At 43.8% G+C, this 72,089-nt stretch overlaps 1 protein-coding gene across 5 annotated transcripts; it reads right to left on the bottom strand.

Moving 5' to 3' along the window:
- Nucleotides 1-34,333: 34,333 nt before the first annotated feature.
- Nucleotides 34,334-71,378, bottom strand: LOC147606724 (NEP1-interacting protein-like 2). 5 transcript variants are annotated; one of them, XM_086791636.1, is made up of 7 exons: nucleotides 70,569-71,314; nucleotides 70,215-70,441; nucleotides 69,904-70,076; nucleotides 69,722-69,805; nucleotides 67,039-67,179; nucleotides 34,836-35,009; nucleotides 34,334-34,746 (listed from the first exon to the last, which is right to left on the bottom strand). In XM_086791636.1, exons 2-7 carry the CDS (start codon nucleotides 70,423-70,425, stop codon nucleotides 34,624-34,626), a joined length of 906 nt encoding a protein of 301 aa, XP_086647762.1. In that variant the 5' UTR covers nucleotides 70,426-70,441; nucleotides 70,569-71,314; the 3' UTR covers nucleotides 34,334-34,623. The 5 variants fall into 5 exon arrangements, with proteins under 5 accessions (XP_086647762.1, XP_086647763.1, XP_086647761.1 ...); XM_086791637.1 differs by having other exon boundaries at nucleotides 70,242-71,315; XM_086791635.1 differs by having other exon boundaries at nucleotides 70,215-71,314.
- Nucleotides 71,379-72,089: the final 711 nt, after the last annotated feature.

Here is a 72,089-nt window from a genome sequence, read left to right as displayed (position 1 = left end):
GCGCACATTATATGCGGTATCCTGGCTGCTTGAGGCAGGAGCTTCAGAGATGCCTAGTTGGGGGCAGTATTGATATTTTGATGTTGCAGGAGCACCATTTGGGTGAGAGCAGGATCCGGAGATATGGTTCGGTGATGCCTGGTAGATGGGACATCTTTTGGTCTGCAGGGTTTGGCCCCTTGGGTGGGCAGGGAGGAGTATGCATGGTCATTGCAGATGTATGGCGGCAGGCCATTGTGGATCGAGGGATCATTGTGCCTGGTAGAGCACAGTGTGTCATTCTGAGGACGCATGATGAGCTCTTTGACGTGCTCAATGTCTATGCACCCAACCATGCTAGTGCCGGAGCAGAGTTCTGGACCCAGGTTACGGATGCATTGCCAGAGGCCGCATATTGGTGTGTCGAGGGAGACTTCAACATGCTTGAGGACCCGGCCGATAGAGTGGGAGGCAGTCATGTTATAGTGCACGGCACGGAGCTTGCAGCTTGGGAGTGATTTTGCATGTCATTGAGGATCACTGATGCATGGCAGCATGAGGCCTTCTCCCACTCTCAGGACAGTCTTAGTTTCTCTCAGTCCGATCGCCGGCACGGAGGGACTAATCTATCTCAGATCGATCGCTTCTATGTGGGCGACAGGTTAGGGGAGCGAGGAGGCTCCGTTGGCATTCTTGCTGGCACCACTTTTTTAGACCACGCACCAGTTATTTTGACACTTGAGGAGAGGACACGGGAGACCAGCTTGCAGTTGAGGATCCCAGAGAGGGTACTTATAGATCCTAGTCTCGCGCGGCGCTGAGGACATTAAGAGGATATGGCATGACAGTCAGAGCTCTGACCAGGATGCAGCAGGCCAGTGTGCCCAGGGACTCATCGAGCTCAGCTCTTTTTTGCACGCTGCAGCCTTGACACGGCTGGGAGAGACTCGCGAGCGGGAGCGGCGAGCCTTGCTTCGCTTCAGCGCCTTCAGGAGCAGCAGCCTACATGTGATTGGGTGGCGTCCCAGCTGAGCAAGGCATGCCAGGAGGTTAGAGAGGCAGAGGAGCAGAGACATGAGTTTTACTATCGTCGCCAGGCCTCTCAGTGGACGTAGCTTGGTGATAGAGTGACTGGGGAGTTTTTTGAGATTACTGGACCCCGCCATGCTCGAGCAGGAGTCCGTCAGCTTGGGAGGCCAGACGGATCGGTAGCCACTGAGCCCGGGGAGATCAGAGCCATTGCCACTGAGTTCTACAGGGACTTTCTTTCAGAGGAGCCACCACTGAGGCTCGGGATGCTTGCAGACAGACTGTGTGGGCCCATGTGCAGAGGAGGGTCACAGATTGTATGCGTACAGTTATGGGTGAGCCTCTTTCAGAGGTAGAGCTTGCTGAGGCCTTGAGGGTCCTTCCACGCCATAGTTGCCCCAGGGGAGGATGGACTGACGCCTACCTTTTTTATGCGCTATTGGGACCTTTTGGGGCCAGGCCTCCACAGGGGCTTTCAGTATGTTTTGGACACTGGGGTGATGCCACAGAGCTTTTCAGAGGGCTTGATCTTTCTTATCCCCAAGGGGGAGGGAGTATCAGATGATATTCGGCATTGGAGACCTATTACGATCCTCAACACTGTCTACAAGGTCTTAGCAAAGGCCTTGAGTTTGAGGATCCAGCCCTTCCTGGGGGAGTTGATTCATGCTACCCAGATCCTTGACAACATTTTCACATTCTGGGAGAGGCGACGGCCCGAGCTAGATTTCTTGGTGAGGACTTGGTCGTGATGCTTCTCGATTTTGAGAAGGCATATGATAGAGTCGATTGGGGTTTCTTAGAGGGCACTATGCTTCGCCTGGGCTTTGAGCCAGTTTGGATTCAAGGGGTGGCGGCTCTATACTCCACAGCTCGTAGCCAGGTGTGCTGATTGCAGGAGGACAGGGGCCGAGTTTTGAGTTGACCAGATTAGTCCGTCACACCAGGGGTGTCCTCTCGTCCCTTTTCTTTTTCTCTTCTTTGTTGAGGCTATGAGCATGTATCTGACGGCAGAGGAGGTTGGTTTGAGAGGCCAACAGCTCCCAGTTCGGGGGAGAACCTGCTCGATGCTGAGTTTGCTGTGATGACATGGGTTTATTTTTGCATGGCCATGAGGCCAATCTTCAGCGGCAGCGGCAGCGGCGGCGGCGGGCAGAGCAATCGCTCCAGGTTTTTAGTGCAGCTTCGGGAGCATTGATCAATTGGCACAAGACCGTGGCCTTTTGGATCAGTAGCGCTCCCACTCCGGCATGGAGCCCAGACCTCGGTTTTAGATGGATTCCTCCTGGCACAGCAGTGAGGTATTTGGGATGCCAGATTGGACTAGATTTGTCACCTGAGCAGCAGATTGCCCCGCTTCTTCTTCTGGGCATTCGGAAGAAGCTTTTGTATTGGAGTACAGCTCAGCTCTCCTTGGCTGGGAGGGTGGTGGTGGCAAATGCTTTTAGCGACCATGTGGTACATCACGTCTTGCTGGATCTTCTCGAGCCCTTGCATCAGCCAGGTACAGAGGCTGATCAGGAACTTTCTTTGGTCTCGGCGGGATGGTCAGCCAACCCGGGCTAAGGTTGCGGGATGTGGGTATGGATGTGGATGTATGGACGTAGATGTGGAATGTGGATATGGATGTATGGATGTGGATGTGGATGTGGATGTGGATGTATGAATGTAGATGTGAATGTGGATGTATGAATGTGAATGTGGATATGGATGTATGAATGTGAATGTGGATATGGATGTATGAATGTGGAATGTGGATATGGATGTTTGGATGTGGAATGTGGATATGGATGTATGGATGTGAATGTGGATGTGGATGTGGATGTGGATGTATGGATGTAGATGCAGATGTGGATGTGGATGTATGAATGTGGATGTGAAAATGGATGTATGGACGTAGATGTGGATGTATGGATGTGGATGTGGATGTGGATGTATGGATGTGGATGTGAATGTATGGATGTATGTATGTGGATGTGGATGTATGAATGAGGATGTGAAAATGGATGTATGAATGTGGATGTGAAAATGGATGTATGGATGTAGATGTGGATGTATGGATGTGGATGTGGATGTGGATGTGGATGTGGATGTATGGATGTGGATGTAGATGTATGGAAGTATGTATGTGGATGTGGATGTATGAATGAGGATATGAAAATGGATGTATGAATGTGAATGTGGATGTGGATGTGGATGTATGAATGTGGAATGAGGATATGGATGTATGGATGTGAATGTGAATGTGGATGTATGGATATGGGTATGGATATGGATGTATAGATGTAGATATGGAATGTGGATGTGGATGTATGAATGTGGATGTGGAAATGGATGTATGCATGTGGATGTGGGTGTGGAAATGGATGTATGGATGTGGATGTGGATATGGATATGGATGTATGAATGTGGATGTGGATGTGGATGTATGGATGTGGATATGGATGTGTATGTATGAATACAGATGTGGAATTGGATGTACGAATGTGGATGTGTATGTGGAATAATGAATGCGAATGTGTATGTGAAATGATGTGTCATTCGATATGAGTGAATGGATGAGATGTGATGACATGTGAATTGGGATATATGATATGTGAATGAATCTGAGGTAATGAGATGGAAAATGATATGTGAATGAATCTGAGGTAATGAGATGGAAAATGATGTGATTGGATGAGAATGAGTACACATATGAATGGAATGTGGAATAAGTAATGTGGGCTGATGAGGGATAATGTGGAAAGACGAGAGTTCAATATAGAAACTGTATTTGTGACCTGTTTGTAAATGAATGTTTTATGTCAAGAATGCTAGGGAAGCATTTTGACCGTCTTGTGATTAAGGTCATGGAGACCTAACTGATAAAGTTGCAACTGCTGAGACGGAGAGTCAATGGAGGACGTCTCGCGTAGCAAGGTCGGCCGAGGTTTTGACCAGCCTCACTTCGATTTAAATGGTGAGCTTCCGGTACGGTGGATGAGGGACCAAGGAAGCGGCCTATGAGTGAAGTGCTAGGTGACCTGATCCTAGACGGTGCTGACCATACGGTGCTCAGGCTCTGGGTCGCCAAAGATACCCACACGTGCCTCATGGACTAAGAGTTGTTTTCTGAAACCGAGTATGGATCTGGTTGATTGACCTTGCTGGTCCTCAACTGAGGATACCATAGCTCTCTTATATGGATCTGTTGGTTGATCTTGCTGATCTTCAACGAGGATTCCATCTTGATTTTTATAAGTGATTATCTACCGACGAGTACTATGAGCTAGGAACTATAGAAAAGGCCCCTGAGTGAACAGGTGGTGAGCGTTCTGGTTGCCAATGATGCCATAGATACTCCGATGAAGGAATGATTGGAAATTAAGATTCAACCGGATACTTGGAAGTTTATGATCAGTAACACTATGATTTCATCAAATGACTGAATTAAATACATTTGAATCTAGGAAAAAGGCAATTTCATATTGGGTGTGTAAGTGGTGTGACTGGAGTTAAATTTGCTTGAAAATCCGACTAGGGGGCCTGGGAACTCTTTTCCCTGGTACTCGGGACAAAACCTAACCAATTTCCTAATTGGATCCCATCACTACAATGGGATCCAATTTCCTAATTGGATCCCATCACTACAATGGTTGGATGGTTGGCTAACCCATGGTGGATGGGGTTAGGCTGGACTGATGGATCCGTAAATCGAGACTCAATTTCTGTTTAGTTCAATAGATGAAGACAAAAATTGTTCTATGGAAAAGAATCAACGGCTGTGCCTCTCAATGAGGAAAAGAGCGTTGGTCTCTATGATCCAAGTACAGTCGTTTTCCCTGATCTGACTATGGGACTTACGGGTTGTTCGGTCAGATGAGCTCAATTAGTTAAGGCTTTTGACTACGTTAGTTCGAAAGTATTATTTTCATTGAAATTAAATTTATGCATAGTTAGATGCATAAAAGATTTATTTTTATTTTGAAAGTGTTATTCTCATTAAAATGGAATTTATGCATAGTAAAATGCATAAAAGGTTTATTTTTAATTTGAAAGTGTTATTTTCCTTAAAATTGAACTTATGTCTAAATAGATGCATAAAAGGATTTTTATAAAAGTGTTATTCCTACTAAAGTTGTCTTTATGCCTAATTAGATGCGTAAAGAATCTTTATATATCAAAAAAAAAAGAATTCTCCTATATTCTATAAATAGATGTGATAAGATGTGATAGGAATCAAATAGATGGAAATGTATGTAGGTATGGATGTGGATGTATGGATGTAGATGTGGAATGTGGATATGGATGTATGGATGTGGATGTGGATGTGGATGTATGGATGTATGGATGTGGATGTGGATGTGGATGTGGATGTGGATGTGGATGTATGAATGTAGATGTGGATGTGGATGTGGATGTATGAATGTGAATGTGGATATGGATGTATGAATGTGGAATGTGGATATGGATGTATGGATGTGAATGTGGATGTGGATGTATGGATGTAGATGCGGATGTGGATGTATGTATGTGGATGTGGATGTGGATGTGGATGTATGAATGTGGATGTATGTATGTGGATGTGGATGTATGAATGTGGATGTGAAAATGGATGTATGGACGTAGATGTGAATGTATGGATGTGGATGTGGATGTATGGATGTATGTATGTGGATGTGGATGTATGAATGAGGATGTGAAAATGGATGTATGAATGTGGATGTGAAAATGGATGTATGGATGTAGATGTGGATGTATGGATGTGGATGTGGATGTGGATGTATGGAAGTATGTATGTGGATGTGGATGTATGAATGAGGATGTGAAAATGGATGTATGAATGTGAATGTGGATGTGGATGTATGAATGTTGAATGTGGATATGGATGTATGAATGTGGAATGTGGATATGGATGTATGGATGTGAATGTGAATGTGGATGTATGGATGTGGGTATGGATGTGGATGTATAGATGTAGATATGGAATGTGGATGTGGATGTATGAATGTGGATGTGAAAATGGATGTATCCATGTGGATGTGGGTATGGATGTGGATGTATAGATGTAGATATGGAATGTGGATGTGGATGTATGAATGTGGATGTGAAAATGGATGTATCATATCCACATCCACATCCACATCCACATCCAAACATCCATTTCCACACCCACATCCACATGGATATGGATGTATGAATGTGGATGTGGATGTATGGATGTGGATATGGATGTGTATGTATGAATGCGGATGTGGAATTGGATGTATGATGTCGATGTACGAATGTGGATGTGTATGTAGAATAATGAATGCGAATGTGTATGTGAAATGATGTGTCGTCGATATGAGTGAATGGATGAGATGTGATGACATGTGAATTGGGATGTGAATATATGATATGTGATGTGAATGAATCTGAGGTGATGAGATGGAAAATGATGTGATTGGATGAGAATGAGTACACATGTGAATGGAATGTGGAATAAGTAATGTGGACTGATGAGGGATAATGTGGAAAGACGAGAGTTCAATATAGAAACTGCATTTGTGACATGTTTGTAAATGACTGTTTTATGTCAAGAATGCTAGGGAAGCATTTTGACCGTCTTGTGATTAAGGTTATGGAGACCTAACTGATAAAGTTGCAACTGCTGTGTGACGGAGAGTCAATGGAAGACGTCTCGCGTAGCAAGGTCGAGGTCTTGACCAGCCTCGGTTCGATTTAAATGGTGAGCTTCCAGTACAGTGGATGAGGGACTAAGGAAGCGGCCTATGAGTGAAGCGCTAGGTGACCTACGAAGGATCCTAGAGGGTGCTGACCATACGGTGCTCAGGCTCTGGGTCGCCGAAGATACCCACACGTGCGTCGTGGAAGATATTGGAACAAGGACTAAGAGTTGTTTTCTGAAACCGAGTATGGATCTGGTTGATTGACCTTGCTGGTCCTCAACTAAGGATACCATAGCTCTCTTATATGGATCTGTTGGTTGATCTTGCTGATCTTCAACGAGGATTCCATCTTGATTTTTATAAGTGATTATCTGTCGAGTACTATGAGCTAGGAACTATAGAAAAGGCCCCTGAGTGAACAGGTGGTGAGCGTTCTGGTTGCCAATGATGCCATAGATACTCCGATGAAGGAATGATTGGAAATTAAGATTCAACCGGGTACTTGGAAGTTTATGATCAGTAACACTATGATTTCATTAAATGACTGAATTAAATACATTTGAATCTAGGAAAAAGGCAATTTCATATTGGGTGTGTAAGTGGTGTGACTGGAGTTAAATTTGCTTGAAAATCCGGCTAGGGAGCCTGGGAACTCTTTTCCCTGGTACCCGAGACAAAACCTAACCAATTTCCTGATTGGATCCCATCACTACAGTGGTTGGACGGTTGGCTAACCCATGGGACTGGATGGGGTTAGGCTGGATTGATGGATCCATAAATCGAGACTCAATTTCTGTTTAGTTCGATAGATGAAGTAAATCCCGGACAAAAATTGTTCTATGGAAAAGAATCAATGGCTACGCCTCTCAATGAGGAAAAAAGCGTTGGTCTCTATGATCCAAGTATAGTTTTTTTCCCTGATCTGACTATGGGACTTATGGGTTCGGTCATATGAGCTCAGTTAGTTAAGGCTTTTGACTACGTTAGGGAAAAGTTATCCTGCTGGAATCGCCCATGCTTTTCGAGCAAAGGAAGTTTTTCCGGGTTTGGTTTTGGAAAAACCGATGGATTAGTCTCTTGTCCGGATATCCGTGGCGAGGCCCCGAGTGTGGGACCCTGCCCCGCGCAAGAAGTGCTACTTCTGCTGCTAGCACCCCTGAAATTGTTGCACAGTGGGGATAGGGATCTTACAATGCACCATGGGCTTGATCGATCTATGCTCCCTTACATGCACCATCGTCAATATGTTCTTCAATTACAAATGGAGGAAGGAATGAAAGAACTAATTGTACTTTTGTGGAGTGTGACTTTGGTCATGAGCCAGTGCACATGAGTAGAGATGTACCTAGATACATTGTAGTCAATGCTATCAGATCGTTGCGTGCTGGGGTAACCGCTAGCTCCACATAGAGAATAGATCTATTTATAGCATTTTTAGTGCACATGTCTTTTTTGTAATGGGTTTCAATCCATGACATTCTACTAGTATATTTATATTTTTCACTTATTATATCTTGTGGCACCAAAGGTCCTATTAATTTGAGTATATTTGAAACAGCATGTGTAAATGATGTGAGAATTTAATTTGATGAGGCTTTGCAAATGTGTTTACTCGTGCTTTGTTGTCACTTGTCTTATTATGAATTATTGTGTCTTTAAGATTGTCTAATTCACAAGTTCTAGACTATGATATTGGATCACATGTTCTAGACTATGATATTGCATAGGATGTGCCCTTATATCTTTAAGGTCACTCTCTATTGTTAATAGAGTGTATGCGGATTCTTAGAGAACAAGATCCTAGTACTTTTGAAAGGTTGAGAGAGTAATATGCATGTCAAGTAGAGCAACTTGACGATGAGGAGTATGATGCTGACAACATGAGTGGATTTCTTGATGATTGGTTTTAGAGTAATACAGATGACAGTGATACTCATGAAAAATATCTCTGAGAAGAAGCACTCACAAAGATATATGAGGGTTCTTCTATGATGAGATTATCTATGATCTTCCTCATCCTGAATCTCCAAGCTCACTACTCCTAGTGCAATGTATCAGTTTCAGCATTACTAACGTAAGTGGATCATATACAATAATACATGGATGCTAAGTGATACTTTATGTCTATTTTCCTAATAAATTTTTGTTTTCAAGCTTTCTAGTAAGATTCTACCACTCGATAACACCATCCCAAAAACAAGGAACGATACTAGAACATAAGTGGATCGTATATAATAATGCATGGAGGCTAAGTGATAGGGTATGTTTATTTTCTTAATAAATTGTTGTTGTCAGATTGCTTAATAGTAAGATTCTACCACCCAATAACACCATCCCAAAAACAAGGAACGAGGCACGAAAGATACAAGTCTTAGACTTGACTACGAAATGATCTATGCATGCATCAATGATTGCATTTCAAGAGCATCAAAGGTCCATTCTCTGTCTCGAATGTGGTGCTTCGGGAGAGGGAGCAACACTTATTCCTCATAAGATTCTAAGACATTTTCCATTATCCCCATGAATAGAGTACCTATTTCAAAGCTCGAAGTTGTCAAAGCTTATGGATTGGATGACAAAGAATGTGAGCACAGACGTGATCCTACACATTCTGTCTACTAATTGTGAAGCTTTCTAGCACATTGATAGAACATGGCCAAATTTTAATCAAGAACCCCGTCACTTAAAACTTGGTGTTGGTCTCGATAGAATCAATCCATTTTCACATAGATCAAGTAAGTGGTCTACTCAACCGGTGGTGCTGATCAATTACAACCTACCACCATTAATGTCCATAAAGAAGGAGCATCTAATATTGAGTTTAATAATTCTAGGTACATGCACTTGAGCAACATGATCTGAAATTGTATCCACCTGATATGTTTATACTTCTACTTCTTAAAAACTCTAACTTGATACAATACTTCAATGTAGGAAAACGACAAGTCAAAGACATCAATGTGTGTACCTACTAGCACCACTTATCAAAGATCTACAACAATGTTGGAAAGGGATAAAAGTTCTTGATATGTCCAAGCCTAAGGCAAACAAATCTTTGAGGTTCACGGCATTCTAACATGGACTATTCATGAGACTATCCTACTTATGGATATTCTTCACATATATGATTACCGTTACTTTGTTTGGATTTGAAGTAATGTGAAATAAAAATTGCACTAAGACTTCAATTGTTTGTAGGTCTATTAACAAAGGGTTACAAGGCATGTCCCCCATGCGGAGATGGCTATGATCAAAATATAACAAGAATCTCAGCAAGAATACATATCTCCAACAACATAGAAGATTTCTGCCAGAAGGACACATATTGCGATCTAAAGAACTCGCAAACATTTCAATAGAAGGATTGATCCCTATATGAATGACTCCTATGGACTGGTATAAGAAATGGACAATTGAACCTATTATAGATCCAGATGCAGAGCTTGCAAGAGATGAGGAAGACAAGGATTGTCACAAAGATAGAAAAAACGATGACACATAAAATCTCAATATGGTATAGTTTGGAATATTAGAAAGAATTGAAAATCACACATATTCTTGACCCCATGCATATTTTCAAAAATGTTGGACACTCGCTTTGGAAACATCTTGTGGGTATCAAAGATATAGAGGATACAAGGGAGGATTTGAAGGAACAAAACTATAAACCATCTTTATGGCTACAGTAAGTCCTAAAACAAGAAAGACGACTTATCTTCGCGCACCATGGGTACTGACAAAGGACAAGATGAGTACTATCAATGATAGGATGAGATCAATCCGTACACCTACATGCTATAGTGCATCATTTGCGAAACATGTCTTCTATGGATGATAACATTCTTTCAGACATGTGACTGGCATAACTTTATAAAGGTAGGCCATGGCTCTATCTTATTCTTGACATCTGTTAATTTGTATGGATACTAATGTCAAAGGTGGACTATTTGCAGTATATCTTGCCACTTGTAATGGGTGGATGCTTAACCAAGGGCATTCAAGATATCATATACTGTTTGGGATTGCTAGCAAGGTACTTCTCCTTCAAAAATGTGTCTAGGATTCTTCTTTGCAATTGAAGTTAGTTATCGATTGGTATTTTATAAATTTCCAAGTGGATCACATCAAAGGAAATAGATACTCGAGAGATTCCACAAAAAAACGTGAAAGTGCATAGAGCTCCTATGCTTGATGAAAAAAGAGTTGTTTGCTCCTTTTTTGACATCCAAGTCATTTGCCTTTATGTGATGTACTAATCACATTTGCAAGACAGGTATTATGATGCAGCCTACCACTCCATGGTCTATCAACTGAACCACTAGATGAGGTGGAGTCCTATTCATGATGTAAACTACTGTAGAAACAGCCTACCACTCCATGGTCTATCAACTGAACCACTAGATGAGGTGGAGTCCTGTTCATGATGTAAACTACTGTAGAAACAGCCTCAGCCCAATAGCTATGCAACATATTCTTCTCTCTCATCAATGCTTGCGCAATCTCAGCAATGTGCCTGTTTTTTTGCTCACCCACTCCATTTTGCTGCGGAGTGTATCTGCATGTAAACTGTCTCCGAATACCATTCTTCTTCAAAAATTCAGAGAACTCATTGGAGAAGTACTCTCCCCCTCCATCTGACCTTAGGCACTTTACATATTTCCCTGTTTGCTTTTCAACCATAACTCTGAAATTCTGAAAATGAGTGAACACCTCACCCTTCTCCTTCATGAAGTATACCTACACTTTCCTTGTGTGGTCATCAATAAATGTCACATAATACCTGTAGCCTCCCATAGACATGGTCTTCGTAGGACCCCATACATCTGAATGCACAACATCTAGTGCCACATTTCTGTCACGTGGAAATACATACTTCGTTTGCTTTCCAAATTGGCATGCTTCACATATTCTCTGCATACCTTCAACTTTAAACTTTGGTAGCCCTATCACAATTCCTTTAGTCTGCATAGACTTCATTCTCTACACATTCACATGTCCAATTCTTTTATGCCAAATGTATGTTTCGGCTGCAACAATTCCTGAACCATTTGCAAACATTGCAGCACTCACTTCAGGCATGTTTACATTCAATGTAAACATTCTACCCACTCTGTTGCCTTTTAACCAACCTGCACTTGTCTTTAAAGTCTTCAACATAACAACCATCAGGGTTTAACCGAACCTGTAAACCCTGCTCAATCATCTGGCCAACTGAAACCAGATTCTTTGTTATGTTTGAAACATGAAGTACATTTTCAAGGTACTTCACTTTGCCATCCTGCATAGACAATGGCACATCTCCAACATGGGCAATTGGATGAGTAGTGTCATCCCCTATTTCCACAAAACCTGGTCTTTCAAGGTTTTTCATCTCCTTGAACCACTTTCCATGACTTGTAATGTGGTTCGAAGCACTTAAATCAACGTACCATACATCATCTTTATGTGCTGCTTCAACATTTTCAGACATGGCATTAACAACATGCTGCATAACAAACAACCTTTCATTATCCTCATTGTTTCTGCTCGAGGATGCATAGTTGTTTTGCTGCAATTTTCCATTTTGCATGTCAGCCTGCTTCTTATAACAATCTACCCTGCACATGTCCAGGCTTACCACAATAAAAACATCCACGTGTATCATTATACTACCTTTGCTAATTTCCATGACCTCTTTGACTCCCCCTGCCTCTGAATTGGCCTCTTCCACCTGCGTGTTGTTGTTGTTGTTGTGAATTCGGGGACTGTTATTGTTGCTGTTTGCTGGCCATGATTCTGATTACCTGTTCGGCCACCTCCTTGGTCGCGTCCACGGCCTCCTCTACCTCGTCCTCTTCCTGAACTTGTGTAGAAGACGTGTTGCTCTGAACTGTTTTTGTTTTGTGAAGACTGTTGGTCTTCACCCAAGCTCTTCTCTTCTATAATCAACATAGACACCAAATCTGTGAAATTGGGAATGTTTTCCCGAGTCTAAATAAATGTCTTGAACGCCTTGTATTGTGGCCCGAGACCACGTAGACAGACTTCCACCTTATCATCATCATCTACTGAATAGACGTCTTGAACGCCTTGTATTGTAGCCCGAGACCACGTAGATAGACTTCCACCTTATCATCATCTACTAAAACGCCAATAGAGTCTGAATAGATGTCTTGAACGCCTTGTATTGTGGCCCGAGACCACGTAGACAGACTTCCACCTTATCATCATCTACTGAAACGCCAATAGATACAAGGGATTCCACAATACCCTTGATCTTCAATCAATGCATAGTCATTCACAGTAAACATACTCTTTTTCTCCATAGTATGAAGTTCATTCTTCAAATGTATCTTTCGTGCCTTGGTATTCATTTCATAGAGTTTTACCAAGGTGTCCCACGCCTCCTTGGGAGACTTGGCATCCTGTATGTGCCCAATCATGGTGTCTTGTATACTGATAGAGAGCCAATACATAACTTTTCTGGCTCCTTGGTTCCAATCCTTGAAGTCTTTCACATCTGCAACAGTCGGATTGATCTCCGGTATCTCCGGTGCCTCTTCATGCTCACCTTCTATGTAGTCCCAGTAACCCTTTTCCATCAGGAAATTTGTCAACTTGAACCTCCAAGCATGGAAGTTGTTCTTATCAAGCTTCTCAGAAACAATCTGGTTTATGCCATCATTTGACATCTTGCCAGACACACAAATTTACCAAAAATAGCACTCTGGTTTGTCTTGCACAAACTATTGTATTTTTTGCAGCGGTACTGTACTACACTCAAATGTCATAGCCAATGACCTCAATGTGCATACATACACCCAATGGCAACTGTTGACCTCCTTGCAGCACACACAATGTCTGCTCTCAACCAATCTGTCTTCCTGCGGTTCTTAAAACAGAGTTCTGCATAGAAATACCCCAGTATGCATCCACAATGCAAAGTAGACCTCACATACCTCAGTATGCATCCACAATGCAAAGTAGACCTCACATACCTCAGTATGCGTCTCAATGCATCCAAATGAGGCTTCCGATGAACCTGCATAAACTGACTCACCAACCCAACAGCATAGCTCAAATCTGGCCTGGTGATCATCATGTAGATCAAGCTTCCTACTATGCACCTATACATAGTAGGATACTCCAAAATCTCTCCTGAATCTGCACTCAACTTGCCATTCTGATCCAATGGCACTGAGATAGGCTTACAGCCTGTCATACCATACTTGGACAACATGTCCAAGTCATACTATCTCTGCAGTAATCCAATACCATGTGGTGACCTAATCACCTCAATGCCCAAGAAATATCTAAGCTCCCCCAGATCCTTCATCTCAAACTTCTGTCTAAGCAAGATCTTTACATCAAAGATCTCTGCATCATGGTCCCCCGTAATGATTAGGTCATCTACATAGATGACAACAAGCACAACCCCTCTATCACTGTGTCTCACTATATGATGTATAGGTGGTAAAGGGTAAGAGAAAGAGGTTATGTAGGTGAGAACACACCCCAAATAAAGTGAGCATGTAGGTGGAAAAGAGATCTAGGGCTCACTCAACCCTAGCCCTTGGTGGACCCTATAGGGCAGGAGGCCTCATTTTTTGTAACGCAATCAAGACATTCACAAGGTGAAGGTGTTATATGCACATTATGTGTGCATATACTAGGAGACTAACCCACATTAGGCTTGAGCATGGGAGCATGGGAACAAGCTCTAGTGGAGCATGGGAACAAGCTCTAGTGGAGCATGGGTTAGGACTAACCTTAAGGGTTAAGGTTAGGGTCAAGCATCCAAGGGTCACACATGGGAAATGGAGAGTCAAGAGTCACTTGAGGGCCCTTCTATATAATAGGGACATGGGGCACACTCAAGGGAGGCTTAGGCTATGGTCTCTTGATGTTATCTTGAGGCTAGGTTATGTTATGCTCTCTTGTGTAGAGGATCATAACTACTCACCTACCATTCCACACTATAGCTACATGCTACTGGATTGGAGTTATACCTCTTGATGGTATGGGACATCAAGGTAAAGGTATGATGTATTTCATTATAATTCATGTGTGCATCCCCCTTAGGCTCGGGGGTGGTTGGGTGGATGAGTTTATGCATAAAAAATATCTAGAGAGATCTTAGGGTTTTAACAGTGGTATCAGAGCACTCTCTAGTTAATTGTTGTTAGTTTTTCTTTCTTATTGTAATTTTTGGTATTTTTTGAAGTAAATTTTAATATTTACTAAATAAAAATATTATTTTATTAATTTGTGTTTATGATTTGCATGTGGATCATCAATATGGTGGTTGGAATGCGTGTTTCTTCTATTCAATGGATGATTCTATGTTGCGGAAAAATTTTGTGAGTTTAATGCTATTTTTTCTCTTTTTTACGGTTTAAAATAAGCATTAATAGAAATTTTTACCAAAATACTGCATATTTTATCACGGATATTTTTGGTAGAATCAATTCCCTGAATTTTTATAATTTTTTTTAAAAAAATCTAATTTTTTAAGAAATTTTTAAAGCATTGTTATGGTTAAAAATGTATTTTTAATGCATTTTTACGAGTTTTTCGTTGATATTCTTTCAAATTTTTGCCAAATTTTTGCTAAAATGCAGAGTGGGGTAGTCAATTGATGCATGGAATGCTCTCCCACTCCAATTAGGCCTTAATTAGTAAGAACTAGCACTAATTTGGTCTATTTTATCTAATTTTTCCTCTTTTGATAGGATTAATTAGATTAGTAAAATTATTTAGAGATAATCACATATTTGGATTAGCTCAAACATTGCTAATCCACGTATCAAATCTCCATGGTTAAACTTCTCACCAATTAGGAGTAATGTGAGGGCAAAGAAGAGGGTTAAGGAGTGATTAATAGTGGGATTAAGAAGATTAATTCAATAGTTAAGTTAGAGTGCCTTTAAATTAGTAAAACTCCACTAATTTAGAGGTAGCCTCTAACTTTAGCCCTTTCCCACCTACCTAGCATTAATGAGGGGGTCTTAGTTGTCTCCCACTCACTTCCCTCCACCCAATTTAAAATTCAAACTCAAATTTCAACTTCATATTCCAATTTTCCACACACGGCCGTTCCACACTTGCCCACGGGCGGAACCAACCTAAAGCCACGGTCATTCCACACTTGGCACCGCCATACCAACCTAAAGCCACAGGCGTACGCTTGTAAGCGTATGCTTGTACCCAAAAAAATGCCATGGCCGTACCAACCTAAAGCCACGGGCATACGCTTGTAAGTGTACGGCTATACCCCAAAAAAAACTTCTTTCCAGTAAATTTTTTTGGTACAGTCGTATGCTTACATGCGTATGCCTGTGGCTTTAAGTTGGTACGGCCGTGGCAACCTAAAGAATTGCTAGAAAAAAAAATTTCCACATGGCCATACTAACCTTGCCACAACCATTCCACACTTGCCACGGCCGTACCAACCCAGAGCCATGGGCATATGCTTGTAAACATACGACCGTATCAAAAAAATAAATAAAACAAAAATTTACCATGGCCATACCAGCCTAACGCCATGGGCGTATGCTTGTAAGTGTAGGACCGTACCAAAAAAAACAACTTTTTTTCTCAATGTTTTTTCCAAAATTTCCAAATCCTTAGAGGTGCTTATGGTCTACTGCCCCCCAACTCACTAGGGTCATTTTTACACGCCTAAAATGCCTCAAAAGACCATTTTACACCTAAAAGGTGTGTTCATGTGCAAGGCAAAACTAGGCTAAAACTCCTATTTCAGGCCTGTGCATGCACCGTTGAAGCTTTTCTAAGCTTCCTCAAACATCATGGACACCTTTTGGTCATGGTTGCATGCCCAATGCCTCCCTTCCATTCGGCAGCACCCCAGTCCCAATTGCACATTCACATGTGGTTGTTACGCCACACAAGAGCCCTCATCTAGTGGGGCCTCTCCATACATGCACCTTGGTATGGATAGCCGCCCTACGCACATTCACGTACCTTCTTCTCTATGCACCATGGATCTATTCCCACCCCCACCCTTGCACCACCTCCCCTTGCGCCACAACTTGACATTGCGAGCTTAGCACAAGCTCTAGGAAGGGGAGTGTCACAACACTTGCACCCACAAATCTCACATACAAAACCTATGTGGGTGAAAATTTTTAAATTTCTTCCATAATTCCGCGAAATTGGAGACCCCGTATACCACATCGAGGTCTTTAACCAAATCTGTCAAGCATTTGAAATTTTCAACAATGCAACCAAAGTCCATCTCCTTGGACTCAGTCTTGAAGGCAAGGCCGTGCAATGGTTCCAATCCTTGGACCCTTGGCACAAACACACTTTCAAAGTAGTGAGAGAGGCCCTCATACTTGGCTTTGCACCATACGGGCCCAAATAGAGTCCCATCATCCAACTATTCCAATTAGAACAAAAACCCGAGAAAATATTATACAACTACATCGCACACATTAAGTATCTTGCTTCACGTTATGAAGAGAGGGAAAATTTGAATGATAAACACTTAATGAATCGTTTCCTCTTGGGGCTACACAATCCAAGACTACACGACCACATGTTGTTCAAGGACCCATCCACCTTTGATCAGGCCTTCAAATGGGCAATCTTTCTCAATGACAACATGCAAGAAAGTTCTTCCACGCAATTTGCCACCACACCAATGACAACCCAAAGCTCATTTATAACATTACCTTCCTCTTCTCCTAGGCCGCCCCAAGTCTTACTGGTCGCACCACCCCAAACTAACCACACACACAGTGCCACCAAGACCTTCTCCGGTACCAATCTTTCCATTCCAACCGTTGCCCTTCCAAGCAAAACCAATTGCTCATGGAAAGCTCCCAACCAGGTCCATTGCTAAACCTGTGGAGCCCATGCGCTCTACCATCCCCATAGCACCCCTAACACATCATCTCCCTTTGTCGGTGCCTCACATGGACCCTAAACCACCTGTGCACACTATAGGTGCACCCGCAAGGAAACCACCTCTCTACCATATGGACCCCATAGAGTGGTTGAATGCCCTCAAAAGAAAGTCCTACTAGTAAAACCACAATTTCATGGTTGTGGAATTGACCATTACTTTAAAGATTTCCATTTGCAAACAATCAGCTTCTCACTCCACAGTCGAAAGGCATGCCATCCCAACGTGTTGAGCGTTTAACTTGGGAAGATTTCGACTATCCCAATGTGTTGAGCGTTTAACTTGGGAAGATTTCGACTATCCCATTAAATGTTGTCACATGGTTGCAAGCCAAGCTAGAGAAGACCACATCACAAAAGAAACAACACTCTAAGCATGTTGGCCACAAAGAAGTTCGGGTTAGCATCCGCATTGACTCAACAAAGATCACATCATCCTTCTCCAGGAGCGATGATCATGCCGAACTACCACTCCCCCATGCAACCCAGCAAAAACTCATCAAACAAGAAAAATAACTAGCCACATATCCCAATGCCATCCTTGAGAAGCAACGTCTTTAGGAGGCCCAAGCATTGGTAGAGCAATATCAGGCCCAAATGGAGTCGCCGTCGGTTTTTGTAACCTTTGACCTAGTGCCTAAGTGCATGCCATCCCCCATTGAACCTAAACTTTCACACAAGGTAAGATAAGAGCCCCCGCCAAGCGCTCAAGGCTGAGGAAGATCCGTTCGTCAACATGATGTTGACAAATGTCAATTTTTTCCCACATGTGCCTCCTCATCCTCAAGTGCCTATTCCACAAACAGCCAAGCCCAAATCCCACATTCACATCGAACAACTCGATAAGAACAGTGACACAAAGTCCGACAAGGACTAACGAGGTCTACACACACTAAATTTGTTGAGGTGTTTTATCCTCCTACGACCACCAAATCTCAACCATCACCCCTGTCAAATAAGGATTGAATTGAACTCCCATATACTATTGCTGGTCCACCTTATGATCAAAGGCCCCGCCCCTCAAGAATCTCCTACTCATCATCATCAATGCAGCCTGGCCGGCCTCCCTGCCTTCCTTTCCTCCCAAATCCAAATGCCCATTGGAACCTTGTTAAAAGGTAGTCCAAATTTATGGAATGACCTTCGGGATTGGATGGAACACAAACTATAGGTTTCTATGGAGGAGGGTGCTACCTCAGATTCCTCGAATGAATCTTAGCCCCCAACCATCCTGACCTTCTCCATCTCACCACAACCCAAAACCCAAAGGTGCACCAATAATTTGTGTAAATACACTGGGCCACTACTTTGAGGGTGATGACGCCAACGCAGCCTTGCCCATTTCCTATAATGGACATGTGTTCAAAGGCAGGATATGGCATGATAGCCAGAGCTCTGACCAGGATGCAGCAGGCCAGTGTGCCCAGGGACTCATCGAGCTCAGCTATGTCCCATGCACACACACCATGCACACACACCGCACAAAGCTTCATCATCAACAGCCATCCAAGTACATCTCTGGATGGGAGCACCATGGTGGGCGCAAGCTTGGTTCATGATACAACCCATTGCCTGGATCTTCTTAATCACCCAAACTTTACCCGACTAAGTGTGCTTCATGTCTAATCAATCATACCCTTAACTTCTTCTTCGGCTCCACATGTATGGATCATTGCTCATCGACTACCACTCCTATCAACACAGGATCCCAAAGCTCCAATGACAAAAGAAGATAGAGCACAAAAGAAACAAAGAGAACACCGTAAACCGATAGCTCCACGGGAGCCAAGATACCCATCACGGTGTCTTGACAAAGATGCTCGAGCTTCATGTACATCTCCATGGACATCCAGCATCTCAGAGCGCAAGCAGTCTCCATGTGTGTTGCCTCCTTGTCCCTTTGGAATTCCCCCCTCACCACTTGCTTACTAACACCATTGTTTTACAAACCCCTCATTAATAATCCCACCTACCACTCGGATATTGGTCATTAAGTATTCCATGCTAGTCTACTCATTCAAGTACTCCAACTCCTCTAATGAGGATGTCCCGCCGCAAAGGCGACAAAAAAGAAAAACACCAATAATAAAATAAAGAGTACTACTAGGCACACAAAAAGCAAAATCCATGCTAGCCTACTCATTCAGTATTCCATGCTAGTCTACTCATTCAAAAACTCTCACTCTAATGAGGATGTCTAGGATACTGGTCATTAAGTATTCCATGCTAGTCTACTCATTCAAGTACTCTGACTCCTCTAATGAGGATCTCCCGCCACAAAGGACAAAATATAAAAACACCAACAACAAAATAAAGAGTACTACTGGGCACATACAAAAAGTAAACTCACAAGCGCCCATTAGACTAGCTGGATACTTAATCGCTAGTACTCCACTAACTCCTTCCTATCTTACAAACTCCTCCACCCCCTCTCATTTTCAGAGAGACAGGAGAACCAACCAAGTGCGACACTTTCCCTTTTGCCTCGACCACCTCTCACCGATCGCGAGGACATGATCGAATTTAGGAAGGGGAGTATGTTAACCACATATTGGTTGACACATTCCTACGACGACAACTATGTCCTCACACTTATGTAATGGGCGTCGGCACTATATATTGTAAACTAGTCATTTGATGATGAAAATGCCCTAAAGACGCTCCCAAGAATTGAGCTTCGAAGGATAGATAAGAGAATCTTGGTCAGTTGGCCAAACCATAGAGAAAAGCCGTGTAACTATGTTTTGGGCACCCCAGGTCACTTACTCCCGAGCAGCCTAGTGGGAAAAGGCTTGGAACTATAAGAGCTAGTTTCTCTTGTTTGTAACTCATTCTCCCATTTGTGCAATAGAAGTGGAGTGTTCTCTCTCTCTCTCTCTCTCTCTCTCTCTCTCTCTCTCTCTCTCTCTCTCTCTCTCTCTCTCTCTCAACTCTAATCTAGCATGTGTGGTGTGCTTAGGGTTTGGAAGTGATTAGTGCTAATCACTTGTTCCCTCTTGCTTCCTCTCTCTCTTTCTTGAGTGATTAGGCTAATCACTTGTTCCCTCTTGCTTCCTCTCTCTCTTTCTTGAGTGATTAGGCTAACCAACACGATCCACTTTCACAGAGATCCCATATGATCTTCGTGAGAGAGCTTGCATCACCTGTAGGATTAGAGTAACCGCCTTGGTGTGACACAACGAGTGAGGAAGGACGGAGGTGACGAGTGAGGAAGGACGGAGATGACGAGCAACGGTGGAGCTCTTGAGCAATGCTCGAGCTCGGCAGATAGGCAACTTCCCATGACACGTTAGGGTAGGGTTTCCTTAATAGATGAGCAAGAGTATGATTCATGATTGCCCGTGGACCGTATGATCGACCTTGACAAATGTTACGCCGCTCGCCATGAGAGACTTCGTCTCATTGTGCTAGCTGTTGTGACGACAATCCTCTGGACAACACTACTCGGATCTCGGAGATGCATGGGAGGAGAACTCCACTGATGAAGAATCTAGAAGTGAGCCTAAACACCCGAATGGTCATGTTCATGCACAGAACTTATTGGTCTCTGGTCTCCCGCCTCGCAGGTCTTAGCACTATCACTCCTACTTCGGTTCCATTTGGGCCTTGGTACTGCCACTTTGCCACCTGTCAGAATGGCTCATCGGGTCTCCTTGAAGTATCCAAAGTTCAATGGCAAGAAAAAGGAAGATTCAGATACCCTTGTCGCCAATTTTAAAAATCTCTAACGTGCTAATGGTATGCCACCCACTGTTCCCAACAGTTACCGGAATGCTTTCAGTAGCACTTTTGATGGCGAAGCCACTAATTGGCATGCTCAATATGGTCCCAATCATTTTCTTACCTTTGAGTCCCTTTGGGATTCTTTCCTTCATCGTTTTTGGAAAGACAAGACCTCTTCTGAGGTGTTAGATAAGCTCATTTGGTTGGAATAGAAGCGCTTGTTCGTGGCCCATTTCCATACTCTTTATAGTTGGGTGAATCCTATAGATTGGCCTACTGAAGCTTTAATGGGGGAATGGTTACACAAGAAGCCGAAGCCAATTGCCACTTTGATAGATCTTATGGTTGGGGGCTTCGATGCATTGATGCAAGCCGCCCGACGTGCTGAGCGCAGTTTGACAAGTCGCACTTCTAAGAGAAAGCATAAGCACAACTCAGATTCCTCGGATGATGACTAGGAAGCGGAGGACACTTCGGATGTGGAATCAGATTCAAATGCAAATTCCAAGCACCAAAATCAAAAGCAGTGGAGCCAGAAGCCGGATGAACAACTGTTGGTGGGGTGGGCGGTATTGTAAAAGTTCACAGGAGGAATTACGGGTGAGACTGGATCCATCTTTCGTCTTGGAGTTTGGTGTATCAAGTGTGTCCAATGAAGGATCACATACCAAGGAGGAGTGAAAGATGACCCCATATTGTGTAATCTACACGACCAACACACATAGCAGAGAAGCCAGCCGGTACAACAGTCGTGTTTATCATCCACCACCATGAGCCACAGGGCTAGGGCAACATAGTTTTTTCATCCAGCAAGTGGCACCCGTCAATCCGGCAAGTGCTAATGCACCACCATATCATCCCTATGCACGCGGTAGATTCAGAGGAGTACCCAGAGGCAATTTTCATTGTAAGTATGAATGTCCAATGTCTAGAAGCACCAAGGGGGGGTACAACAAAACCACACGAAGGGGTCCACTTCTCAAGCTCCGACAATTTATATGGTTCAAATTGAGCCTATTCTAGTGGAAGAAAATCCAGTCTCAGTGGGTGACGAAAGAAAAGAATGCTTTGACAAGGGCAAAGGACAAACCCGCGAATTGGGTGGACCAAAAGCGTGTCCAAGACTAGGTTGCCAAGTTAGTGTAAGATGCACAAGGGCCGGTCCAGAACGATAAGAAGGTCCCATCCCAGATTCCAATGGCAAGTCTGACTTTGCCATTAGTGAAGCACCGCAAGGCAAGTACGATAATTTGGATGGCTTGGGAAGAATCTGACCTTTGAGAGGAACTAAAAAAGAACAAAGAAGGCCGAAAATTGCCACTACGCATTGGATGCATGAAAGAAGTGCAGTTGGACGAAGGAGGCTAGTTAGCACAAGATGAGGGAAAGTTGTCTAGTTCGACGAGACTCCATCGAAGAGGCGTGAATACAAATCAAAGAAAGCAGAAAGCTTCAGCCAGATGGGGGAGCAGGCCCCGATGATAAATTAGTCAAAGCTACATGATACTCTCTTGCAGTCTTGAAAGAAGAAACCATCTGGATGTGGAGAGACGGTAACTTTTGGAGTATGATCTCTGGGAAGATCAGAAGAGTATGAAGCTGGATATGATGCTGGATCAATTGTAGTCTCTAGTACCCAATTACCAGACATAGTTAATCTAGAAGCTTATGGAAGAAGATTGTCTTACTACAGAGGTTCCAACCACAGTGGTCCATACTCTGGAAGACAAAGAGGATCAATCTACTTTTAAAGTCTAGCCAACTTCTGTGAATTGGGACAAGGCAGTTCTGGAAGTGACAATTCAGATACAGGGGAAGACCATCAAAGGTGTGGTTCTTGATAGCAAAACTAAGTAAATATTATTACAGATAAAACCCGCCAAGAATTGGGCATCCTAGAGAAAGAATTAGAACCGACTCCATTTCTTATCCAAATGGTAGATCAGGGGAAGAGCGAAACCGCTTGGGTTAATCCGAAACTCCGAAATCCGAATAGCAGGATGTGACTTCCCACCAGTAGCCTTCATTATGTTGTTGGATCTTACCCATGCTATTGGGTAGGCCATGTGGCTGAGGTAAGCAAAGATTAAACACAATTGGGAAATTGATCGTATTACAATTTGGAACCGAAAGAAGAAATTCCATGTACAAGTGGCATCCCGTGATATGTTGCAATAATCAGTGCGCCAATTTGTGCTAAAGGATTGAACTGGCTAGAAGGAGTTGATGTGGATGAAGAGGTAGAAATCTTAAACTAGAATCTAGATTTAGTATCACTATTTGAAGTGGATGTAAATAAAATTATTTCCCACATTATAGTCCAACTCTGGATATGGTCCAGTCTTCAGTGCCCCAAAGTACTATCTTAGATGATGTGGGTGTACCGGAGGAAGTTCAAGCTCTCATCTAGATAGAAGAAAATCATGAGAGAGCGATGAAGCACAGCCGTAAGGTCACAGCAGCAGATGAACTGGAAGACATGAATCTGGGTGATGTGGAGGATCCAAAGATGGTGAGAGTCAGTAAGCTTGATGTAGAATTTAAACAAAAACTCAAGAAATTATTAACATCATATGTGGATGTATTTACTTGGATTTATAAAGATATGAAGGGAGTTGATCCTCCTCAAGTTTATCAACATCATAGCAACCTTAAGCAAAATGTCGTTCCCATTAAGCAACAGTGGTACCGGATAAACCCAAATTATGCAAAACAGGTTAAGAAGGAAATTAATAAACTCTTGAAAGTAGGGTTCATATGTCCATTGGATAAGGTAACCTGTCTCAAATTTTCGAAAATGCGCAAGGGGGGCTGTGCTGCAGCAGCAGCCCATTGGGCGAAATTTGCCCCCCCCTTATAAATTTTTTTTTTGTAAAGCTTACAAAGCTTTAAAAAAAACTTTATTTTTTAGCTTTAAAATATATTACAAAAAGAGTTTTTTTTATTTTTCAAAAAAGCTTGAAAAAGGGATAAGAGATTTGGAAAAAAAAATTACTTCTCTGAAAAAATTTATTTTCCCTCTGGAAATTTATTTTTTTCTTGGAATCTCTTGGCTTTTCGCATTCCCGGGAAACCTTTTGGCTTTCCGAATTCCAAAAAATCTTTTGACCTTTCAGATTCTGGAAACTTTTGACCTTTCACATTCTCATTTTTTTTGTCTTTTCATTTTCTCGAAACTGTTGGCTTTCTGTATTCCGGAAAAACCATTGGAATTCTGAAATTTTTTGACCGTACGTATTCTAATGCGTTCGGGGTAAATTAAAATTTTTTTAAAAAAAAATTAGTGGAGAATTAGATAAAGGTTATTTTAAATTTCTAAAAAATGTGGGATTGGTGTTTGGCATGTGGTGTGTCCATTCGGGCACCCGTGACCATTCAAATTCCTTTTAAAATATATTTTTTGACCCACAAAATTAGAAAATCCATTAAAATTGTAAACTTTCATTGGATTTTAGAGTTGTCCGGGCAAAATTGGAAATTTTGTGAACGATGGGATTCTCAGAAAAAATTAGAAATTTTCTAGAAATTATTTTTTAGAAATCCTAAAAATTAGTATTTTTAAAATATCAATGGTATTTTGGCAAATCTAATTGCTAAAAATTTTCTGGAAAAATATAGGTTTAGAATGCCATAAAGATAGGTTTGGTGGAATTCAAAATTATCGTATTTTGAGGCCCTATTAAATTAGGAAAAATTAGGAAAAAATCATGCTAAATTTTTTTTCTCGAGAATTTAATATTTTTTAGGGTTATTTAATGTTGAAGCTGAAGTAATAGCAATTGGAGTTTATACCATGAACAAGATGCCCACTTCAATAATTCATAGCATGACACCTGAATAAAAGTTAACTAGAAGAAAACTAGATTGGCACTCTTGAAAGTGTTTGGGTGCATTGATTATGTATATGTACTAGATGAAGTGAGAAGCAAGCTGGGTCCCAAGGTAGAAAAATATATATCCATTGGTTATTTTCTTAAGCATAAAGGCTATAGATATTATAGCCCCATTATGCATGAGATGTGAGTGGAGATGTTGTATTTGATGAGTAGATTTGTATATGCGAGTTGAAGGATTCTATAGAGGCTGAAAGAAAAGAATTAGATGGGTGCCTTAAATGCTAATGAACAGTAATCATAGGCACTTACTGGACAAGGGAGTTGTCTAGAAATAGATCTATTTAAAGACTATGGTCAAGAAGGCACTTCCTGGACAAGAGGAGAGTCCTCTAGAAATAGGACTATTTAAAGACTGGTCAAGAAATAGTCCTCTAGAAATAGGACTAGGTCAAGAAATAGTCCTCTAGAAATAGGACTATTTAAAGACTAGTCAAGAAATAGTCCTCTAGAAATAGGACTATTTAAAGACTGGTCAAGCAAGTCTAGGCATAATGTTAGGTAGAATATTGTGTCATGTAGTGCTACTACATGTGCTGAAAATTCAGCTAGTTTACATGTATCATGCAAGGAAAAAGAAAAGGTATATCAGCCTTTATAATGCCTAGTGTATAAAGAGACAAAGTAGTGTTAAGAGTACCTGTCTATAGTGATCCAAGTGTACGTCTGTCTACTAGAGTCAAATATCCTAGTGGACATGTTGAGAAATTATGGGTATACAACCCATCATTATACATATTTTGTTAAAGCTATACAAGATGTAGAGTCCACATGTTTTGGAGGCACTTGGACATAAGAATTAGAAAGATGCCATGGATGAAGAGATGGTCACATTAGATGCTAATGGGAGATAGGATTTGGTGCCTTTTCCTAAGGAAAATAAAACAATTTGATGTAACTGGGTCTACAAAAAGTGAAACATAATTCAAGAGTGAAAGCAAGGTAAGGTGGACCATTAACATAGCTTTTTTGCATTTTAAAAAGCAACTTCGAAATGGTCCATCTTACCTTGATTTAAGAGTTATTAGAGTGTTTCTAGAGCTTTGAAGGTATAAGTGATCCTAAAAGCACATTACTTTATGTGGACTTGTAGTGTAAGTACCTTAAATCACCAAAAAAGCAGTGTCAAGGATGCAGCTTTTGTGTCCACCTTACCTTGCTTTCACCCTCAGATGGTTTTGTTAGTAGGTAAAGATGTAAGATTGTCTGCCTAAGAGATATGCATAGACATATGGAATTGACTATGATGAGACATTCAATGGACTAGTTACTAGGATGACAACTATAAGAGTAGTCATTCCTATGGGTACAACAATAGCTAAGGGATGGTCTTTAGATCAAATGGATATAAAGAATGCATTTTTACATGGTGACTTATAGGAGAGAGTCTACATGGTACAGCCCACCAGGATATGAGGAACATCCAACCTAGGTTTTGTTTGTGGGCTGCATAAAGCCATGTATGTCTTGAAGAAGCATTGCTAGACAAGATAGGGGAGTATCTTGTTAGATTTAAGATATCTAATGTTGATTTCGTACTTTTTGTGAGAAATACTGACAAGGGGATTGTGCAATTGGTCATCTATGTTCATGAAATGATTTGTCTATGTGGTGACAATCAAGTCATCTTTGTTAAAGACTTATTGTCATTGGTGACAGATGATGGTATAGATAAGGTGAAGATGCTTCTTAAGAAGTTTAAAATGGAATATTTGGGTAAGCTATGATATTTCCTATCTATAGAGGTGATTAGATCATGTGACGGGATTTATCTTTTGCAGAGGAAGTATATGCCTAAGACATGATGTCCAAGTATGTGATGAGAGGGTGTAATCCAATCTCAATGCCATTGGAGAAAAACACGAGGTTATTTGTAGATATAAGTGATCTCTTCGAGGACCACTATGTACAAGTGTATAATATATATTGATTTACATGACTATCAATGGATATAAGTTATCTACATATATATGTGATCTCTCTTGGAGGACCCTACTATGTACAAGTGCATAGTAGATAGTTTGATTTTTTATTTACATGACTCGCACCACCAAGCCAGGACTTGAGCTATTCAGGTTGATAGTTGAGTCAATTTATGTAGGCCTCGAAGAAATTACATTCAGATGTGGTTAGAAGAATACTACTCAAGTACACAAAGTCCATAATACATTATAGTCTTCTCTATGAGGCTAGGTTATAGGTACAGATACATGGGTACACAAATATAGATTGGGCTAGTAGTGCCTCAGATATGAGATCTATTAGCAGTGGCTTTATGTTCTCTTTTGGGAGTGATGCATTTAGCTAGAGACAGTAAGAAGTAGCCAATAGTTTGCTTTGTCAAAGGCTGAGTACAAGGGTGTTGCTAACATGTGAGGAAGCTTAGTTACAAAAGCTACTTGTAGATATGGGTGAGCCTATGGATAGAGGGTAGTGACAACATGAGCAGCATATAGTTAGAGGGTGTATTATACTAGGATAGAGTGTATTAGGTGCATTATCATTTTGTGAGAGAGAAGGTATATGTCAGCACACACAGGATCAGGTGGTGACATCTTTATGAAGGCGTTCGATATAGAGGTGTTTTGTTAGTTTTGAAGCCTCTTTGAATCTTACTTGGAGTGCAAGATATGGAGTTAAGATCAAGGGGGATTATTGAGATATTAAGCTCAACAAGTGCAAATATGGATGACACCTCCACACCTCCACGCTTATAGCACTTTGGCATGATTGGTGAGATTATGGTTAATATCTCACCAAATGGATGTCCCCAATGGTTTATAGGATATAGAGCAAAGATGTCGCTAATGGTTTATAGAATATATGACAATCACTTTAGTTATTAAAGTTATGTCACAATTATAGTGCTAGCTCATATAGTTGAGTTCACTCTATGGACCTTGTATGTTTTAGTGGTATAGTACTTTTTTTTATGTAGTATGTTATCTTATTTTTATGTACTCTTATAATTAAGTTCACACTGGATCTTGTATGTTTTAGAAGTAGAGTACTTTCTTCTATAGTATATACTCTTATCTTTATATAGTCTACTTCACACTATGGACCTTGTATCTTTTAGTATTAGAGTACTTCCTTTAGTATACACTCTTATCTTTATGTTATGGTTATAGAGAAGTGAAGAAGAAAATTTAGTCATCCACCACCATCTTTTTCTTATGTGCTATCTCTTGCAAAGTAAGAATTACCCCTCATTGGATGTTATGTGAAGGATTTGCACAAAGTATGTAAAGCATGCCAATTTGGGCAAGCAAGCTAAGCATGCATTTTTGCGTGATCTAAGCATGTAAGTCAAAGAACTTTTAAATGTAGTGCATTTTGAGGTTTGGGGATCAACAAACACGACATCAATCACTAGGATGCCATTAACATGTATATTTCATTAATGATCACACTACGAAAGTGTGGGTATATTTCATGAAAGAGAAAAGTGAAGTGTTTACTCACTTTCAGTTATGATAGATAAAGACAACTACATACGCATAAAATGCCTAAGATTAGATGGTGGGGGGATAATATTTCTCTAATGAATTGAGTGACTATTTGAGAGGGCAGCAGCATGGGATAAATAGTTGGTTTTCATAAAGAGACAATTCACATGCAGATACACCCCATAGAAAAATGGGCTTACATGAAGGAAAAACATGCATATTGCATAATGCATTAACGAATGAGAAAGGGATGTCTCATAATTTTTGAGCTGAATCAGTAGTAGCAAGAACATGATGACACTTGAACAAAAGTTTCCTAGCAAAAAACTAGATTTGGCACACTTGAAAGTGTTTGGGTGCATTGCTTATGTACATGTATCAGATGAAGTGAAGTTGGATTCTAAGCTAAAAAATGTATATTCACTGGTTATTTTCTTGAGCAAAAAAATTATAAATGCTATAACCCCACTACATGTGGGATGCAAGTGAGCAAGGATGTTGTGTTTGATGAGATGAACTAGCTAGTATATGATAATGAAGGATTCTATAGAGGCTGAAGCAAAGAACCAGATGAGTGTTTTAAATGCTTCAACTTCTTCTGAGTAGTATTCTCCTTTCAAGTGTGGTACACCCTCTCCTCCACCTAGTACTCTCCTTAACTTTCCCCACCTAGTACTCTCCTTTTAGGTGTTGCACACACTCTCCTCATCTTGTCTCAATTTCTCCCAACTAGTCTTCTTTTAGGTTTTTCATACCCTCTTCTCATCTTTTGCAAATTGCCTTCTCTCCCATCTAGTACTTTTCTTTTAGGTATTGCATACCCTCTCCTCATATTTTACACATTGCCTTATCTCCTCCTTTTTCCCCTCTCTCTCTCTCTCTCTCTCTCTCTCTCTCTCTCTTATAACTCTACCATAAAACTACAAGACATATTATAAGAGAAAATATAATCTACATATAATGTATGTATATTTTCTCTTATTATAAGACATATTATAAGAGAAAATATAATCTACATATAATGTATGTAGAGGTAGGTCAACAAGTTTTTCACAAGAAAATAATCAGATCTGACATTTCAGCTCCTATTACTTTCTTTAATTTTTATTTTTAGTACCCATGATGACGTATTTCATGGACATGATGTAACCTTTTGGTCTCATAGATCATTTTGGCCTTTTGTAGACGTTAATACAACTTTCTTTCTTTCTTTCTATTATTTTACTCATGAATGGATATCATTACCATAGCATTAAGAAGCTCCTACTAACATTTCATTATATGATGATTTTGAGTTATTTAAACATCTTTGGTGTCCCTAAAGTATCTATGTGTTTTGAAAGACTCCTAGTGATTCTTGAACATTGTGAACTTACCTTGGCTTAAAGGCTTGGTATAGATATTTGCAACTTGATCATGTTTTGAATAAAATCATGAAAGCATGACTGACGTGGGTTATTTGGATTCTTTACAACCCAAACATCCCAGTGTGTCCTCATTAGGGCCTATGAGCATGTCATCAACATATAAATCAATGACCAAAAAACAATAGTTACTCCTCTTTACGTACATCATTGATTACATACCACATACATCATTGATTACATAATCCTTCTAAGAGGTTGTTCCCATGTACAAGAGAATCCACACACTAGAACCGCTTTATTTAAATACATACGTTATAGTGCTAGTTTACAAAACCACCTAGCACTGTGTTTATTCCCACATTAATTACCATTAATATCTAACAAACCCTCCCATGGTAATAATGTGGCTAGAAGGCCCCTTCTTCCTTGACTATGTTTGATTGTTCCTTTGGCTACTACTTGTTGTCTTCATTGGAGGTAGTAGATGCAATGTTTGTAGAATCTTTGTTAGCAAGTCTCTTCCAACACTCTTTGATGTAGTCCCTAGGCTTGTGGCAGTAATGACACTTTTCTTTCTTCTTCTTGGTGTCACCCTCTGATGAACCCACTTTGCCTTTGTCTAAGAGGAAGGCCTGATCTGCTCTATTTGTGTCTCCTCTAGATCTATTCTTCCTAGACAGCATGCTCCTCATGAAGAAGTAATCCAACTTGCTCCTTAGAGGAAATGGGATTACCTACTCCTCTCTAGAGAGATACAAAGAAGTTTGAAAACTTTGATAGGACTCAAGTAAAGAATAAAGAATTATAAAGACCAACTTCTTTTCATCAATTACCTCGTTTATGTTCAGTAGCTATTTTTTAAGGTCTGTAACCCTGGTAAGGTGATCCACTAAGAAATCCCCTTCATTCATGGTCAGGTTGTCTAGCTCCTACATCAGCAACTCGTGCTTCGTTACAGGACTAGAATATGGTCTTACTAATAATACCAACTAGACAACCCTCACAAAGCTATAGGATCAGATGTGAGGAATGATGGATTGCTTGAGTGAGAGAGCAATCATGAACATTGCTTGAGCATCATGAGTTTCCCACCGTCTTTGATCTTCAATGGGTCTAGGTGGTGGTGCTTGAATACCTCACACCGATTGGGCTACTGTTTGAGTCCCCCTTCTTGTTGTTATTGAGGAGGTGGTGGAAGATGGTGCTACAAGACGAGGCTCTTGCCCTGTGACAATGTCCCATAGTCTCCTATAGCTACTAGTAGACTCTTCATCATGAAGCTCCAGAGAGAGTAGTTAGGCCCATCAAGCTGATCTTTACTAGTCATAAACCCACCAAATCCAGAAAGATCAATGGTGGTAGAGATACTCTCTAAGACATCCTCATAGTACGTGATTCCCCAAAGCTTGATAGGGTGCACAGAATTGTGAAGCCTCCCAGAGGTACTCTCTATGACATCCTTACGGATTTCCTGAACCTTGATAGGGTGCAAGGAATAGGGAAGCCCCCCCTGGATGTGAGATCTTAGGAAAGTAAGGAAAGATAAGAGATATGAAAGTGTGCTCACAAGGCACGAGAGGATACAACGGGATGTAAGATGCGATTGCCAAAGTATCCAAAAACAAGGTGTAGAGCAGGACAAGGCTCCAAGAAATAGGAGTGCCTAGAGTTTGTACAAATACTAGAGTGCCTATGGATGCTTGCACTCCAGACTTCCCCACTTTTGAACAAGAATCCCCAAAAATTATAGAATAGAAGCTCTGATGTTTGTTTAAAAAATGTATGCAAGAAAAAGCCCCCAAAAAAATATATGCAAGGAAAAGTTCTGGTTTTTGTGCTGAGGCAAACTATTTCTATGCTGTGCCTACACCATTGCACCGTGTATAACCAGACCTTGTGTGGAAGCCTGACAGTCGTCCTATATGGAAATTTGCCGCCTGTGTAGCTGCTCAGAGACTGCCTGATCCAGAAGCAAATGCTGCCCCTCTCTACCCAGCTAGCCACCCGCTACAGCAGCTTCGCTCTCCCTGCAAAACTGCCACTTAGTTCGCCTTGTTGCCGCCAACGCCGCCAAGTATTGTTGTGCTCTGCCGTTTGCACCACGCCAACACCTCATGCCCACCAAGTTGCAGTAGCACTCATCTTTGTCTGAGGGAGATCGATATATATTCGAACACTTCCCGAGTCCTCTCGTTGGAACCCAACCGTTCTACCAACTCAACTACACGACCATGGACGTGTATTAGCACTCATCCCTAATCCCCACCAATTTTAAGGATTAGGGAAGATGGACAAGAGTCTTGAAAAGTATAAGATTTGATCCTCTTTATGGGAGAGGTAACCTTTACAAAGTGCATGCATATGCTACCACCACATATGCCACATGTCATATCAAGATGCCAAGTGTCCCTATATGAAGTGTCACCTACATACATCATTGATTACATAATCCTTCTAAGGGGTTGTTCCCATGTATAAGAGAATCCACACTAGAGCCGCTTTATTTAAATACACATATTACAGTGCTAGTTTACACCACCACCTAGCACTGTGTTTATTCCCAAATTAATTACCATTAATATCTAACAATAGCTGCAAGTGGCACGCTTTCAATGTTGATGGGTATTGTAGGTTCTGGGTAGCATCACACAACATGAGTTGCCATGGAAGAAGAACATGATTTCTCAAGTTGGGTTCTACTAAAGGTGGCTTGCTTTACACCACATGGCAAAGACCTGAGTTGACATGGTTGCAAATGTGTTCTTGAGCTTTTCTTACAACACACTACCCATGCCAAATCTAGTTATTATGCCCTCGGGTGAGAGTCTTGTTCCTTTGCTTTTGGTTATGCTATTCACACATGAGAGGAACCCATGCATACCCTTTCAAGCATGAAGGAGGGGATGATAAAGACAAACCATTGGATGAATAAATCAAGGTGTGGAGATTTCTTGATGGAAAGATGAAGTGAAGAAAGAAGCAACAACATCAGTTTCATAATGCTATAAAATTTTGCCATTTTTTATTGTATTAAGGTAAAGATGAAGACTTGTGGTAAAGGTGCATTATTTCATGTCATCGTGGAATTTATCATTTTCAGTATGCTTATGTGCATATAAGGTTTAATTGTTGCCTTATGAAAACTAGGTTACATACATTCTTCATCAAATAGTTATAATCAATCAGATGTAGCATGGGATATTGATTTTAGGCCTTTTTAAGGCAGAGTTCCAACTCCATAGCAGTTCAAAATGTAAGCTTTGAAGTCCATAAGACATAAGTCAAAAGTGAAGCCATAAGTTAACAATGGTGAGGGTAGGAAGGACAAATTTTGATCCACCTTTATTGGAGTGTAAATTGGGTGCCTTTTTTGAAGGAATAGGGAGAGGCCACTGGTAAGCCTTTCCCTGGAGGAGGAGGAGGTAGCACCAGGGGGGGGGGGGGGGGGAGTCAGGAGCCCCTCCTCTCCTCTAGGGGAAGGCCCACCGGTTTTCCAACCATGGCAACTGGGAGAAAGAAAAAGGATAGGCTAGACATTGTGCGACATCCATGCCAACACTTTAGAACGGACGACCAATGTGTCGTCCTCGATTTTTTGTGCAAACATCATGGCGACACTCCGAAAAATGTTTTCCGAAGGAGGCTGAGTTGACATATGTTTTCCCTAAAATTAATGCTTGCTCTTTGTTCAGCTCTGATTCGCTCTTCTGTAAATGGCAACCTTGATGGGCACATAATTGACTTCCTGAAAACTAGCCCCCAATATTTCATTTTAAGGGGTGGACTAACAGTTTTTCCAAATTAGAGCCAAAATTGGACTAGCATATCTTTTGAATGGTAGAAATTTTTATGCCCTATCTTAAGGGTAGAAATTCTCTAAGAAGGGTTCGACGGTCTTCAAAATTAAGGGATGCTAACAACCTCACCCTTTTTGAAAAGTGAAAATCTTATTCTCCCTTCTTGTGAAGAGTAACCCCCCCACCATTAATCAATACCATTCATTTCTTTTCTAGATTTTGTTCTCTTCATGGTGGCCATATTATGCGTTCCAATCCATTGAATTCCTTGCTTAAAAGGTTGTTAAACACTTCTTGTATGAAGGATAGCCTAGAGTGTGGAAATGCCTTAAAGGATGAATTACATTGCATTATGTGAAAATCACTTTAGTCTATTGGAACTTGTTAAGTGTAGCAACCCCACTAATAATTTTGACAATTTGAGTTTTAGAGATAAGGGTAAATATTACTTGCATACTAGAGCTAAGGGTTGATTGTGTAGACAATTCACAGAGAAAATATGATTGTCTTATCAACTTAGAGACAAGGATTGATCACTTTAATAACTCTGGCAAAGAAATTGACTTATTAAATTGCTTGGTTACAGTTGGTATACAAGGCCTATAAAGAGCTCCAACATTAAAAACCTTTGGGCCCATGTAGTTTATTTCAACACATTTCCATGTTTTACTACCCCATGTTATATATCTGGGGCATACTAAATTTACAAGACATTATCATGATAATTTCCTCAAAAAGACCACCATGACTTGAACTTGCACTCTCTTGTGATCACTTCTCACCTAGAAGGAACTCTCTTAAGCTAAAGAACACAAATTGACCTACATTTACATGTATTGTCTGCAAACCGGACAAATAACATGCTTGACCAGCCATCTATCCACACAATTCAAATGAAAGGTATGATTGCATGATGGCAAGGTCCTGGCAATGTCTCCTCGCGCTAGGTCCTGCTTTCAATGTAAAATCAAGATAATAGTCACTATTTGTTTTTCATTCTAGAGGCACTTCGAATTGTAACAAAAATAAGAAACTTTACCTGCAAGCATATGGCACAACAGATCACATCCCCCGAGGCATCCATCCTATTGCCTTCTGTAACTATGTGTTTTGGAAGACTCTGCAAAAAGTCCTCGGAAGCACCTTTCATTCTACCTTCTGCCGGTATGAACATTTCATAAAGCTCTTCGTAGGTCATTTCAGCAATATTTAGCTGTGCAAAATCCATGAATCACTATATTCTATTAGCCTTGCAAAAACACTAGAAAGTGACATCTAAAGCTCTCTCTCTCTCTCTCTATACACGCCCCAGCTCCATGCACATGCATGCATGCATGCACATCCTTGAGGGGTGTGTTGACATCCATACAGTATTACATCACTAAGAAATAGTGATAGGCAGAACCTCCACACATAGTTGTACACCATAGTTTTCTTCCATACAGACATGTACTTGGAATGATTGGTCTCAAAACATATTTTCGGCCTCACAAAACGGTAACGGTGGCTTGTTCATTTGCCTGTTGGTTTATGCCTTACTGGTTGCTTTCCCTTCCCCTTTGCTTTGGCTTTGCCCGCCTCTTTGGGGAAAGTTGATTTTCCATTCCCGGCTTTGTCCTTGGCTTTCTTGATCAATTCTTACCGGTGTCCTCTTTCCTAGTTGGCATGGCTCTTCTCGGTGTCTTCTAAGGCATCTTCTTTTTATACCCGGCCCTACTTATGTGTGCGGGTAACCCAGGCTTCTTCATGGGGCTTTTCGCATTGGGCTTCTCTATTGTCCCTTGGTTTTGGTACCCAGTGTATTGGTGGGCTTTGCTGGGTGTGAGCCCCTCTCGTACCTTCTAGTACCTCAAGTTTTGGAAGCAGGACGCCCAAGATAGAATCACCATGCAGTTAAGGGCTATGATTCATCCAAGATCAATTGGATTCTCATCTTCAAGCTTATTAGCAAGAAGGGATGTCACATGCACAACCTGTGGACATGCTTAGTCTCCAGTTTTAGGTTGTGACTAGGAACCTTATGGGGAAGTCAATAGCCCAGTTTAAAGCTAGGTACTTTATCCAAGGTATTCAAAAGAAGTCGGAGGACATTTCCAAGCAGTTTGGCATTATATTGCATTGTATGCTTGTCCTCTATTGGCCAACAACTTCCAACTGTATATAGAGGTATTTAGGAACCCTATAAAAAGGCTAGTTCATCCCTTTTGTAATCACATGATCCCCAGTTTATGGAAAAGATCATAGGCATAGGTGTTTCCTTTTTGGAGGCCATGTTGGCTAGGATCTATGTACGTATTCATACATATATGCAAAAAACATTGTTACAGCAATATCTCTCTTTTCTCTGCGTTTTGCATAGTTCTTAATACAAGCAGTTCTTCCACATGTATTATGTGCATCCCGCACTTGGATGCCAACATATCTGATACCAAGGTGCAAGACCTGGCATGAAAACTGGTCCCATGTGAGCCCGAGTCTGAGACGAGTTGATGGGAGAAGGAACCTGAATTAGGGTTTAGAGATCATTCATGGGAGACATACACAGAGAAGCAAGGGAGAGAGAGAGAGAGAGTTGTGGGGATAAGTCAACTCATGAAAAGCATGAGTGTGTGACTCCCCTATCACACATGTATATTGCACTAGTACACATAGTGCACTTAGTACATTAAAAGTACTAAGTGTACTATGTACTATAACTTATGGGCTTGTACACACTATAAGGGTGGGCATAACGCCTTTACCCCAACAACCTCCCACTTAAAGGCAAAGTGCCCTTAAGTAAAGGAAAAGAAAAAAAAATCAGCATGTACATGATAATATACAAGGCCATATCAAGGCTGAAAATGGCCTCATCCAATGCCCATCAAGTGTCTGCAATGAGCAAACCGCTCCGGAGGCAAACTCTTCGTCAACAGATCAGCCGGGTTGTCATCCGTATGAATCTTAACAAGCTGAATTTGCTTGTTCTCTATCACCTCTCTGATGAAGTGATACTTCACATCCACATGCTTCGTCTTTGCATGAAAAACAGGGTTCTTTGCCAACTGAATGGCACTCTGACTGTCACAATGCAACAATGGAATATCCCCTGTATAACCCAAATCAACCACTAACCGAGATAGCCATAATGCCTCCTTGCAAGCCTCTGTGGCTGCAATATACTCGGCCTCTGTAGTAGATAAGGCTGTGCACTTCTGCATCCTGGATATCCATGACACAGCACCTCCTGTGAATGTAAATACATAACCGGTAGTAGACTTCCGGTTATCTGGATGACCGGCATAATCCGAATCCGTGTAACCATGCACTAATGCATCCTGTTTGCCAAAGCAAATGCACAAATCCTGTGTGCCCTTCAGGTATCTCATGACACCTTTCACTGCTTCCCAATGCTTCTTGCCAGGGTTGGCCATGTATCTAGAAACCACTCCCACTGCAAATGCAATGTCCGGCCTAGTAGCAACCATGGCATACATGAGACTGCCACAAGCTGAAGCATACGGAATCTTGGCCATATCAGCCCTGTCTCTATCTGACTGTGGGCTGTCCATAGCACTGAGTTTCACATATGGAGGCAAAGGAGTACTAGCTTTCTTCCCCCCGTCCATATTGAACCTCTGCAAGACTTTGCCAATGTATTCCTTCTGAGACAAATACAACACATGCTGATTTCTGTCCCGAAGTATCCGCATACCCAAAATGTGATTTGCATCACCCAAATCCTTCATATCAAAGGTTTCTTGCAGCCTCTTCTTCAAGGCATCCATCTCTTTACGAGATTTCCCGGCAATCAACATATCATCAACATACAAAATGAGAATCAAGAGACTGCCATCCAAAGCTTTCTTGGTGTACAAGCAGTGATCTATGTCACTTCTCCTGAATTTCTGTGATTTCATGAATGTATCAAATTTATGATACCATTCTCTTGGTGCCTGTTTGAGCCCATAAAGACTCTTTTTTAGCTTGCATACAAGCTTCTCCTTTCCACTCTCTGCATAACCCTCTGGCTGCTGCATATATATCTCCTCATGGAGATCACCGTGAAGAAAAGCAGTCTTCACATCCATCTGAATCAAGTCCAGATCATCATGCGCAACCAAAGCCAACACAGCTCTAAGTGTGGTCATTTTGACCACTGGAGAGAAGATCTCATCAAAGTCCACACCATATTCCTGCTTGAAGCCCTTAGCCACTAACCTGGCTTTGTATCTTGGCTTTGCATCTGATGCAACTTTGAGCCTGTATACCCACTTGCATGGCAAAACCTTTTTGCCTGCAGGCAAAGGCACCAACTTCCAAGTTCCATTTTTATGCAGAGAATCCATCTCTGACTTCATGGCACGCTCCCATAGAGCCTTGTCTGCCCTCTGTAAAGCCTCCTTATAACATGAGGGCTCCCCACAGTCAGTGAGCATCAAGTAGTCAACCCCTGGAACAAACCTGTCAGGGGCTCTGGAGGGTCTAGTGGACCTCCGTACCCAATGACCATCATTTGCAGGTTGCTGTCCAGCCTGCATATCACCCATTGGTGGCTCCTGTTCCATGCCATAAGGCTGAAAAATCATGCCCGGTATATCCTCCAACTGTGGTATATCCATAGGGATATCTTCTGCCATCTCTGGCTGTCCATTTGGACCATTTTCAGCACCATTTAAGGGCTGGTTTTCCTGCTGTAATGGCTGATTTACAGCCCTTTGTTGTTGTCCATGATGTCCATCATCATCAAAGATGACTCTGCCAGGCTCCTGTTGCCTTGCAGGCTCCTTATACATGCATGTTTCATCAAAAATGACATCATTGCTGCGTATGATCTTTCTATTCATGGGATCCCAAAGTCTATACCCCATTTCACCTTTGTCACCATATCCTAGGAATATGCATTTATGAGACTTAGGATCAAGTTTGGTGCGCATTTCCCTGCGTATGTGCACGTACGCAACGCAACCAAACACTCTCAAGTGCTTGTATGACGGAGGCTTTCCTGTCCATACTTCTTCTGGCACTTTCCCACCAAGCCTCGTGTTAGGTGACCTGTTTATAAGGTGAACGGCTGTCATAACAGCTTCAGCCCAAAAACCATGAGGTAATGCAGCATGTGACAACATAGAACGGACCTTCTCCTGTATGGTCCTGTTCATCCTCTCTGCTGTCCCGTTTTGTGGAGGATCATAAGGAGTAGAGAGCTCCCTCTTGATGCCTTTAGCATCACAAAAGTCCTGAAACTGTTTGGACGTATACTCTCCACCATTGTCGGAACGCAAAGCCTTCAGTGTTTTGCCAGTTTGATTCTCAACATGAGCAACAAACTTCTGAAACACTGAGAATGTATCACTCTTCAAACGAAGAGGATAAACCCACACCTTGCGTGTGGCATCATCAATGAAAGACACAAAATATTTTGCCCCTCCCAAAGAAAGCTGAGGCATCTCACATACATCTGTATGCACAAGCTCTAACTGAGCATCTTTCTGTCCAAGAGCTTTCTTGTGGGGGCACTGTAGTTGCCTACCATATATACAATGCTCACAAAATTGAAAACTTGAAAACTTTAGAGAAGGCAAGTAACCCAAACGAGACAATTGCTCCATTCCTTTGACACTCATGTGTCCCAACCGGCTATGCCACATAGAAATTTCCGGCAGCTCGGTTGCATTTACATTAGCATGGTGACAAACACCTGCATGCATAAAGTAAAGAGTGTCCACCTTAGAGCCTCTGGCAACAACCAGTGAGCCCTTACTAATCTTCCACTTTCCACTACCAAATGTGGTAACATAATCAGCATCATCAAGCTGTCCAGTAGAAAGCAGATTCTTCTTGATCTCAGGCACATGCCTGACATCATGGAGCATAAGCTGTGAGCCATCTGAAAATACAAGCCTCACATCACCTCTGCCAAGTATCTTGCATGCATGGTTATCACCCAAATAAACAACTCCTTCATTGCCAGCAGTGTACCTGACAAACAAGTCTCTGCAACCTGTGACATGAAAGGAGGCACCTGAATCAATGATCCATGAGTGCATACCATGACCACCTGTAAGAAGTGAATGGGCATCAAGTGAAGACGTAAAGAGGACCTCATCCTCACTGCCACCTGCATGTGACACATTGATTTCTTCGATCTTGACTCCACTTTTGCCCTTTGGCTTTACATCTTTGGCTTCATCCTTCTCTTTGTCTTTGCCTTTTCCCTTTTCTTTCTGATCATTTTTCCATTTGTAGCATTGCTTTTTAATGTGTCCCTTCTTGCCACAATAATGGCATTCCAAATCCTTTTTGGAGCGAGACTTGCTCCTTCCCCTTTCTTGGCTTTTCCCCCTTTGCTGGGATCTCCCACGTGCATTCATTGCATTGGACTTTCCAACAGAGTTGTTCTTCCTGTTCATCTCTTCTTGAAGAAGAGCACCCTCAACATCTGCATATGACAGCATAGCATGCGAATTACTAGTGGCTGTCCTGAATGTGTCCCAACTCTCTGGCAAAGTGCATAACAAAAAAGTGGCTTTGAACTCATCGTCCATTGCCAACTTTTGATTGATGACCTGGCTGACAATACCATTAAACTCATTGAGATGGGCTGTCATAGAAGCCCCTTCCTTCATCTGAAGGCCTATGAGTTTCTTCAACCAATACACTTTGCTTGAGGCACTTTGTTGGGCATACAAGTCCTGCAATCTCTGCCACATTCCCCAAGCTGTCTTCTCTTCACGAGTGCTGAAAAGTAATGAGTCTGACACAGACAACATGATAGTAGATCTTGCCAGCTCATCCATATCTTCCCACTCTTCAGCTGTAAGAGAAGCGGGCATCACACCCCTTTCTTTGATAGGCTTGTGCTGCTTTTTCTGAAGCAACACATTGTAGCACTGGGTTTGCCAAATATCATAATTCTGCGAGCCTTCAAGCTTCTTGATGTGAAGCAATGAAGAGCTCTCACCTGTGGTTGCCATAGCAAAATGCAACCTTCAATGCCTGACTCCCTGCAAATGTGCAAACACTGCACCCAAGATGTGCAAACACTGCACCCAAAGCACACAAAGTGCTCACAAATGTTCTCCCAAGCTTTATCTCCCACTGCGGAAGCAAGAATGCAACTTTTCTCCCACTTTTTGTGATGAAAACACCAAAATCTGGTTGCTGCAGATTTTGGACAGCACCTTGAATGTGCTCTTTTGCCCTTCCAAAGTACTGTACAGCAGTACTAAGCGCTCACCAATGATGTACCAAACCTGTACCGGCAATTTCAGCAGCTGAATTTGAACCTTTTGATCACTCAAAACAATGTACAGCCATGCCAAACCATGCACAAAGCTGTGCCAAATCTGTACCAGCAGGTACAATAGCAATAAATGCTCTCCTGGCTGTCCAAATGAGTAAAAATCAGACTTTTACAGTCCTGTACACTGCATAAAACAGTCCCGAACAGAAATTGGGCAAAAGCCCCTTGACTGCAAGCTGATTTTTGAGGATTCAAGGCATAAATGTCTTGCCTGCTGCTTTGCCAAGCTCAACAAGCATACAAACTTGAAAAGCCCCTTGATTTAAGATCAATTTCTGATCATACATGGTACATTGACGCACATGAAGGCATCCAGAGTGTTCACGATGCTTCCCCCTGGCCACATATACATCAAATACGTGAAAGCCCCTTGATTTACAAGCACATTGGGTGCTTGTAAGGCATCAGCACATTAACCACAGCATAAAATGCGATCGCCTGCATGCAAATCAACCAAATCGGCACAAAAGCCCCTTGATTTGCACTGCGATTTGCTGCGATTTGCTGCAATTTTGCTCAAATGTGCGATTTCTCACATCATACAGCATGTATGAGTGCTTAATTGCACAATTACATCAAAAGCCCTAAATTTCGACATCCAATTTCCTGCAAATTGATCCTGATTTGACCAATTTCCTGCAAATTGATCCTGATTTGACCAATTTCCTGCAAATTTATCCTGATTGTGACCAATGTCACCCAATTTTGTCAATTTTGCTCAAAAATTGAGCAATTTGGTACCTGTACCTGCTCAATTGCTTGATTTGACAAGGAAAATCCAAAATTGAAGCAAAATACCTTTGATTTCAATCCAATTTGCAGGCTGAATTTTTGTTGCAGGAATCTGCTTCTGCTTTGTGCAGGTGAGAAGGGGGGCACTTTTGCTGCAGATTTGATGGCTGCTTCTGTTCTGTGCAGGCGGTGATGAAGCTGCACACGTGTTGGGGAGAGTCGCCAGCTAGAAGACTAGAAGGAAGGCGGCAGAGAGGGGGCGGCGAATTGGAGAGACCTGCTCCGCCTGCTTTGCCTGGTTCGCTCGCTGATGAGCGCCTGGCGCTAGCTGACGCCTATTTTGCCTTACGCTTCGACTTCTTGGCTTATCGCATGCGAGTGATTCAACGTTCGCCAATGACAGAACTCCACGCTTCACCAGCTCCACGCTGTTCGCCTACGCTGTCTTCGCTCGACGCTTGGCGCCAACCTATCTTCGATCGTGTAGCGCTATAGTAGCTAGTACGCCTGAAGTCGACAGTGCCTGATGGCTATACGCTATCTTCTCCAGCTTCGCCTGCGCCGTTTGCCTGCGCCGTGTGCTGACCTCCTCGCTCGTGGCTGCTGGGCAGCCCGCCTGGCTGCTAGGCAGTTTTCGCTTGGCTGCTGGGCAGCTGGGGCAGCCCACGCTGCTGGCTGGGCAACAGCTGAGCCAGCCCACGCCTACTGGCTGGGCAACAGCTGAGTTAGCCCACGCCTACTGGCTGGGCAAGGAAGGACAGAAATCAGCACTCAAGGAGAAGAGGGAAGGACCAAAGCTCTGATACCAGTTGATGGGAGAAGGAACCTGAATTAGGGTTTAGAGATCATTCATGGGAGACATACACAGAGAAGCAAGGGAGAGAGAGAGAGAGAGTTGTGGGGATAAGTCAACTCATGAAAAGCATGAGTGTGTGACTCCCCTATCACACATGTATATTGCACTAGTACACATAGTGCACTTAGTACATTAAAAGTACTAAGTGTACTATGTACTATAACTTATGGGCTTGTACACACTATAAGGGTGGGCATAACGCCTTTACCCCAACACGAGTCAGCCAGGATTCCACTCTAAGCGTCCAAGGTCAGGTGTACAAGTCTCGTACATGGTCTTGGTCAGGTGTGCATTGTCCTGCACATGAAGCAGTGCCAATCCGTATTGTGAGTCTCCCTCTAGAATGGTGTCAAGTGTCCTGAGTGTTTGTTTTGCAACCAGATGCCAAGCATCTGTCTAGAAGCATGTAGTTGCATGTAGAAGGGGGGCAACCCTTAGGGCTACCCTAGAAAGGGAGTGGTATCCCTTTAACATGGGCACGGGGTAGGCCTTAGGCAACCCAAGGGGGCCAAGAAGGCCCATGGCCTTTGCCCTCTAGGCAGGAAGGCTAGGGCATGTGTTGGCCAGCCTTGAGAGGTTGTGACCCAGTCGGCCAGCCCAGCTAGGCGGCCAAGGCATATGGGCTGCCCAGCAGCCAGCGCAGGCCATAGTGGCTGCCTGCGGCTAGTCAGGACAGCGCACAAGGCGGCCAGAAGGGCAGTGTAAAAGCGCATGATTTGAAGGCATTAAAATGCATAAAGACCTGGTCGTGAGATTTATCAGCAGGCTGACTGCCTGTAGGAGCAAACCGAGCAGCCTAGAAGGGGTTATAAATAGCCAAGCATAGAATCCATTCATTCATCTCATAGTTCACAAAGGGTTGCTGTATTCTAAGGGCTAAGACAACCAAGGGGAGTGCTACAGCCAAGGTGAAAAGTGCAGGTCAAGAACAGATCATCAGATCTACAGATTTGCATTATTGTACATCATTCTAATAAAGCAAATTCACCATTTGTGATGGGAGGCCTATAGAGGGTATTCGGGACCCAATACTATGTTTGACTCCAACTCTCTCTCTCTCTCTATTTCTGCACATATCCTTCTATGTTGTGCATTATCTTCGTCATGAAAGATTGCTGAATTCTGTCCATTGAAGTTACCGATTCTATCCACTAAGCTTCTGCATGTTACATTGGTATCAAAGCCTTCTTCAAGTGTGAAGATTCAGCTAGAAAAAAAAAAAATCTCGTGTGGTTGATTTTTAAACTCTGGTGGACCACCCCTTTCAGTGTGACTCCTGTGACTTGTACCTAGAAGGGACAGTTGGTGTTTAGCCTCCAGAAAGTCTCCCACACGATAGTGGATGGTTTTGTTGCTTTCCAGAAAGGAAGTGCATATTCCCACTATGGTGAGCTTTGACGAAGAGAGAACGAAGAACTTCGGAACAAGAAGCACCAGGCAATCCTTCGAGCGCGGCAAACATGAGTGTGCACCACATGTTCCAGATGATGATGCGAGTAATCGTAGACCAGAGCATGATCTTGGCTAGTTGGTAATTAGAACGTGGGGCCATTCCGTGGTGGACCTAGTGGGCTCATGCCCACACTAGATTAGGCGTGGCAGCTTATGTTTGAGACAAGTTTGTCTTAGATCTTAAGTGACGGTTTCTACCACCCCATTACCTTAAGCGACTCGAAGACGAGTTCACGGGGACATGTCAAAACGCGCAACCAGTCCTACAGTTTGCCAATAAATTTCGAAATTATGTTTGCAGTTAGGCATTTCTGACAAGGACAAGAAAGGGCAGTTCCTTTATGGCCTTGACACGCAAATCCAGTGGAAGGTGCATATCTTCGGCCAACTGCCTTCGAAGATGCACTCTTGCTTGCACCGAGTACTGAGATGAAGTACAATGGCGGAAAGCCCAAGACTTTCCTCCCAAGGCACCCACCTCGGGGGAGAAAAGTCCAAAACCAGACGGGGCCTTCCCCCAAGACAAAGCACAGGAGTCTCTGACTCCAAGAACTTGACTAATGCGCCCAAGCTTACTTCACACCAGAAAGCTCAAGCAGGCAAGACTGGTGGGAAACTGAGTGTAGAAGAGAGGTTTCTTTTGTCACACCAAAGGACACACTTCTAAGGATTGTCCAAAGACGACTATCACTCCGCAAACAACCACCCCAGCCTCCACGGCTTCCGTGGTGAGTCCCACTGCCACATAGACCACCGCAATCGGACCCCAATTCTTTGGTTGGTGCAATTGTTAGCCGGAAGCTTGAAGATAAGCAGAAGAGCGCCCAAGACCAAGAGTATGAGCGCAACAAACTGCTCAAGACCTTTGGCTACATAGGTGACCAGAGAGGAGTTGTCTTGTTTGACAGCAACAATACGGAGGATGTGGTAACGGAACACGCCGCTCAGCGAGCCCGGTTCCTGTTGACTTCAGTAGACAAGAAGGTAGCACAGGCATGAGTTGGGACTCACGAAGCAGTTTGGCTTGACAAAGAATTCTTCGAAGACTATCCGGCTTTATTGACGGACTACCTGGAGGCTATGTAGCTTCCATCAAGTTAAGTAGAAGGGGATGTCACGTGCATTCCACACTTGGATGCCACATGGACATATCTGATACCAAGGTGCAAGACCTAGAGTGGAAACTGGTCCCATGTGAGCCCCAGTCCGGGACGAGTTCGCCAGGGTTCCACTCTAATGTACAAGTCCCATACATGGTCTTGGTCAAGTGTGCATTGTCCTGCACATGAAGCAGTGCAAGTCCAAACTGTGAGTCTCCCTCTAGAATGATGTCAGGTGTCCTGAGTGTTTGGTTGGCCAGATGCCAGCCAGATGCCAGCCATCTGTCTAGAAGCATGTAGTTGCATGTAGCAGGGGGGCAGCCCTTAGGGCTACCCCAGAAAGGGAGTGGAATCCCTTGAACATGGGCACGGGGGCTGCAGGGTGTGAGGGCACCGCACGGCGCGCGCGCGCACGGGAGACACTACCACCCAAGGGAGCCAAGATGGCCCATGGCCTTTGCCCTATAGCCAGGAAGGCTAGGGCATGTGTTGGCCAGCCTTAGGTGGCTGTGGCCCAGTTGGCCAGCCCAAGGATGGCCTTTGGTAGGCTGTCGGCCAGCCCATTAGGGCTTGGCCAGCCAGCCGACCTGCCTTAGAGGCCAGCCCAGCCAGGTGGCCAAGGCATATGGGCTGCCCAGCATCCAGCGCAGGCCATAGTGGCTGCCTGCAGTCAGGACAGCGCACAGGGCGGCCAGAAGGGCAGTGTAAAAGCACATGATTTAAAGGCATTAAAATGCATAAAGACCTGGTCGTGGGATTTATCAACAGGTCGACTACCTTAGGAGAAAATCGAGCAGCCTAGAAGGGGCTATAAATAGCTAAGCATAGAATCCATTCATTCATCTCATAATTCACAAAGGATTGCTGTATTCCAAGGGCCAAGACAGCCAAGGGGAGTGCTACAGCCAAGGTGAAAAATGCAGGGCAAGAACAGATCATCAGATCTACAGATTCGTGTTATTGTACATCATTCTAATAAAGCAAATTCACCATTCAAGATGGAGGACCTACAAGCGTATTCGCGACCCAATACTATGTCTGACTCCATCTCTCTCTCTCTCTCTCTCTCTCTCTCTCTCTCTCTTTGTTGCCCCTTTCTCTCTCTTCGCCCTCCTCCTTGCAGTCGTTCTCTCTCTTCGCCGCCCTCCTGCAATCATTCTCTCTCTTCATTGCCCCATTCTCTCTTTGTCCCCCTTCCTGCAGTCGTTCTCTCTCTTCGCCGCCCTCCTGGAGTCATTCTCTCTCTTTGTTGCCCCTTTCTCTCTCTTCGCCGCCCTCCTGCAGTCATTCTCTCTTCGCCCCCCTTCCTGCAGTCATTCTCTCTCTTCGTTGCCCCTTTCTCTCTCTTCGCCGCCCTCCTCCAGTCATTCTCTCCCTTCACTCCCCGTTTACCCACCCGGCCTTGCTCAGGTCCCCAAGGCAGCAGCATAATCCTATCTGCTGCTACTTGCCTCCCCACTTGCAGCTGGCCATCTATCGGGCCCACCAGCTGAGGACCAAAATCAGTACTAGAAGGGGGACCCCTTCAGTCCAACATGGACAGCTCGCCGGAAACAAGGACTAGAGGTGAGAAAGAGAGGAAATATAGCTCGATTTGGGCGAGCACACAGAAGATCGGCGACCCCCCATATCAAAACATGCCTGACCACCATGAGAGAAGTAGTGAGTTGCGTGCCTCCATGAAAGAGGAGATGGATAGGTGGAAGGCAGACATGTAGGCATACATGGCAACTCAGCTAAGCAAGATGCAGGAGGAAATGGTCCAAATGTTGGACGCAAAAACCAGCCACCACACCTCACTAATCACGGAGCTGGAGGCCCAAGTCGCCACCCTTAAAGTGGAAAATGAGACCTTGAGGCATAGTCACAAGGAAACTTCGTTTCCAATGTCACCCGTTTCTCGTTTTCTTTGTGCCGTTTCTTGATGAAACTCTTAAGGTTGCATACTGTCATGACCCTGTGTTTTTCTCTGGACAGTATGCAGGTGTGCACGGGGACATGGTGGACAGTGTGAATGGCATCGGTTTGGAGTTTAAAAAAAGGAAACCCATGTGTGTGGACAACCCCAAGTGTGAAGGGGACAAAGAGATTTTAATTTAAAAGGTTTTATAACCTTTGGCGGCCCAAAAGCTAATTTGGGAGGCTACTCCACTTTTGGAGGATGCGCCTCTTTCTATCTCATGCTTTTTGGGAGGCGCCTGCTGGATCTGAAGGATATGCTTTTTGGTGTGGCTTTTCCTGGCGGGCAGGGCACGAATGTGTTTTTTTCTGAAGGAGGGCTGGCAGGCTGAAGCGACAGCACATGTTCTCTCTCTCTCCCTGTTTCGCTTGGCACATAGAGGACTGGACTGCATGCTGAGGGGGCACACATGCTTATGGAGGGGCTGGCGGCTGAAAAGACACGCCTCCTTCTGAACAGCACATGGGGCTTTCTTTCTCTGGCCAGATTTGGCTGTACGCTGGGGGCCTCCACACGCCTTTGGAAGGCTGGTCGGGGAGTTTACAGGCGGCTGGCTGCAGAAAAACGGTGGGGAGCAGGGAGCATTGTGTCCAGTTGGACAGCAGCAGGCAAGGGCTGGACTGTAGGCGCATGACTTTTTTTTATCTCCCTCTCTCTCCCATAGAAGGCGGCCAGGACTGCAGGCCATTTCAGGAGGGGAGGTGCTGGGCTGAACACAGGAGGCGCAGGACTGTTTTATCTCCCCCTTTCTCTCCCATAGAAGGCGGCCAGGACTGCAGGCCATTGCAGGAAAGAGGCGTAGGCTGATGAGCAGGTCTCTCTCTATCTTTCTCTCTCTCTTGGAAGGAGCGGGCTGAAGGAGGCGCACAGCCAGGACTGTTTTGAGATTGTTTATGGGATGTTTTGGTTGGCCGCAAGTACAGGTCACTTGAATGTGTTCCTTGGCATGGGAGTGATGCAAGCTCGCATGGCTGCATGCCCATGGAGCAGATTGTTTTCTTCCTGCTGGAAAGGAACAGAGGGACCTACAGTTATGGGCATCTCTATGTTTCCAGATGTTTCATGAGGGAACTGGTAACTAGATGTATGCCGTTGTTGGCACTGTTGTTGAATGGTGCTGTGAATGGTTCTGTATGGAAACAGGACAAAGGTTTCAAAGGGAAACAAGCCTAAGGGTTTCACATGGAAACAGGTCGTAGGTTTCTCGAGGAAACATGTTTATGGTTCCCCAAGAGATAGGTCACATGCAGGCAGAAGGTACAGGAATGGACACATGTTTGGTACAACCTTGCTACTAATTGGACAAGGGACAGGGAATCCATGACTGAGATGGATAGTACCCTTGGATGGTAGAGAGGGAGTGTCCAGGTGTGTCTACTGTATGGTATGCTGTGCTGTGCTATGATGTGAGTTCTCTTTTGGGAGACAGTTTGGGAGTCTTGGTTGTGATACAGGAGCATTGGATGTGTCACGCTGTGATGTTGTTCATAGGGTGAGAGGCTATGGATGGTTGTGGCAGCCCTGATCATGGGAGAAAGCTTCTGTATGCAGGACTCGTGTGACAGAGTCTTTTGATGTGAACAATGGCTGGACTTGTTTGTTGATGCCGAGTGGATATGAAGCCATGATGCAGGGTCTTTGCAAGCTTCAGGAGTTCTACTGTGACGGCTGAGTTTCCAGCCTTATTGTAATCAAAGCTCTCTTATAATCAATTAAAGAAATACCGCAAGGGGCGCCACTGCATTTTGGGGCCAATCGGTGTCCAAGTACTCTTTGCAGCAGCACTCTAGCTCCCCCTGTTTGTTTTCCTTTTCTTGGTCCTCAATGGTGTTGAAGTGTTTTGTGTGCAAGTTTGTTTTTGCACCACCCTTTGGTTTTGTCTGAAGGCTGGAGGCCGGTTTACACAAACAAAATATAACTATGTTGTTTCAAAGAAGCCGTTTCTTATCCGTTTCCATTTCCAAGATTAAGACGTTTTTGTTTCCGATAGCCTTGTTGTTCTTGTTCCGTTTCCCGTTTCATGTGACTATGCCTTGAGGGCAGATACTCAATTCGAAGAAGGAGAAATTCAACTATCCCTCAATGATGACTTGAATACACTTAGAGAGCAAATGAAGACCCTCCAGGAACAAGAGGAGAAGAAGGCAAACGAGGCAACCACATGGACCGAGGTGATTAAGAAGACACAAAAACAAGTGGAAGAAGCGGGCAGCTGGATTGAGGTTGCCAAGAAGCAACGGAACGCACCATCATCCCCAAACATCATCAATGACACACTCGAAGAGGAGAAATGAAGGAAGATTAGGGCATTGAATGTGAGAGTGGTGGGATGGAAGGAAGGAGCCTCGCCGAAAGAGGACACTATAGCACTATGCAGAAAGCTGGAAATCGTTGATACCCCCTTCGTCGAGGCATGGAGGGTGGGCAAAGACACCACCAAGGAACGCGCACTCATCCTCAAGTTTGCGGGGTTGGAGGTGAGGCAAGCATTCCTTACCAAAAGGCAGGCACTAAAAGGAGAAAAGACTTACCTCGAAGACGATCTCACACTAGCACAAGTGGCACACAGGAGGGAGTGCATGCCACGCATCTTGGATGCATGGAAGGCAGGGAAATGGGCAGTGTACAAAGATGGGAGGGTGATCATCACCGAGGGACGTGCCCAATGATGGTGCGAGACCTATGAGACCAAGCTAGAGATTGCGGTTTGGAATTGCAATGGTGCCTTGAGGACAGATGCATGCCTGTTCGAGGAGACATTTAGAGGGAGAGACTTGGTCTTATACACAGAGACACATCAGTGCCAGGGGAGTCGGCTTCCAGAGGTGAGAGGATACAGATGGAAGTATTGGCACGGTGGGTATGGATCCGGAGGGGACATCACAGGATACAGCAACCCACACAAACTATGGAGAGTATCTCTTAGCCCTCGGCGGGGCTCATAGGCTAGCCATTTATAATGGCCTTGCTAGATGGCCTAGATCCAACTCCTTCACCTCCTACCCCTTCGGACATGGAGCCAATACAATGGACTATCTAATGGGATCCCTCTCTCTGATCCCACTCATTCCGGAGTTTAGCATCTCTCCTCGCCCCATCGGTGTTGCAGCCGACCATGCATACTTGGCCTTCTCCCTCACATGCCGATACACCATGCAACCGCCTGCTTTGCCCCATCACCGTCCTAGATACCACTTCACCAGAGAGACCTCTTCCATCTATTCTGATCACTTCTACCGCATCCTCTCCGACCTCGACCCCCACATCCCACTTGATGAGCTTACCACACACCTCTCAGCCACCCTCCATACGTCCGCTGTAGCCGCCTTCCCGCACTCCAGAGCCACCCCTACATCACCAGGAGGGACTGTCCCACAGAATAGCTGGTACGACGAGGAATGTCGTGATACCCGAGCGGGAGATGGCACTAGGATCCACCACTCACCAACAGGCGCGAGTGATCTTTTGACGTCTCACAAGGAGAAAGAAGAGAGCCTACCTAGCCAAGCTTGAGCATGAGCTATACCAACTATTTCTTGGAAGAGACTGTAAGGAGGCCTTGAGGATCTTCCAAGATCATCACCTTCCGACTCCGATTACTTCACCCCAGCACCTAGCACACCTATGCCACCTCTCTCTACCATGTCCCCGGGCAGCAACCTCTCCCCCATCCACCCGAACCTCGTCCCCCACACTCTTCCTTCTTTCACCTCAACATGGTGAGAGATGCTATTGACAGGATGCAGATTGGGAGAGCATAGGATCATGATGGACTCCTCACCGAGCATTTCTCCCATGCTAGGGACATGCTAGCCCCTTTACTGGTTCACATGTTTAACAGGGCTTTATGTGAGGGCTTCCCCGTCAGCTGGTCATCAAATACTATTGTCCCTATCTTGAATGCAGGTGACCCCATGGACCCCAACAACTATAGGACTTCATGATTGGTCACACCTTGGCCAAGATTTATGGTTCGATTTTAGAGCATGAGCTTAGTAGATGGTCCGAGGAGCAGAGACTCAGAGCACCGAGGCAGGCAGGCTTCAGGAGATGGCACTCCACACTAGATCATATCTTTATACTACAGGGGATCATTGAAGAGGGGAGAGCTCACGGGCATCGGATATACTACTGCTTTGTGGATTTCCGCAAAGCTTTTGATATTGTCCCATGGGCCAAATTGATGAGGAGACTGCAGGATATGGGAGTGCCAACAAAGATGCTGTGGGGGATCGTTACACTCTATGAGACAGTCACAAGCAGAGTACGGGTTCCAGGAGGTGACTCAGAGATCATACACAGCACTATCGGGGTGAAGCAGGGCTGCCCCTTGTCTCCTACTCTATTTGGTCTATACATTGACGAGATCTCGGATTACATAGATAGACAAGGAGGACCACAAGCACATTTGGCAGGAGTCCTGATACCGATCCTCTTGTATGCAAATGATATTGTTCTTATTTTTTATTCACCAGAGGGGCTGCAGAGGCATTTGGATGCATTACGGGCCTTTTGCGAGGACTGGGACCTCACTGTGAACCTTGGAAAGACCAAGGTCATGATCTTTAACACCTCCTCACAGTGGATAAGTAGATCTGCAGTATAGTTTACATACAGTGGAGAGCCTGTGGAGTATGTTCCCTCATATGTATACCTTGGGATCACTTTTGCTGGACCTCTGTTCTCGATGCGCAAGGCGACCGACGCTAGATTGATGAGATATGCAGCCCTTGGCTCGCTAGAGAGGCAATGCTCACAGATACAGTTTCAGGAGCCGAGGACGAAGCTTTGGCTATTTGATACTCTAGTTACACCTGCACTACTGTATGGTGCCCCCACCTGGGGTCCTAGCTTATACCACAGGAGGAGACAGAGGAGAGAGCCGGCCGAGACAGATACAGAGGAGGTATATGATGTGTGGAAGCAGATGGAGAGGCCCCTAGTGGCGATGATCTCACGCATGATTAGGAGTAAGCCATCAATGCCACATGAGATTGTGCGGGCAAAGATGGGGGCTGCACCGATAGTGACAGAGGCTCTATTCCAAATAGTGACATATTGGCATAGGCTATGGGAGCTTCCACTTGATAGATACCCCCGGCTAGCCCTGGAGTCCTCAAGACAGTTGACACTTGAGGGAGATACAAAGTGCTGGTATGCACAGGTAGGCACTTGGTTTGGCATGCACGGTATGCAGATGGAGGCACTCCCCCCCATTCCAATACAGCATAGAGGCCCCGTCATTTGCTCTGAGCCGCACAAAGCGGAACAAGGTTATCAAGAAGGACATTGTTAGATTGGATACTCAAAGGACATGGAGTTCACCTAGTCGTCCACTACGGACGAAGATGGCCTTCTACAGAGATCACCTCCTATGCCTGACACAGGATGGGTTCATCATCCGCCCATGCTACATGGACATGCACCTAATCCTTTGGGGTGAGATGTGCGATCGGCCAGATCCGCACCTCGTCCCACCAGCTGAGAGTGGAGACTGCCAGATATGGGCCTAGGGCGGCCGCACCAAAGGACAGGATATGCCTGAAAGAGTGCACAGAGCGGAAGCAGAGTGGCACTAGAATGTGCTAAACAGAGAGTGCAAGAGAGAGAGAGAGATATGGAGAAAACTATGCTGAATATACTGAAGCAAAACAGTCCCAAGCAAGAGACACTACAAGTCGATTCACACCCTGCGAGCGAGGCCAATATGACCGCATCCGGGGCGACTCGGATCGAGCGATCTTGCGACGCCAGGCCTTCCACACCACTTGGCGCAGCGGCCCTTTCTATACTCTACACGTGGGTACCCCCCGCTGGCACTACAGGCCACCTGTTTGGATTTTCCCCCCTCCTATTGTATGATATAGCCTCTCAGATATTTGTACTTTTCTGCACCTAGGGAGAGTCTCCCTAGCTGCCTTGATTGGATCTCTTCTCTGCCTTCTTATGAGCAGGAGAGGGTTTGTAGCCCATTGGGCTTTTTTCTTTTTATAACTAATGAAAGGATCTTTTCATGGAAAAAAAAAAGAGACACTACAAGTCTCATATAAGTGAGGGAGCAAAATATGTACAAGACTGAATGAACAATGAGAGGCCAGCACCCACTATTTATAGTAGGGGTAAGCTAGCCGACTGGAGCTGCAAAACAGGCCAACTGGAGCTACTGGACAGGCCGACTAGAAAATGCCAGAAAAGCTAGGAAAAATCCCAGAAAAATACTAGAAAAAGGGGGTGGCCAGCCCACAAGCAAGGGCCATGCAAAAGGGACCAAATGGGCACCATAAAAGAGCAGAATCTGGGGATGAATGTGCTAACAATGCCAGCTCTGTCACACAGAGGGATCGTTACATATGCCGATGCCCTATATACTATGACATTTGGGGGAGGTTCCATTGCCTCTTTCGAGCTGGGTTCGGACCACTTTCCAGGATCATGGACTTCCCGGATCAGAGATGCTTGATATGAGAGTTCTCTACTCTTGTACCTAGATCAGATTTTAAAGTTCTGGATTTTTTGTTATCTTTCTTTATTCCTATTTTGTACCCAGGTTGATGTACCTCATGGATATGATGTAACCTTTTAATCTCATAGGTCATTTTGGCCTTTTGAATACTATGATGACATGGAGATCCTCCACCCTGTGGATCCAGAGAAGATAGGGGCTAGTCAGGCATCAAAGGACACTGGACCAGATAGAGGACATTATGGGGACCACTTACTAGAGTTGGGAGCCAAACATCGTCTCGTTATTTATAACGGGATGCTACAGTGGCCGGGATCAGGAGGGCTGACATGCTTCCCACATGGGGGTCATACACGGACCGGAGGCACGGTGGTAGACTACATTATGGGGTCTTTGGAGGCATCATAGCTTGTCACCTCATTCTCCATCCCACCTCATCCTATTGGGGCAGATCATACATACTTGGCATTTTCACTAGCCGGATCATCAATATCACTAGCCCCCCACATACCGACGCCACACACTACCATCTACTTCACACATGACATGGCAGACATATACACTAGCAGAGTAGAGGATGGGCTCCTACTCATGGATCCCCTGGCACCTATGGATACCATTACAGCCCAGCTGGCATCACTCCTACACACGGCTGCATCACAGAGCTTCCCACATCGTGTCCACTCAGGAGAGCCTGCGAGATCTGGGACTATGCCCCAGAACAGATGGTATGATGACGAGTGCAGAGCCCTATACTCACGGCTCCGCATACAGAGAGCCTCAGGAGCCATCACAGGAGTCGAGGAGAGAGACGAGGAGACTTACTCGCCCGCAAAAGGCGGGCCTTCGCAGAGATACAAGAGCTAGAGATCTTTCATTTCTTCATGAGTAGAGATAGCCCTGTCTCATGGCGGCACTTCAGAGAGCCCCGGACCCCGACACCTATTGCAGACCCACAGACATGGCACACATATGCAGAGGGCCTATACCACGCCCCACAGCAGCCACCTATACCTCAGCCACAGGAGCCCCGACCTACCACAGCTAGCTTCTTTACCCACTCGATGGTAAAGGAAGCTATCCGCCGCCTACAGCATGGACAAGCCGCCGACCATATGGACCTACAGGGTGAGCATCTCATATATGCAGTAGATTCTTTGGCTCCTTTTCTTGCACACCTGTTTAACAGGGCACTAGCAGAGGGTTTGCCTGCGGAGTGGACGATGCACACCATTGTGCCGATCCACAAAACAGGGGATATGCTTGATCTGAGCAACTACAGGACGGTTATTGTTGGCCACGTGATGGTGCAGTGTTGGAGCAAGAGCTTAGCTTATATGCTGAGCGAGCAGGTTTACGCTCATCAGGGCAGGCAGGCTTTAGGAGAGCTTTCTCTACCACTGACCATGTATTCACTTTGAGATGTATGATTGATCAGGCCAGAGTGAGGAAGAGAAAGCTCTTTTGCTGCTTTGTGGATTTCCATAAGGCATTTGACACAGTACCACGAGAGAGGCTCTTTCAGCGCCTGCAGTCTCTTGGCATACCAGCAGATATGACATGGGGCATCTATGCATTATATGAGCAGGTTTTTGGGCGAGTCAGATGCCCAAGAGGTATGTTCGAGACTATTGCTAGCACCATTGATGTGAAGCAAGGATGCTCACTTTCCCCCACCCTATTTGGGTTATACATTGATGAGGTGGCTGACTTCATTACATGGGGAGGCGGAGATGGAGTTGATCTAGCAGGTACCTCAGTACATATTATGCTTTATGTTGATGATATTGTATTAGTGTCAGAGTCTCCAAGAGGTCTACAGCAGCATCTACATGCACTCGATGATTTCTGCACATAGAGGAGTCTTACTCTGAACCTAGGGAAAACCAAGGTTATGGTCTTTCATACATCGAGGCAGGGCAAGAGTCAGCTGACATTCACTCTCGAAGGACGCCAGGTGGAGGTGGTGACATCATATGTGTACCTAGGGGTTACCTTCTCTACAGCAGCCACGCACTTCACCATGGGTTCAGCAGCCAGAGCTAGATTGACACGGGGATATGCAGCACCGGCTATGCTAGAGAGACAGTGCCACCAGGCGCATTTTCAGGAGCCCCGGACGAAGGGGTGGCTATTTGACACATTAGTCACACGGTACACCGGCACTGATGTATGGAGCAGCGGTATGGGCGCCAGGCCTTGCTACCCATTGGTGGACACAGATAGAGAGACCATGATGGCACGCATGATACGCAGCAAACCGTCAGTACCTCATGACATTATCCGAGCAGAGTTTGCTGCGCCTCCTATAATGGTAGAGGCCATATTCCAGACTATATGCCTGCTAGACAGATTCAGAGAGATGCCACAGGACAGATTGTCATACAGAGCTTTTGAGGCATCTAGACAGCTGGCTGAGGCAGGAGACAGAGGATCATGGTATGCACAGGTCACACATTGGTTCTCACAGCATGGCCTAGACATGGATCATCTACCACCATTCCAGTATGACAGGGATGCACCACATATCCGTCTCTCTCATAGTGAGAGGAACAGAGTATTGAGACAAGACCTATGGCAGCTCTATACATGAGAGATATGGATATTGCCTACACAGCCTCTTCCACCGAAGATGTACTACTACAGAGATTACTTCATGAGTATCATTGATGATGGATTTATAGAGAGGCCTAGATACATGGAGGGCTTTTTACCACACGGCTCCCGAGTAGCTATTGGTCAGCTTAGAGTCTCATCACATCGATTGGAGATCGAGACTGGCAGAGCAGCACGGATCCCCCGAGAGGAGAGGGTATGCAGATTGTGCAGAGAGGAGGTGGAGAGTGAGGAGCATTATGTATGCAGATGCAGAGCATATACAGCCATCAGAGAGAGATATCCCATTTTATTCAGAGAGCCACATTCCCTACGCCAGCTCTGAGGCAGCAGACCAGCGCATACTGGGGAGATTCATTCTAGACATACAGCATCACAGAGAGACATCATTACAGGCTCAGACAGCTCCAAAGGGGGGACGACAGACACAGATTACTACATTTTTTCAGAGATCCACCTCCCTCCCAACCCCTACACAGCAGGGAATTACTCTCCAGAGAGCAGAGACACTCAGAGCCCGCAGGAGACAAAGGACACCTTGCTTTCGGACACCATGCCTATACTAGAGAGAGATGACAGAGATAAGAGCTCAGTTTCACAGAAAGGGTGCGGAGCGACTGGCTCGCTTCACAGCAGACCCAGGCATGTTCTTCAGGGAGCTGTGGACAACCCCTTCATTGATGTATACCATTTTATACCCCCAGTATGGTACAAGATGGAGCTAGCTAGGTTGCATATCATGATTGTATACTCCATGCATATAGCTTTGCATTCTCCTAGTAGTAGAGCTCCATCCCCTCCCCCACTCGTTGTACTTATTGCACACCCAAATTCAGCTTTTTAGTTCAGTACTTTTTCATTTTGTTGGGATGACAGAGGATACCCCACACAGGTACACTGATCTGTCTCATAGGCCAAGTTTGGTCTTTTGGAAGACGTTAAAATCTCTCTCTCTCTCACTCTCTCTCTCTCCTCTCTCTCTCTCTCTCTCTCTCTCTCCACATATTCCTCTATGTTGTGCATCATCTTCGTCATGAAAGATTGCTGAATTCTGTCCACAATTCTATCCACCAAGCTTCCGCATGTTACAACATGTGACACCATAATACCAATATATATATACCTTTATAAGGTCAGAAAAATCTGAACTTACTAATTGAGAGATTTGAGAAAGAAATAATAGTGAAGAAGGACAAAGACAAAAACAAAGCATTTGAAAGTTCAAAAATAAATAAACTAACAAACCTAGCTACTAAGGTGTCATGTGCACAGATGCCCATGGACAAGTTCCTCAGCTAGTCCAGAAAAGGCAGCCAGAAAAAGGACCATTAGAACCAGAAAATGGAGCACAGAGAGCTATTGGCTGTGTAGACTAGAGCAGGGCTTGGAGAGCAAGAGGAAAAGCCTGTCGGCTGTACCAAAAGGGAGTCGGCTGTACCAGAGGTGGAGGCGGCTGAACCAAGTTGAAGGGGGCTGCAGGCGCATCATCGAAACAAGCATTTATGACCAGTCGGCTGAGTTAAATAACCTTTAATGAAATTATGACTGGCCAACCAGCAGTCAGCCAGCATAAAGGGGGTCCAAGACCCATATAAAAAGGCCCAAGTGCTCATCATTGAACTCATTCATTCCACTAGGGAATGGGTCCTAGCTTAGGGCAGATTTAGGTGTTATCACCTTTTATGTAAGGCAGCCCATGGCTGCAGATTTAGGTACCTTTTTGTACCATAGAATATACTGAATTTCCAGCACTTCTCTCTCTCTCTACTCTCTCTCCATATCTGTGCATCAGATGGTTTCGAAGAGTGTTTAGGGCTGAAAGAAGACTCCCAGAGCTTCCGCGTGTTACATTGGTATCAGAGCATCAGGCTCAGCAAAGCTAAACACTGATTCAGTCCCATATGATGGTGTGCAGGTCCGAGGTACAGGAAAGTACACGGATTCAAAGCCCAAGGCAAGAACATAGATCGGGAAGAATTCCCAGGAGGTTTGTTGGTGGTGTTCCACAGTGCCAGATGGGGATGGCAGTTCCGTGAGCCAGATAGGTTCTCAGGTAACGGTCCCAAGGGAGGTTGATCCTCCGAGGGTGATGTGAGAGTGCCAGACTCATTTCTCAGGAATGAAGACCAAGACGGTGTTCAGAGACAGGGCAGGAACGGATTGTGGACTTGAAGGAACCAGATGCATAGATCTTCATCAGAGACAGGGTGGTTTGGAGAACAGGCCGGATGTTCAGAGAAAAAGGGTTGCCACGGATGGATGATGACAGAGGGACTTTGGGACAGGATTGGGATAATGACAGTCATCCAAGAGCAGGTTCGATTCCCGTCATCAAGTTTAGCAGAGGGGGATGTCATGTGCACAGATGCCCATGGACAAGTTCCTCAGCTAGTCCAAAAAAGGCAGCCAGAAAAAGGACCATTAGAACCAGAAAATGGAGCACAGAGAGCTATTGGCAGTGTAGATTGGAGCAAGGCTTGGAGAGCAAGAGGAAAAGCCTGTCGGCTGTACCAAAAGGGAGTCGGCTGTACCAGAGGTGGAGGCGGCTGAACCAAGTTGAAGGGGGCTGCAGGCGCATCATCGAAATAAGCATTTATGACCAGTCGGCTGAGTTAAATAACCTTTAATGAAATTATGACTGGTCGACCAGCAGTCGGCCAGCATAAAGGGGGTCCAAGACTCACTCATCATTGAACTCATTCATTCCACTCGGGAATGGGTCCTAGCTTAGGGCAGATTTAGGTGTTATCACCTTTTATGTAAGGCAGCCCATGGCTGCAGATTTAGGTACCTTTTTGTACCATAGAATATACTGAATTTCCAGCACTTCTCTCTCTCTCTACTCTCTCTCTATATCTGTGTTTTGCATCAGATGGTTTCCAAGAGTGTTTAGGGCTGAAAGAAGACTCCCAGAGCTTCCGCGTGTTACATAAGGAGAGGAAATCAAAAGATAATATCAAACAAAGACTTTTAATTAAGACATTAACAAAAAAAACAAAAAACAAAACAAAAACAAACAAACAAAACAAAACAAAAAACAAAAAACAAGAAACAAGAAACAAGAAAACAAGAAAACAAGACAAAACAATTACAAGAATGAAAGAAACTTTAAAAAATAAAAAATAAAAAACACGCACACAAAAGCAAACAAACCTCAAACAATGAACTCGGAACAGATCCAGTTCATAATCTATGCTACACAAAAGATAACCATGTCCTGCCAGATGTCTAATGCTTGGAACTCCAAATCATGGTTCCCATGCACCAGTAAGTGGAGCTGCAATCAGTCCCCCCTCCCGCCCACAAGCCTCCTCTGGCTGGAAGCACATGGGGGGGGGGAGGGGGGGGGGGGGGGGGGGGATTGCCTATGTACTAGAGAAGTATACCATCTCGGTCGTCCTCAGTCGGGAAGCACCCTAGGAGCCCTAGAAGTGGTACTAGAAGAATCTGTATCACCGTCGTGTGTCGTGTCTTTGCCCTTTTTCTGAGATGAAGACTTGCCCTTGGTCTTGTCCTTCTTCTTGGACAAACACAGATGTCCTCTCTTCCTGCAAGAGAAGCAGTGACTCTGACCTTTCTTTTGAACTGTGGAAAGTGCCTAGTCAGAACTGTTGAGAGAGACCTTCTACTTACCCTGTGAAACGAGCACGGACTCTTCCTCCAAGAGCAGGGAGCTAAGATCATCAAAATCCAACTAAGTGGATGTGACCTGGCACCACAAAGATCAAGACATCACATCAAAGTCTGGGGGAAGCTTAGTGAGGATAAGTGCAGTCAACTGAGCAAAGAACAAAGCAACACCCATAGCCGATAACTGGTCATGGATAACCTTGGCCTTCATGAGGAACGATTCCATGGAACTACCTGTAGGGAATAATAAACCGTAGAGTTATCCTTGCAAGGTAACTGCCCTCATCAACAAATCTCGAGCAAAGAGATCCTCCAATTTAGACCATAACTGATGAGCACTGGTGAGAGTTTGCACGGCCGGTGAGACCTCCTCTGTGATGGTGTGCACAAGCACTGAATGCGCCTTCAAATCCTGATTCTCCTAATCTTGTAATTCCACAACGAATTCATCCTCTTGATCCTGAGTCCACCTCCTAGATAGTGCCCTGAACAATATCCCACAAACCCTTATGAATGAACCAGATCCGCTGGGCATAGTTAGGTTCTTTCAACTTGTCATCCTTGTTTATACAAGGGGGAGCCATATTCACAGCAACAAAGAACACAAATCTCAGCTATCCAAGACTCCTCTCAAGTGCTTTCCAGCGAAGCGAGGCTCTAGAACCAATCAGCCCCCTCTCAAACCTGAGAGAGACAGAGGCTGGACAGCAGCAAAACAACTTAAGAACCACCGGAAACCTCTTACAGGAAGGGCAGGGACTCGTGGAGGAAGAAGAAAAAAGTAGTGCCACTTGTCTGGCAACACCATATGCAAGAGAGCTCACCAACAAATGATGCCGGAGCAGAAAGCACAGCCACAACTCCAATGCTTGCCTCTGTAGAAGAAAACACAGCCAATAGGGCTGGCCGATAGCAGCAAGATAGCTAGCTGGATCAGAAAACGCAGCAAAGTGATAAAACGTAGCAGTTGTTATCACTAATCAGCAGCTGGGAGAAGCTATGGAAGAGAACACAAGGCACAGATGTTGAAAACGGTGAGCAGATTTGCAGAACAGTGGAGCAAGCGAGTGATAAAAAGCCTCATGCTTTTCCTTTCCTTTGGACCTCATTGCCAAGAGAGAGAGAGAGAGAGAGAGAGAGAGAGAGAGAGAGAGAGAGCTTGAGACGAGAGAAAGAGAGCTTGAGAGAGAGAAAGAGAACTTGAGAGAGAGAGAGATAAGAGGGAGAGCCTATGCCCCAAACAGCCAAAAAAACGGCCAGCAAAAACGATCAGAAAAAACAGGCCAAAAAAATGGACAAAAATGGCTACTTTTTTTCACAGGTACGTTTTGTATTGTACGGTACAAAACGTCCATACAATTCCATACGGCAAGTGCAAGCTTCTTTAAAAAGAGTCCTGGTCTCATCCCGTACTGCTCGTTGCGCTTCGTACTGTTTTTTTACTTGCCTGTGGTGCGGTGCGCATCTTGCAGACAACTATGGTCCCTCGATCTTGAAACTTCGTAAGGAACTATCTTTGTCTTCAGCTAGTGCCATGCTTGAAGCGGTGCAAAAGGATCTATTCCATCACTTCAGCTTCATCAACTATGTTTGGTTTTGCTTCATCTTTAATCTTTGAAAGGATTGGACCTGCATATGGTTTTAGCCAACTTACATGGAAAACATCATGTGTAGTCCATCTCGGAGGTAGCTTCAACTTCATTGATACCTCACTGATCTTTCTCTGGATAGGAAAAAGGTCCAAAGCTTCTAAACGAAAATTTTGGGATTTGTTGCCCACCTGTTTTAGATGTTGCTTCATAATCCGCAGATATGAATCCAATCTCCTTTCAAGAACTTCACATCCCTTCGGTCTTTATTGGCTTGTCGAGTGTAGGCCTCCTGCGCTTTAGCCAACTTGTCTTTAACTGATTCCAAGATCTCCTAGTAAGACTCCGTCAATCTCTTCGCTTCAGGAATTGAAGACAAGGTTCTGGTCAATAGCGACTAGCGACTGGAATGGTCTTCCAAACGCTGCGTCATAAGGAGTCCTGCCAATAGCTGAAGAAAATGACTCATTCAAAACTGCTTGAACTAAAGGTAAATATGAGTTCCACTTATCTTGTTGATCGTGAACATAACATAACACTTCAGCACATCGAAGGCCAACTGGTTGCAGATTTCTATCTAGCCATCTGTCTATGGGTGAAATCACTAGAAAAGTTCAATTTAGTACCAAAATTATCAAACAATGCTCTCCAAAAATGACTAGTAAACTTGGCATCTAGGTTTGACACTATGGTCCTATGAATCCCACCAATTGGACACCAATGCCGAATGAACAAGTGGGCAACATCTTTGGCGGTCACATTGGTCCCTACGTGGAATAAGCATAACAAATTTGCTAAATCTATCAACAATAGTTAAGCACTGAGTAGTACGGTTACTCAGACTGGAAGGCAGATTTGTGACAAAGTCCATCGATATATCTTGGACAGCTCCTTCGGAAATGGGTAAAGGCTGTAACAACTCTATCTTTTTCCCACGAGGAGATTTGACTTTCTGACAAACGTCACAATGTTGCAATTGAGTGAACACATCGCGCCTCATTCTTGGCCAATTATATTATCTTTCTAGCTTCTCAAAAGTCGAATCATGCCCCTGTAACCACTAGTGATGGCATCATGGGCGTCATGGAGAAGAGCTGTCTTGAATGACTTCATGACACAAAGGTGGCCTTTGTAGAAAAGCCCAACAATCCTGTATCAAAAAGTGGCATGGTCCTATGGCATCCAATGCTTGTTCCCGCTATGTACGGAATTTCTCAGAATCCGCATACGTGTGCTTCATGTCATCGAGTCCTATACCAAGAAGGTCTAGCCTAGTGTTCTGAATTAAAGTCGTAGTTCCCTTCCTTCTCAAAGCATCGGCCAGTAGGTTGGCCTTTCTTGGAAGATTCTCAATCATACCACCAAAATGATGGAAGATTTGGCTCCAGCCGTGCTGACGGTCACTTCACTATGCACTTGGCATTTCTGAATCCAGCACAATGCCTGATGGTTGTGCGAACCTCAAATTCTCGACCATAAAGAAAATGCTTCCAATGTTTCAGGGCTTGAATTACTGCTAGGAGTTCTCGATCATGGATCGAGTAATTCTTTTTTGCGGAAAGTAACTTACGAGACATGTAAGCTACTGGATGGCCATTCTGTTGTAACACAGCTCCGATCGCGATGTTACTTGCATTGGTGATTACTTGGAATGGCTCGTCCCACAAGACAAGCACTAGACAAGGAGCTTCTGACAAAGCCACCTTGAGGTTCTTAAATGCTTCCAACACTCGTGGAGTCATTCAAATCCACTATCTTTTGGTCTTGATATCCTTTAGCACATCTGTAAGATCCACCAAGAGGTCAGAGAATCTCTCGATGTGGGTGGAATATGCTTTGCATATGCCCACAAAGGATCGGATATCGTAAGCTGTCTATGGAATTTCCCAATTGACTATCTCGGCCACCTTGGCCGGATCAAGTCAGATGCCCTCGGCACTGATTATGTATCCAAGGTAGTGAACCTCGAACAAATAAAACTCCAACTTCTTCTCATTGATATAGAGCTCATTGCTTTCCAACAACTTCAAAAACTTTCTCCACATCAATGTCATGCTGCTCAACTATATATATATATACCTAGATGAATCCAGGAACATGCCCAAATTCACCTTTTAGGAACATGCATGTTATATACTCATGGTAGTCAACCCACAAGACTATATAACTATCAACCCCATTATGCATACTATGGACTAGATACTACGACATCCCCACTAACGTCATCAGTGCCCAACAGTGGGTGTAGAACTCTGTATCAAGATATGCTCTCACACACGCACTCCACACACACACACATAAGAGCATATATTCACACAAAGCCCTTCGTACTGAGTTTTTGTCAAACCTCTGAAGATGCAGGGTAGACTCAACCATAATGAAGCCTAGCACTAAGGACAAATAGAAAGAATTAGTACAACAAATAAGTAGTTGATAGGGCAAATGCACCACTAAAGATAGAAAGAATTAGCACAATATCAACTGGTCGCAACTCGGACGAAAACTTCACAATGTGAAATCTGCATGTCCGTTAATACGGCTAAATTATATACCTAGATGAATCCAGGAACATGCCCAAATTCACCTTTTAGGAACGTGCATGTTATGTACTCATGGTAGTCAACCCACAAGACTATATAACTATCAACTCCATTATGCATAGTATGGACTAGATACTACGACATCCCCACTAACGTCATCAGTGCCCAACAGTGGGTGTAGAACTCTATATCAAGATATGCTCTCACACACGCCTCCACACACACACACACACACACACACACACACATAAGAGCATATATTCACACAAAGCCCTTCGTACTGAGTACCTCCGGAGATGCAGGGCAAACTCAACCATAATGAAGCCTAGCACTAAGGGAAGTAGCAAATAGAAAGAATTAGTACAGCAAATAAGTAGTTGATATGGCAAATGCACCGCTAAAGATGAAAGAATTAGCACAATATCAACTGACCGCAACTCGGACGAAAACTTCACAATGTGAAATCTGCATGTCCCCTAATACGGCTTATTTATATCTAGATGAATCCAAGAACATGCCCAAATTCACCGCTAATGCTCAACTGTAGTTGAAAATACCACTATGTCGTCCAAAAATATAAAAACACACTTTCTAATCAAGTCCCTAAATATCCGCATCATCATGCGGTTGAATGTGGCTGGGACGTTTGTCAAGCCAAAAGACATGACCACAAATTCAGTGGGCCCGTTCCATACGGAAGGCTCTCTTGGGGATGTCTCCCTCAACAATCCTAACCTAGTGGTACCCAAATCCAGTTTCGAGAACACCTTGGTCCCATTCAGCTTCTCGAGAATGAAATCTATTCGAGGCATCGAGAACTTGCTCTTGATAGTCAACTTATTGCGTGCATGATAATCGACACACAATCGAGAAGAACCATCTTTTTTCCTAACGAACAGGATTAGGGTTGAAAATGGTGACACACTAGCGCGTATGAAGCCAGATTGCAACAGTTCTTGGAGTTGGTGATCCAACAGTTCTTGGAGTTGGTGATCCAACTCCAATTCCATTGCCATGGAAAGGCGGTATGAAAACTTACTCGAGGGATCCGAGCCTGCAAGGAGGTCTATCTTGTGGTCCTCCGATCTAGACAAGGGAAGCTAGGGAGGGAGATTGTTCCGAAGAAAAATCTTTTGGAACTCGTCATGAAGAGCTTGGTACTTCTCGGAAGCACTGGCCACCGTCTGGGCAGTGTAGATATAAATCATTGCATATTGTGCGCCTTTCCGTATTTCTTGTTTAGCCTGCAAGTGGCTTATGAGAGGAAAGTTTGGGATTCCTAGCTCACACTTAATGGTCATTGGGACTTTGGAAACGTTTCTGGTAATCCAAAAAGTGTGCTTGTCCCAATCAATGTCTGGCTAGAACTTGCGAAACCATTGAATTCCTAAAATTATGTCTACTCCTACAAGAGGAGCAACCATAAAGTCTCGCACAGACTCTATGCCCTGAATCACTAATTTAGCATCTTGAGCTTCAGACTTGATACTCGTCGTCATTACTACATACAGCATGCTTTTGTCTTTCATATGCATCTAGCCTGTAAAGGCCATGAGATAAAGACCAGAAACAACAATTGTATTGCCATCTCTACGATCATGAATAATACATCTGTCATCCACAAACTAAACCACTAAACCAAACTTAGTACTGATAGAGTCAAATAACAAGTTCTCCTTGATCCCTAGTACATATAATACATCTAAGAGCGTGATTGTTCCACCATTTACAGCAGTGAGAGCAATTTTACCAATTCCTTTTACATGATATGAGGAGTTTTTTGCACATGTAATAGTGTTTTCCTGTGGAGCAAATTCAAATGATAAGAAGAAACTGTGATGAGAAGTAATGTGCTTACTAGCACCACTGTCAAAATACCAGACATAACAGCCATGCATACATCCTTATGCGAAGGATCAAAACTGCATTGCACAAATAAGCTACAGCCATACTTGAGTCTTTATTTTTCTCCTTCTCCAGTCGCTTCCTACACTCATTAATATAGTGACCAAATTTCTTGCGATAGTTGCATTTTTCCTTTTTCTTTGACTTGTCGCTTTTCTTGTTTGCAGGCTTGCCCGATGACTCTGATTTCGGCTTGTAACTACCTTGAGGAGAGGATTTACCTTTGCCTCTTTGTTGATTGGCAACAAAAGCCTGATCTCCTGTATGCATGACATCTGTTTTGCCTAGATTACTCTTCTTGCAAGAGCACAGAAACCAACTCCCCAAACTTCAAGACATTTGGATTGCCTTTCATCATGAGTCGGATGGTAGAAGCAAAACTATGATACGAGTTTGGCAACGCATTCAAGACAATATGCACCAATGAACTGTAATCATATACTTCATCAACACTAGGCACCCGATGCTTAAATTCCTATTTTTGTAAGGAAACTGTCCATGAAGTCTCCCTCTCTTTCATATGTTTTGACTCTAATTGCTTGCATGGATAAGCAACACGTGCTTCATTATGTACCTACTACAATGACGCAAGTGCATCCTAAGCATGTTTAGAAGTCTTGCATGACAGAATGCGAGGAATGATACTCCTCTTGACTAACAAAGCAAGCAACACATGTGCCTGCGTATCTCTTCCATCCCACTTTGTTTGTTCCACTGTAGGAGTTATGCTATGCTATGGTAAGCGTACCATATGAAACTAAGTCTACATCTGCAAATGTACCTTCTGCAGTATGTTCATCAGAGGAACCAAGACGTTTCTCAGTACCAACCACAACATTCCATTGCCCATTGGCTACCAATACATGCCGCATCATATAGGACGATAACAGGTAGTTGGTCCCGTCAAGCTTATCCTCATCGGATAACATCCGAAATACATTACTGTGCCATTTTTAAGCAAGTAATCACGCAATCTGCAAGTGCTAAGTAATCCTTTGATGTAACCAAGGTGGCTGCTAATAAGGCCACAGACAATGGAGACCTACGAGGTATATGAAAGAAATGCACGGTAAAGTGAGTAAAAACTTTACTCGTAAGATGTAGAGATTGATACCACTGACGTGTAGCTCGTAGACAAGATCCGGTGTGGTGAGTCTCTGATGATGTTTTCACGTGTATCTGCACGTAGATCTGACAATCCTACTCTAGAATCGAATCTGATGAAGAACAGTGCAAATCTGATCCCCAAAGATGTCTGCAAAAAGTTAAAAACCGCGCGAATGACTCCCAGAACACGCCAGGAACAAAAATATGACCGCTAAACTTTAGTACAAAGTACTTCACAGTTCAAGATACTCCTTCTCCCGGAAGGGCTTCTTAATCTGATTCAAGAAGACACGCGATTAGGAAGGGTAGATCGTAGCAACAAGGACGAGGAGCATAAGCTCTGATATAACAAGGTTGCAGGAATGCGCACACACACTGGAGAAGCTCAAGGGAGCACACAATGAGATGACAAATAGATACATAATGAATGTGTGCTATACAAAGATGATAAGTATACCCCAAGATGGATGTATACTAGCACGAGAAAAAATCTCCTAAAGAGGAAAAAGTGCCCCGACTCGTCCAGTGTCTTCACACACATCACTACCAAATATGGCTACATTCCTTAGATATAAAGAAGAATCTATGCTCTGATACCAATGCAACTGGTCCGAGAGTTCACACATGACTATTAATGCAATTAAACACATAAAATAAAAGCACACAGTTTATCCCCTTAAAACCATAGGCATACTTAAATACTGGACACCACACTAGGGGCTGGCCCCCCCCTTAAAGATTTTATTCCAAAAGGAGTCTGCTCCAAATACAAGATCACGAGTGCCCGGGTTCACCACCGGTCTGCACCCGACCAATCCAAGTCCATGTAATGAACACAAGTCAAAAAAGCAAGCCTCTACGATTCACTCACCTAGCTTGTCAATTTCCTGATGCACAGGAACCTCCTATATGAGAATTCCCAAGGCCGCTTTCCTAGACTCTTCTGCCCTGCATAAAAATCCTCCTTGCCAGAAATGGAGTCTTCAAGATGTCTTCACAAGAACACTCCACATACACAAGTGTGCAGCAACCTGGAAAAGCCTCTTTCATGCGATCTGAAAATAGAGTTTCTGACAGCAATTTAGGGTTAGGGTTTCTCGCAGCGGGTCAGTACTGTCCCTATAGCTCCATACTGATGACATGGCAATCCGTACAGTCGTGCGGATGACGCATGACAGTTCGTACAACAGTTGTGATTGTCAGGCTCCAAGCAATGGGGTGAGTAAAGCCCAGATCACACCCGTACACTTCATGCATTGCTGCCTGTTTTGTACTCGTGACCTTGTCCCTTTATACAGGAAGGGCTCACAATAGCCTGTAATCTCACCTAATTTACCCTTTACAGTGTCTCTAGAGTCATTACGCATGCATTAGAGGCCTGATCCACTTGACCGCATCTCTATGGGATCAACAATGTCAACCTTAGCATCATGGACCACGACCTTACATCTCCAAAGACACACCAAATGACTAAGGAGAAAGGATAACACACACAATGGAATATAGATAAATTTTGAAAGGGATCCTGACTTGTGGCAGAAGCCAAACATGAAAATAAATCATCAAGAAAGGTAGTTATAAATATGAAGCATGTGAAATGCAAAATTCCTCCATAGAAAAATTTCAAGTTTTCACTTTTTCCAAAATGGCTCATGGGAAGAGCTACTGGGCTATACACAATTCAATGCAAGCTATTATAAACATGGCCTAGGGACCCTTCAGTTACACCAAGGTTGGCATCTTCCACACATGTAGACAGTAGACACATGATACCATATCAGTCTATCTTGAAAAGCTTTCCCAGCTTCACACTTAACTTTGAGATGCACTGCATATGCTCTCTCAGTTGAAAGAAAATGCCTTACCAGTCTGTAGCATCAATGCGTCTGCACACACTCATGATTCAAAGACAGACAGCTTTCTCTTCACATCCCCCAACACTCCCAGTCACTATGCAAGGATCACCCTTTGAAAGCCAAATGACAGCTAGAGATCATGATGCTCAGGAGCCTCATTAGAAGCAAGCTGACAGTGTCACATCAGATTGTCCTTGGTATATTTGGTGCTCCCTTAATACTATATACACAGCATGAAACTACATACACATGAACCGGACTCTTCACACAGATCGTCTTCCCTGAACTGCAGTTGTTTTCTCCATGTGATCAGCAAATTAGGGAATGGTAACACAGGATTACCAAAAGGATACTTTAGACAGGGGTTCAAACTCCACCCTCACTGTATAGTCTGAATCCTCCCAATCAACAATTAAGCATGCCATACATTAACCGAATCATTTGGTTTGATTTTCTTTGAGTACACACAACATGTGACCTGGCCAGTAATCTTGCAAAAAAGCAAGCTTATCATAAGCACTGTGGAAGATGGCTTTGTTTGTGTGAACACTTTCTAGAAACAACATCGATGCTTTGGGCTACAACGACAAGATTGATATGCTTGAAAAGATGCCAGTCATGCTACATGATGTATTTACACACAGGCAGCCAGGCCATGAATGGAATTGCCTAATCTCTCAAGAAATTTCTGACACCCCAACAGATTTCAAGATTTTAACTGTCTTATCGTGCTACACTCTAGCACCCTTAGCTGAATTAAGAATGCAGCTTACGAGGATTGCCACTACTACAACTTCTATGAAAGAGATAAGCATAAAGGACATGCCAACTGACCTGCCATTGCTGTGTCGCCGAGACAGCAGGGATTACAAAGTCTTGAACAAACCTTCCACTCAGCAAGTCTTCAATGAAATCACTCTACATAAAACCCAACTCCTTAGACCTAGTTTTAAGTGGCAACAAGAAGGCAACTTTCTCAAATGTTCATGAATGCAGACTCCTGAATGAAAACTGACCAATGATGGAGATGAGCCAGAATGCTCTGAGTGCCAGTAAGTCCGTGAAGCCTCTAAAACTTCAACGGAGAGGACTGCCCCAGCCACAGCACCGAGGCCTGCTCCACGCAGCAATCCACTTTGCGCTGCACGCCCAGCTAAAGCCCCAGTGATCGCACCAGTGAAGGCACCCACTGCAGAGAAAGACAATGGATAGAGTGAGGAAAACACACGAATGTGAATTGAAAGCAAGAAATATTTATTCAAGAAAATGCGTTCTTTCTTTTCTTGATGAATTCTTTTATGTAGGAAGGGAGGGAAGATGGTCGGACTTAGAGCAAAGACACCAGTCAAGGCACCGGAAAGCATGTTGGCAAGGAATCTATGGACGCTGCAGATGGAGAGGGATCTGCCATAGTGTTGGAAGAGCCATGATAAGCCCGGCCTCATGGTGTAGCACATAGAGCAGGCTTGGCGGGAGGCTTGGTTGTGGAAGGTGCAGGCATTGCACACCCAGGCATCCTCCTCCTCCTCTTCCTCCATAGAAAACCAAAACAATCTGTGGAAAATGGGCAAAGGCAAAGACAAAGGCAAGATCAAGATTTGAACAGTCAGATAGAAGAAATATAAGAAAAAAGAGGCTAAGAATGTGGGAAGAAAGTGCCAAAGGAGTGTTTCAACGCAACTTGTTTTTTGTTGGAGTCAAGGGGGCGAGGCTATATTTGGAGCTTGTGTATCGCCATAGCCGCCGCCAGGCCCGCCACCACCACCACTCCTGGCGTTTTCCCCTTCACATTCTGCGCCTCCACCGCCATCACTTCTGCCATCACATCGATGGCCTTCTAAGCTTTTAGATCTGCGATTCCGCTGCCTCAGATAACCCACACATCGCTATCGCCCCCATGAGAATTACCTACCAATAACTGTGATAGAAATTACCCACAGATCGCTGCCCACGCCATAAATTACCCTCACTTTCTCATCGCCCGTACCCTCCTAGCATCAGAATCTTCATTTCTAAACCCTTCAGAACTCAATTAAGCATCTCCCACATTGCAATTACAGGCCCGTAACCTCAATTAGCCATCCATGGATCTGACAGCGCCCTCTGGAACCACCCTCTGTCCACCCACAGCACCCTCTAGAACCGCCCTCTTTAATCTTGCTCTCTATTGCATGCATGTATGTGTTCACCAGCTGCTCTTCACAAGTCGCATCGCATCATTTACAGCAGACCTCAACGATCGAGCTGAAAAGACCTTACAATTATGCGCCGGAGCCTTCTTCCTTTCCTTTGTCTCTCTCTTTGCCCTATGGATCTATAAGAATTCTTAAACACGGGGGTTGGGCATTTGTCCGTGCTGCGTGCATTTGCAGCTGCTGCTCAACATCCCAGCAACGTCAGCAGTGGCGTTTGTGGTGTAATTTTGATTGAAATAAGAAAATTTGTAAATGGCTTTATATGTAATTTATGTTTAGTGCTATGTGTGTTACCTACATGGCTTTATATGTAATTTTGATTGAAATAAGAAAATTTGTAAATGGCTTTATATGTAATTTATGTTTAGTGCTATGTGTGTTACCTACATGTCTCTATGGTCGTTGGGGAATGCTTGTGACACTATTATACTAACTACATACGTGAGTGATGAGTGATTTTTACATATTTCTCATGGATAGTATATGTATGATTGGTACTCACTTATTGTATTATTGGGCCTAACTTTGCCTTTGATAAGATTATTGTTTATTGCGAGTAAGTGTATGAGAGACGAGTGTTCGTGCGGTTGTATTGTGTCTCATGTGTGGATGATGATCTATTCGCACGATTGTATTATGTCCCCCATGGATGATGATCTATACGGGGTGAAGTTAGTCTCCCAACATTTGTAGTACATGCATGTGTCACATGGCTCTATTTATTGAGCATTTATTTTAAGTGGTTCATACTACCATTTTGATTATTTTGGACTATGGCCTTGTGCTCAATAATTTGTATACATGCGCTAGCATTATACAGAGCCATTATTTTTGGGTTCACACATTAGTTCATTAGTTGCACTAAGGTTTATGATTAGTCCATCTATTTTGGTGTAAACAAGTCCGCTTTTGAAAAAGGTACACTATTAATGACTCCTTGCGCTATTTTGCCAATACATGATTGAAATACTATCGTACAAAAGGAGCAGCCACTTACACAGAGAGGA

This window comes from Cibotium barometz, chromosome 57, assembly GCF_041138505.1.
Source record: "Cibotium barometz isolate CiBa-2024 chromosome 57, ASM4113850v1, whole genome shotgun sequence".
NCBI classification, from domain to species: domain Eukaryota; kingdom Viridiplantae; phylum Streptophyta; class Polypodiopsida; order Cyatheales; family Cibotiaceae; genus Cibotium; species Cibotium barometz.
This window is presented reverse-complemented; position numbering and strand designations above follow the sequence as displayed.

Excerpts from the sequence above, each read along its gene's own strand:
- LOC147606724 (XM_086791635.1), bottom strand. The coding sequence starts at position 70,425 with ATGGAGGAAGAGGAGGAGGAGGATGCCTGGGTGTGCAATGCCTGCACC. Across the intron at positions 69,806-69,903 it reads CTGGCTCATCTCCATCATTG|AGTGATTTCATTGAAGACTT; the intron begins GTCAGTTTTCAT and ends GGTTTTATGTAG. Across the intron at positions 34,747-34,835 it reads GTTGTGCCATATGCTTGCAG|GACCTAGCGCGAGGAGACAT; the intron begins GTAAAGTTTCTT and ends CATTGAAAGCAG.